Source organism: Capra hircus (assembly GCF_001704415.2).
Source record: "Capra hircus breed San Clemente chromosome X unlocalized genomic scaffold, ASM170441v1, whole genome shotgun sequence".
Classification (NCBI taxonomy): domain Eukaryota; kingdom Metazoa; phylum Chordata; class Mammalia; order Artiodactyla; family Bovidae; genus Capra; species Capra hircus.
In genome coordinates this window covers 30,260,717-30,332,805 of record NW_017189516.1, presented here as the reverse complement: position 1 = coordinate 30,332,805, position 72,089 = coordinate 30,260,717, and the positions used below count along the sequence as shown (strand labels likewise).

Below are 72,089 nucleotides of genomic sequence, written 5' to 3'. Positions count from 1 at the left end.
TGAACCATGGTCCTGAGGCTCTAGCCTGGGAGGAGAGTTGCCCCTGGTGACCTGGCCCAAGGACAGCAGAGAATGTCCCCAGTGCTTGGGCCTACTGATCTCACCTACAACCCAGCCCACAAATGTTTAGCTTGGGCTAGTGCTGCTGAGTCGCAGCCAGCAATGTACAAACCATAGCCGTGATTGGGTGTTTCTCCTGCCATAAGCCCGAGATGCCACCATTTGAGTTAAAGAAAAGGGGAAGGAAGGCCTTATGAGCAAACACTTCAATATGCATGGAACAGCTGCACTCAATAGAATTAGAGTGCAAGCCACAGAGGAACTCAAAACTCTCTTGTAGCCACACTGGGGGAAAAAAAAAAAGGAGAAGTAACTGAAATGAATTTTAATGATATTTACTTAGCTCAGTATAGCAAAATATCACTTCAACATCTAATCCATTTGAACAGTTATTCATGAGACATTTTACATTCTATGTTCTGTTTGAAGTCTTCAAAATCCAGGATGTATGTTACACTAATAGTACATTTCAATTTGGAATGGCTATAGTTCATGCATTCAGTAGCCATATATGATTGCTGGCCACCATATGAGCCAGTGCAGGCCTACGATGTTTCCAGAAGGAGACTCAAGAAACAGTTAACAGTTTCTTCTCAGGAAGAGAATTAAGGGAATGGGGGATAAATAGTTACCTTTTAACTGTAAACCTTTTTGTACTGCTTGAATGATATACAAAGTATGTGGACCACATTTTTTTAATATTTATTTTTTATTAATTTGGCTGCACCGGGTCTGAGTTGTGGCACACGGGATCTTCGATCTTCGTTGCGTCAAGCAGGAATTTTAGTTATGGCATGCAAACTCTTACTTGTGGAATCTAATTACCTGACCAGGAATCGAACCTAGGCCCTCTGCACTGGGAGCATGAAGTCTTAGCAACGGGACCACAGGTAAGTTCCCAGTCTACATTTAAAAAAAAAAAAAAGACTTCCTACACTGATATTCCTTTGAGTGATAACTCAGTGTTGGCAAGCAAGAGGACAAAAAGACACATTCCTACACAGATAGTGGGACTGTAAGCCCATACCTCTGTTTTTAGAGGAGTTGTTAGGGTTAGTGTTAGGGTTTCCAAAGAGACAGAACCAATGTGAGGCAAATATACATGCCTACATATATATATATTTGATAGCCATTGAAAATTACATTTAACTGTGTTTTTACTGGTGGCTCAGGTGGTAAAGAATCCGCCTGCAGTGAAGGAGACCTGGGTTCGATCCCTGGGTCGGGAAGATCCCCTGGAGGAGGGCATGGCAACCCACTCCAGTATTCTTGCCTGGAGAATCCCCATGGACAGAGGAGCCCGGTGAGCTACAGTCCATGGGGTCACAAAGAGTCAGACACAACTGAGCGACTAAGCACACACGCACACATTACTATATGAGCACTGAACTAACTGCTTTTAATCTTCACAAAAACCTCACGGTAGAAAGTGTCAGGGACTCCGTTTTACAATGTGGAAAGTAAGTAAGGCTGTGAGAGGCTCAGAAACTGGCTGGCAAGTAAAAGGGGGGACTGGAGTTGGAGCTGATTCTCTCTGACTTCGAAGGTAGTGGATAAAGATAGCGAGAATGAACACACAGGGGCCAGTGAACAAGATTTATTATAAGGAACTGGCTCACATGATTCTGGAGGCCAAGAAGTCCCAAGGTGTAAGCTCCGATCCAAGGGCAGAAAACCAGTTTCAGCTCACATCTGGCAGAGAGCAGTTTCTCCCTTTCTCTGTTTTTTTTTTGTTGTTGTTGTTTGGTGGTGTTCTATTCAGGCTCTCCGTGGATTAGATGAGGCCCACCCACATAGTGGGGAGGGGGGGACCTGCTTTACTCAGTCTGCCAATTCATATGCCAACCTTATTTGGAAATACCCTCACAGAAATGGGCTTCCCTGGTAGCTCAGCAGGTAAAGAATCCACCTGCAATGCAGGAGACCCCGGTTTGATTCCTGGGTCGGGAAGATCTGCTGGAGAAGGGATAGGCTACCCACTCCAGTATTCTTGGGCTTCCCTGGTGGCTCAGCTGGTAAAGAATCTTCCTGCAATGAGGGAGACCTGGGTTTGATCCCTGCATTGGGAAGATGCCCTGGAGAGAAGGGAAAGGCTACCACTCCAGTATTCTTGCCTGGAGAATTCCATGGACTGTATAGTCCATGGGGTCGCAAAGAGTCGGACACGACTGAGCATCTTTCACTTCACAGAAACACCCAGAAATATTGTTTAACCAGATACCCAGGCCCTACAAGGGCCCCGTCATATTGACACATGAAATAAGCCATCACATCTACTTCTAGAAAAGTATTCTAAAGAAATGACTGGCCGAGAGGGCCCATGTATTATGGACCAGGATGTACTTCTCAGCATCTGAGTTCTTACTGGAATATTGGAAACATCCTGACTGTTGTAAACAGATGTACAGTGAAATTGCACCCTCTGGAGGGGGTGGCTTCTAAAGACAGGCAACGAGAGGAAAATCACCAAATAGTCATAATCGCCCTTGAAAATAACTTGGTTGGCAAAGTATTGGAAGATCGGCACTAAATCCTGCACAGCAAGGTCCCTGTTTCTTGGGGCGAGTTCCTCCTGCAGTAGTTTGCTAGCATATCAGGACCAGACCGTGTGAAAAATAGGAACCCTACACAGTGGCATCGCTTGACAAGATTGGAGAGACACATGGGTATTGAAAGCAACTGAGGAAACAGATTTGTGGCTTCCATCTGAAGTTCATTCTTTGAGTGAACTGGTGAACAGTATCACCTCTGTTTTTTTTTTTTTAATACTATATGATTCTATTTATATGAACTTTAAAACTAGGTAACATTACTTCAATGGCATTAGAGAATTAGGAAATTGGTTACTCCTGGGAGCATTAGCGGAGGAGAGTTCTGGGGGTGCTGGTGGTTTTCTGCTCATCTTCATCTCTATTATGGAAACTGTTGTCCTTGCTCTGGAAAGGTATAGGGTTCAACCGACACACTTTAAAGGGGTGTAGCTGTAAGAAAGTAAGTGTTGGTCAGTCAGTCGTGTCTGACTCTGCAATCCCATGGACTATAGCCCACCAGGCTCCTCTGTCCATGGGATTCTCCAGGCAAGAATACTGAGTCAGTTGCCATGCCCTTCTCCAGGGGATTTTCCTGACCCAGGGATCGAACCCAGGTCTCCTGCATTGTAGGCAGATTCTTTACCATGTGAGCCACCAAGGTATAGGTGACTCTATAGCATATTGATATGAAAATATAAAGAATGAAGTATGTAAGGGAATGCCCCCAAATGCCATGTTCTTTTCTCTCTAGGTGTCAGAATAGCCAATTATTTTTTCCCTTTGGTCCTTTTCTTTTTCTGTGCACACATGTGTGTGCATTCCTAGTGTGCTTTTGCCTTTCCCTCCAATGGCTAGTCTGAAGGGGAATTTTGTACAAGTTCTGTAAGAGAAAAATAAGAATTTTGGAAGCCAGTGCTAGGCCGTCACGAAGTGATCTCTCAGGCCAGAAGAATCGCAGGCCCCTCTGGAGTCCCCCCCGCCCCCCACCAGGGCCTCCTAAGAGGAGGACACGATGTCCTCTGCTGGAAGTGCAAGGTGACATTCTCAGGCTGCCACTTTCAGAGGGACTGGGGAGGTGTTGGAGACAGTGCTGGTGCTTACACATACCCTCCATCCTGCTGGGCCCCCTGAGGAGCGGAGATCTTCTGCCCTAACTCCAGGCTACTACCCCCTGCAGCTCAAAAGAAATTAGAAATGTCTCTTGCAGAGATGGCTCCCCACCCTGGGGACCCTGCTGCCCTGCCCCCTCCCTTCAGCAGCCACCCTGTAGCTGGTCACGCCACCGTGGATTGTCACGCCACCACAGCAGGAGGGACTCAGGCAAACACGGGACATGTTTCCAGAGGCACAAGCATAGCCTGGCAGCCCTCACTTAGGTGCCGATTTAAAGCCTGAAACAATCCCTTGCAGAGCCTGGCTGTCATTTCCAGTCAGCGGGCTCCGGCCTCTAAACATTCTAATGAGAGTCATTCCCAGGTCCCTGCGGCTTCCCCACTCCTCCCCACAAACAGGACCAGGATGGGGGGCGGGGGACAGTCTCTCATCTAATCTGTGTAACCAACCACCAAGAAGGCAGGGGCACAACTACTTTGAAGGTAAAGGAAGCCAGGTGGCGGGGGTGGGTGGGGATTGGGGGGGGGTAAATTAATTCACCTCTTAGGTTTTGGGTTCCCAGGAAGGGGCCTCTGAGACAGAGGTGAGCAGATGGGGTGTTTAGTAAATCTCGCTGAAAAGGATTCCTGGGTGCCTCAGATGGTAAAGAGTCTGCCTCCAACGCGGGAAACCTGGGTTCGATCCCTGGGTTGGGAATATGCCCTGGAAAAGGAAATGGCAATCCACTCCAGTATTCCTGCCTGGAGAATTCCATGGACAGAGGAGCCTGGTGGGCTACAGTCCATGGGGTCGCAAAGAGTCGGACACGACTGAGCAACTTCTCTTTCTTTCTTTCTCTCTCTCTCTTTCTTTCTTTCTTCTGAAAAGGAAGACAAGGAAGCAGGGGAGTTAGGCCAGAGGCCACAGTCAGCTGTGATGCAGGCCCAGTGACAGCCTCGGCCACCCCCATAGGAGGCTCCGGAGCAAGACTGGCCCTTGGGAGTTGTCCCAAGATGGCGGACTTTTCTACCCCAGCAGCCATCAGTCAATGGATGGCTGTGACCTTGGTGAGGTCTCTGGAGACAAGGAAGCCTTGAAGGGCTGAGGGCTGTCTGCCAGTAGTCCTGCAGATAGAACAAAGAAAGGGTGACACCTCCTGTGAAGGGGTACTTGGACCCCTTCACATCACCGTGCCCACCACTCCAAGGTCACCCAGCTCATGGGTGACAGAGCTGCCACTGAAAGCAAGCGATTCAATGTCTGCAGTTTCTGCCCGGTTACTAAGTTAAACAGCCTCCTCTGCCTGGACTGGGTCATCTCTTAGACCTTCTAGGAAAGAGTGAGCCCCTTCCAGAATTTAGATAACAAGGCTGTTCCAGCAGCTCCCTGACTGGCTGGCTGTTCCCATTGCTAAGGCCACATGATATTTCAATTTTTTTTTTTTTTTGCCCGTCTAAGCCAGACAGTGCAAGGTCCTCTCCAGCCCACGTGGGTCATTCTGCCCCCGCTGTCCACATCAACCACTTTCAGCCCCACTACATTCTTTAGCAGTATCCAGATGGGCTGTAATTATCCAAAGGAACTGTATCAAAACTGAAGGAGAGTCTCAAGGGAAATGAAGAGCATTCCAAGTGTGTAGTGACACTAGAGAGTGTGGTTTTCTCATCCTGTGACAGCTTACTAGGCATCAGGAAGCCGAATCAAAATCTTGGTTCAGAGTCCCCCCTTTTCCCATCTCAGATTTTTACTCACCTTCCTTTCCTATCCTCCCACCCCCCCCAATCCCTAGCTAAATTAGGGCAGGGGCTAGTAAGCCACTCAGTCCTGTAGCCCACCTGGAGGTGAGTGACACAGAGGAGAACCCATGTGGGTAAGGCCCAGACATAACCACACTCCTTTCCACCCCTCCTTAGGGGAAGGACTGCTCTTTGCTTTGGAGACAGGAGGATTCTGGGATCCAAACACACATGCAGCCATGTGGGGGAACAGTGGTCTTGCTGGCTGGAGGTTTGACAGAGATGAGTGTCTGGGGAAGAACACTGATGTAAGAGCTGACAGGCAAAGGACACAGGCGAAGAGGCGGAAATGGATCAGAGTTGGAGAGGGACAATAACAGCCTTTGTCAGAATCCCGCTCTGCATGGTGTTTTCATTCGCTAGGGCTCCCATAACAAAGGACCACACGCTGAGTGGCTTGAATGACAGAAATGTATTGTCTCACCATTCTGGAGGCCAGAGGTCCAAGATCAAGGTGTAGGAAGCGCTGGTTCCCAGGGTGAGATGGAGAATCTGTCCTAGGTCTCTCCCCTAGCTTCTGGTGCTTTGCTGGCAGTCTTTGGCATCCCTTGGCATGTAAAAGCAACCCCTCCATCTCTGCCTTCATCTTCAGTTGCTGTTCTCCCTCTGTACATGTTTCTGTGTCCAAATTTCCCCTTTCTTTAAGGATAGCAATCATATTAGATCAAGGCCCATCTTAGTGACCTCATTTTAACTTGATTACTTCTGTAAAGATTCTGTCTCCAAATAAGGCCACATTCTCAGGTTCTAGAAATTAGGATACCAACATATCTTTTGGGGTTAGGGGAATACAATTCAACCCATGTGAATGCTAAGTCACTTCAGTCATGTCCAACTCTTTGTGACCCCATGGGCTGTAGCCGGCCAGGTCCTCTGTCCATGGGATTCTCCAGGCAAGAATACTGCAGTGGGTTGCCATACCCTTCTCCAGGGGATCTTCCTGACCCAGAGATCGAACCCAGGTCTCCCGCATTGCAGGCGAATTCTTTACCGCTGAACCGCGGGAGAAGCCCAAATTCAACCCATGGTGGTTTAGTCGCCAAGTCGTGTCCAACTCTTGTGACCCCATGGACTGTAGCCCGCCAGGCTCCTCTGTCCAAGGGATTCTCCAGGCAAGAATACTAGAGTGGATTGCCATTTCCTTCTCCCAGAGGTCTTCCTGACCCAGGAATCGAACCCAGGTCTCCTGCATTGCAAGTAGGTGATTTACTGACTGAGCTATGAGGGAAGCCCTAACACTAATTCCAAACTTAGAGCGTGCATCTTTGGGTTTTGTCTGCACAGCATGCCTGGCCATCTTCTGGTAATAGCATTCCTCTTCCTTAGGAGTGATTCCTTCCTATCCATGCAGCTACCCATGACATGACCCTGTCTTCCCATTACAGGGATGAACATGTGACCCAAGTTGACCAGCAGATTTCTCTCTCTGTCTCTATCTTTCTATATTTTGAAATTAAGTGAATTAGGATAGAGAGAGGGAAAGATATTCAAGTTGGGCTTCCTTGGTGGCTCAGATGGTAAATAATCTGCCTGTAATGTAGGAGACCTGAGTTCAATCCCTAGGTCAGGAAGATCCCCTGGAGAAGGGAATGGCAGCCCTCTCCAGTGCGCTTGCCTGGGGAATCTCATGGACAGAAGAACCTGGTGGGCTACAGTCCATGGGATTGTAAAGAGTTGGAAATGACTGAGTGGCTAACACTTTCACCTTCCTAAAAATTAACCCAGGCCCAGTCTGTTCCCTGTATTTGGCTCTTTCAGGGAAGTCCTCCTGATGACATGCCTGGACTGTGACAAACCCAGGGTTGCTGTGGCTGAGGAAACAGCCTGGCTTTGAAGCTTGAACCCCAACTTCCTCATTAACTAGCTGGGAGATTGACGGGTTTTCTCATCTATGAAATATGATGACAACAGCGCTATCTAAGAGCAGTCTGGCAGGGCTCGTGTGTGTGGGAATATTTTGCATGAAGCATAATTCTATACAAATGCCTGTCATTATTCGAAAGGTAGAAATCTAGGACTCAGAGAGCCAAAGAAGAAGAATCAGTCAGTGTTTGAGCAGTCCTGACTTAGCGTGCTGGCATCACACTTGCCTGCCACCACTCTTGCCTCTGTTTCCCAGCTGAGCAGAGCCATGTGACCACTTCACTGAGTTGTGAGCTGAAATTGACAGGTGTCACTTCTCAGCCCAGAGTCAGTGTGGGAGAGACTACACAAGGGCATGAATACAGCTTATCAGGCCTCACCAAATGGCAATCTACTGCAATGGTCAAAGTCACTCATTTATTCATGCATTCATTCATTCATCAAATCTTTTTTGAATACCTTGCATAAGCCCAGCAGTGTGTTAGTCTCTGGGGATGCAGAGACAGATAAGCAGGATCAGTTTCCCAAGGTGCTTGCTCTAGATGTCAAAGGGGAAGTAGGTGCAAGCAAATAATTGCAATACAGTGTGTTCATTCCTTTAAGAGAGGGGTGCACTGTCTGGAGCATGCCGGAGAGGCTTCCTGGAGGAAGTGATGTGTGCACTAGCTCTTAAAAGGCAAGTAAGTGATCACCAAGGAGAAGAGTCTTTCAGGCAGAGGAAGCCACACCTCCAAGGACACCAGATGTTGTAGACGTTATAGGGAGAGGTTCCCAGAGGCTGGAGCCTAGGGTGCATGCAATGTGTATGCCAAGCTGAGGCGCTTTGATCTGATGGCAAAGCCCGGAAGCCAGAGGAGGTTTTCTAGCAGTGGAGCACCATGGGAAAGGGCGGAATGATTGGAGGCAGGCCAGGGAGAAGGCCGCTGCATGAGTCCTGGAAAGAGATGATGAGGCTCAAACCAAGGCATGGGTTTGGGGTTTGAGGCAAGAGACCAGATTCAGGCAGAATTCTGGGATATAAGAGATTAGATGTTGAGATGGGGGGTGGGGCTGATGATGACTAACTTGAATAAATGGCCCGAGTTCTTTAGACAGAGGCCTGGCATGAAGAATACCAGTCTATCAGACTTCCGAGGCTTGTGTGAGAAGCTTGTGCAGAGATGAGTGGTGTGTGGCAAGCATGCCCTGTGAGCCCTGTAAATTGTAAGGAGATGGCCTCTCTCCCTTCTCCAAGCTGCCCTGGGACACTTAGAATCAAGCCCTGGTTCTCCTTCTAGTGAAACCCAATCAGGCACAAAGCCTGTGTCTGTCACTCTCGCTCTCCCCATCCCTTTCACCCTCCCTCCCTCTTTTCTTCCTCATTTGTTATACAACACTAGATCTACTCTGATCACAAACTTATTCCATCACCTTTCTAAAGTATTTTCTCTACAATCCAATGGTATTTAACACCAGTAGAGTGGACCTTAAGTGCTGTGATCACAAATCAGACAAACCATGTGAGATTTCCAGCATTCAGTTGAGTATCTTTAGAAGTATCAAGTGTCCTGAGACCATGAAAGAATGCAGAATTCCTGTAAAGTTCAAAGGTCTTTATGCCTAGGCAGGAAGATATATGTTGTTGCTATTCAGTCATGTCCAGCTCTTTGTGACCCCATGGACTGCAGCATTCCAGGCTTCCCTGTCCTCTTATATCTCCCAGAATTTGCTTAAGTTCATGTCCGTTGAGTTGGTGATGCTGTCTAACCATCTCATCCTCTGTCGCCCCCTTCTCCTCCTGCCCTCCATCTTTCCAAGCATTAGGGTCTTTTCCAATGAGTGAGCTCTTTGCCTCAGGTTGCCAAAGTATTGGAGCTTCAGCATCAGTCCTTCCAGTGAATATTCAGGGTAGATTTCCTTTAGAATTGACTGGTTTGATCTCCTTGCAGTCCAGGAGACTTTCAAGAGTCTTCTCCAGGAAAATATATACGTACCTTTTAAGAATTCAAGAAACAAAGACTCTAGTGGGATACTCAACCTGGGGGGCCTTGTTGATATAAGTGAGAAGGTTGAAGAATTAGGTAATGTCAGGGACCCAAGACCACCCCTTGGAGATATATAATCATTGACATAGCAACTCTAAATGTTGACACAGATTCCTTTTGCAACCTCAAGCATGCTGAGAAGATGATATAATGGTTTCTTTAGTGGGTGTGAGAGGAATTGCCCCACTCTCTGCCTTTCCCGAGCTCATGTGTGGCCAAAATGTCAGGTCAAAAATAACTTCATTTCACTGGGATGATAACCATGTTCCTTACTGGGTAACATCTTTTGACCCAGGGAAGATTTCTAATTAAATTTAGAAATGTTTAAGAGTAGCCCATATTTTCTTATAAAGAATCTGGGCAAACTGGGCACTTTATGTACATGTAATGTTTAAGCAGATATAGTCAATTCAAGTAACAGCCATGTGACTCTGCTTAAAATGTGTTACTGATGTAGACTTAGAATTTTAAGTTGAAACTGTACCAGAATGTATGGTACCAAAATGTCCAGGAAATTTTTAAGTTCGCTGTCTTTGAAACTGTAATTTGTTTGATTTGTTATTTAATAGATCTATTAATATTTGAGAAAGTTTTGTTCATACAGACAGGTGACGTACTTTAAAAGGAAAAAGAATATATTATGCTTTGATGCAAGTGACTGCCTCAAGGGGCAGGTTATGACTATCATTATCTGTCTCTTACCCCACAGCCATTTTCTTACAAAACCTAGATTGTGTTCATTTATGGAAGGCTTTGTGACTCAGGAAAAGCTGAGCCCCTCCCCAGCCCAGGAGTGGAGCTGGCAGTGAATCCTGACAATCAAAACTAATCACAGTAAGTAATTCCATTCCCCTTACCAGTGATTGGTTCAGGAAAAGAAGTGTGATGCAATTTTGACCAAAGATTAAGATAGAGAAGTCGTCTGGGAGGCTTCAAGGAAGGTTTTCCTTTCAAAGAGGAGCACAAGGAAAGAGATAAGACTCCTCCCTTCTGGCCTTGGAATGTTGTGTGAGGATGTGATACCTGGAGCTGATGCTGCCATTTTGTGAGCATGAGGAGAGGCACTGACAACTGAGGATGGCAGAGCAGAAATGTGGAAAGAACCTGGGTCACTAAACCTCCAAATTAAGCAATCGTCATAGATTCTCCTTACTGTTTTTTAAGTTTTCATTTGATCTGTGTTTTAGTAACTCATCTTCCTATTTTAAAGATTCCCCTTTGGTTATCATTAAATTAATCTTGGAACTTCCCCTTCCTAGATAAAACATTTGCTTATTCTTATTGATTTATGTGAGGGAAAGGATATTTTTAGATCTCCAAAAGATAGAGTTATTTGGGCTATTTGTTCTTTTTTTTTCTAATTGAAATATAGTTGTTGAGTTAGGGGCTATTTGTTCTGGTTACTTTCTAATTTTATCATATTATGGTCAGATAATATGGCTTATATGATTCCTTTTGGGAAATATATTCAAGTTTTCTTTGAACACTAAGCCTTGGTAAATTTTTTATAGCATTTCCACAGTTGCTTCAATAGAACGTATCTTCTATTGGGCACAATGCTTTATATGTGTCTATTAAATGTTGAGGCTGTGCAGGGAAGGAATGGAGATACAGACGTAGATAACAGACTTGTGGACACAGAGCAGGGAGGAGAGTGGAATGAACTGAGAAAGTAGCATTGACGTACATATGCTATCATGTGTAAAACAGATAGCCGGTCGGGAGTTGCTGTGTAGCACCGGGAGTCTAGCCTGGTGCTCTGTGATGACCTAGAGGGGAGGGATGGGAGGAGGGAGGGAGGGTTAATAGGGAGAAGAGATAGAGAATTGTGACTGATCTGCACTGTTGTGCAGCAGAAACCGACAGTGTTGTAAAGCAATATCCTCCCATTAAAAAACAAAAAATGTTGAGGCTGGGGACATCTTAAAGGCTTCTTTGCTTGTATGTTCGATACCTGAGCTGGGAAGACTTAGCACACATGGCAGCTGGTATAACTGGGCTTCCTGGGCATCCCTCTGTCCCTATATGATCTCTTTGCATGGTGGCTTCAGGGTAACCAACTTCTATTTTTTTTAAGAGAATCAATTTATCTTTTTTATTTGGGGCTGTGCTGGGTTTTTATTGCTACTCAGGCTTTTCTCTAGTTTCTGTACATAGGCTCTTCATTGCGGTGGCTTCTCTTACTGCAGAGTGCAGGCTCCAGGGGACATGGGCTCAGTAGTTGTGGCACGTGGGCTTACTTGCTCCACGGCATGTAGGGTCTTCCTGGATCAGGGGTCAAACCCACGTCTCCTGAATTGGCAGGTGGATTCTTTACCACTGAGCCACCAGGGAAGCCTGTAACCAACTTCTGATATGGGAGCTCAGGGCTCCAAAGATATGTATTCCCAAAGGGATAGAATTAGGCAGAAGTCATATAGGCTGTCATTGATCTAGCCTCAAAAGTCATGCAACATCGCTCCTACCAAATTCTATTCATTAGAATGGAATCTCTAAGGCCAACCCTCATTCAAAGAGAGAGGAATTAGATTCCATATCTTGATGTGTCAAAGGGTTTGCAAACGTGTTCTAAAACCACACCACACCAGCCTAATGTGTCTGTGGAACATAAAAGACATGGGCGTGTGTTTCTGGCCCCATCTCCAGCCCCTCGACTTTTCTTTACAATCTCTACTCTCCAGCATCTCCCAGGCTTCTGTGTCACTTCTCTTGAGGCAGTGCAAGCGAGGGATGGAAAAGAATTTCCAGGCATGGAGTATTGCAGAAAGGAGTGAGTTTATTAAGAACAAAGAGCAGAGATAATGTGGGCCCTGTGGGTGCAGCGGGCCGACGACTCCTGACCGACCAGGGAGAGTCAACAGATTTTGTGGTTAATAGCCAACTTTTATAGCCTCCCTGGAGAAGGAAATGGCAATCTACTTCAGTACTATTGCCTGGAAAATCCCATGGACAGAGGAGCCTGGTAGGCTACAGTCCATGGGGTCGCAAAGAGTCGGACACAACTGAGTGACTTCACTTTCCTTTTTCCTTTTTATAGCCTCAAGACAAAGAAAATTTCTGCTGAAAGGCTGGCATTAGGTGGTTGGTTGGGGCACTAGAGGGTGTTTACTGGAGTGGGCATCTTCACCTAATTGGGAGTCAGGAAGCTTGTTAGTGATGATCAATGGGCTTTTGGCAATGGTTACAGAGGGGCTCAGTCAGCTTTGGAGGTGACCTTGGTTCTGGTCTCTGCTTTTGTGGCCTTGGTGCAAGTCCTTGCACCTGTGGCCTTGGAGGCAGGACTCAACAACTTCTGTAGCCAACTCTGCTCTCATCCAAAAATGTTGCCCCTCTGTTGCCATGCTTGTACTGTCTAACCTCCCTACTCACCTCCTTTTTGCTGGGACCTATGAATCCCCAGAACCATGAGGAATAATATTAAAATGATTGTTGTTATTTTAAGTCACTAAATTTTGAGATGATCTGATAGGCAGCAATAGGTGCTTTCTTGAACTCAACACCTTTTTTGATGTCTGCTGCTTCCTGAAAAACTTAAGCATGAACAGACTTCTGCCCAGAAGCTTTAAAGTTGAGTCTCCCTCTTTTTTTTTTTTAAATTGTAGGAACACTTAACATGAGATACAGCCTCTTAAACTGTCTTTTAAATAATTGTTTTATTTATTTATTTATGGCTGTACTGGGTCTTTGTTGCTGCGGGCGGGCTTCTCTATAGTTGCAGTGCGCGGGTTTCTCATTGTGGAGGCTTCTCTTGTTTTGGAGCACAGGCTGTAGGATGTGCAAGCTTTGGGAGTTGCGGCACACAGGCTCAGTTGCCCTGTGGCATGTGGGATCTTCCCGGACCAGGGATTGAACCTGTGTCCCCTCCATGGGCAGGTGGGTTCTTAACCACTGGACCACTAGGGAATTTTTAAGTGCACACTACTATATATATACATATATATATATATATACATATATATAAATATATACACACACACATATATATATATACACACACATATATATACATATATACACACACACACACACACACACACACACATATATGTATATATATATATATACTTTTTTTTTGACTTGCACCACATGGCCTGTGGGATCTTAATTCCCTGACGAGGGATGGAACTCATGCCCCCTGCAGTGGAAGTGCAGTGTCTTAACCACTGGGCTGCCAGGGAAGTCCCTCACAATACAATATTGTTAGCTATAGCTACAGGGCTATACCTCAGAGTTCTAAAACTTCATCTTTTTTTTTTTTTTCACCGCACCATGCACAGCTTATAGGATCTTAGTTCTCCAACCACAGATTGAACCCTGGCCCTTGGCAGTGAAAATACTGAGTCCTAACCATTGAACCACCAGGGAATTCTATAGAACTTCATCTTGCATGACTGAAGCTTTACACCCATTGATGGACACCCCGTGATCTCCCCTTGCCCCCAGAATTGAGGCTTAATTGAATTAATTTTTCTTTAATTAACAAAGCATAGGAAAAATATATCCCCATTTTATGTTTGACGAGTATCTAACCTTCTCAACAATCAATTAGCCAGATGTATAAACCTCACATTTCTCATTAAGAAATCCCTGAAGTTTGAAACTACAGAATACCAAAAAGTGTATGCTAAATAATACATTTTTCACCATGAATTCTTCTGGCTGTGCACTATTATTGCCAATAAGACCCCAAATTAATAAGTTAAACCACATACACACAAAAAAACTGTATGACAAATTTGAACTAATTTCAAAGCTTTCTTTGAAAATCAAGGATATTGTAAGATATCGAATGTTTTTAAAAACTTTGTAAGTGAAGTAGAGTTGATTTACAATGTTGTGTTGGTGTCAGGTGTACAGCAAAGTGAGTCAGTTATATATATACACATATTCTTTTTCAGATTCTTATCTTTTATAGGCTATTACAAGATATTGCATATAGTTCCCTGTGCTATTTAAATATGTTCTCAAAATAAGGCAGATTACAAAATGACAGATTGTGTAATGATCCTGTCTCTCACACACCTTTATTCATCCAAGCATTCATATTCAAAAAGTACTCTTTGAGTACCTGATATTAATAATAATCAATAATTTTGAGCCTTTTTGTATGTCAGGCGTTATACTAAAACTCTGCATAGCATCTTGTCTAATCCTTCTAACAGACCTTCAGTTCAGTCGCTTAGTCGTGTCTGACTCTTTGCAACCCCATGGACTGCAGCACACCAGGCTTCCCTGTCCATCATGAATTCCCAGAGCTTGCTCAAACTTATGTCCATCGAGTTGGTGATGCCATCCAACCATCTCATCCATCTCTGTCGTCCCCTTCTCTTCCGCCTTCAGTCTTTCCCAGCCTCAGGGTCTTTTCCAATGAGTCAGTTCTTCATATCAGGTGGCCAAAGTATTGGAGTTTCAGTTTCAGCATCAGTCCTTCCAATGAATATTCAGGACTGATTTCCTTTAGGATTAACTGGTTTGATCTCCTTGCAGTTCAAGGGCCTCTCAAGAGTCTTCTCCAACACCACGGTTCAGAAGCATCTAATAGGCCTTGGGGGGATATTATTTTCTTTATTCCTGTTGCATATATGAGGAAACTAAGGCAGAGTGAAGCTGAGTAACTTGCCCACTTCTAAATGGCTATGCCCAGATGGGGGCTCTGGGCTTGTATCCAGGTTTGGTTCAGTACTCAGTCATGTCTGACTCTTTGTGACCCCATGGACTGCAGCACACCAGGTCTCCCTGTCCATCACCAACTCCCAGAGGTTATTCAAACTCATGTCCATTGAGTCGGTGATGCCATCCAACCATCTCATCCTCTGTCGTCCCCTTCGCTTCCCACCTTCAATCTTTCCCAGCACCAGGGTCTTTTCAAATGAGTCAGCTCTTCTCATCAGGTGGCCAAAGTATTGGAGTTTCAGCTTCAACATCAGTCCTTCTAATGAATATTCAGGACTGATCTCCTTTAGGATGGACTGGTTGGATCTCCTTGCAGTCCAAGGGACTCCCAAAAGTCTTCTCCAATACCGCAGTTCAAAAGCATCAAAAAAAAAAAAAAAAAGCATCAATTCTTCAGTGCTCAGCTTTCTTTATAGTCCAACTCTCACATCCATACATGACCACTGGAAAAACAATAGCCTTGACTAGACAGACCTTTGTCGGTAAAGTAATGTCTCTGCTTTTGAATATGCTGTCTAGGTTGGTCATAACGTTTCTTCCAAGGAGTAAGCATCTTTTAATTTCTTGACTGAAATCGCCATCTGCAGTGATTTTGGAGCCCCCCCAAAATAAAGTCAGCCACTGTTTCCACTGTTTCCCCATCTATTTGCCATGAAGTGATGGGACCAGATGCCATGGTCTTAGTTTTCTGAATGTTGAGCTTTAAGCCAACTTTTTCACTCTCCTCTTTCACTTTCATCAAGAGGCTCTTTAGTTCTTCACTTTCTGCCATAAGGGTGGTGTCATCTGCATATCTGAAGTTACTTATATTTCTCCCGGCAATCTTGATTCCAGCTTGTGCTTCTTCCAGCCCAGCGTTTCTCATGATGTACTCTGCATAGAAGTTATATAAGCAGAGTGACAATATACAGCCTTGATGTACTCCTTTTCCTATTTGGAACCAGTCTGTTGTTCCATGTCCAGTTCTAACTGTTGCTTCCTGACCTGCATACAGATTTCTCAAGAGGTAGGTCAGGTCTGGTATTCCCATCTCTTTCAGAATTTTCCACAGTTTATTGTGATCCACACAGTCAAAGGCTTTGGCGTAGTCAATAAAGCAGAAATAGATGTTTTTCTGGAACTCTCTTGCTTTTTTTATAATCCAGCGGATGTTGGCAATTTGATCTCTGTTCCCTTTGCCTTTTCTAAATCCATCTTGAACATCTGAAAGTTAGTGGTTCATGTATTGTTGAAGCCTGGCTTGGAGAATTTTGAGCGTTATTTTACTAGCGTGTGAGGTGAGTGCAATTGTGTGGTAGTTTGAGCATTCTTTGGCATTGCCTTTCTATGGGATTGGAATGAAAACTGACCTTTTCCAGTCCTGTGGCCACTGCTGCGTTTTCCAAATTTGCTGGTATATTGAGTGCAGCACTTTCACAGCATCATCTTTCAGGATTTGAAATAGCTCGACTGGAATTCCATCAGGTTGCCATTTCCTCCTCCAGGAGATCTTCCTGACCCCGGGATCAATCCTGCATTGGCAAGAGGATTCTTTACCACTAACACTCCCACTGGGTACATATAATATGAATGTGCCCAGGACTCTCCCTTTAAAACCTCTATCTTCTGCTGCCTCGATATGCCCAGCAAGAAACTCAGGCACTGAGCTGAAGTGTCATTTTAAACAAGATCTTCACTTCAGGGAGATGAAGAGATCAAAAAGATCAACCTAGCCCAGGAACAAATAGTATAGACACAAACTTGGTAGGACAGGTTTTACACTTGGTTTGGGGTTAAATAAGTTCGCGTGGCCTTTGTGGGCTTTTTTTTTTTTTTTTTTGCATTTTTTTTAAACATTTAACATTTTCAAACTTACACAAAAAAGAGAAAATAACACAGTGAACCCCCAGGTACCCATCAGCCAGTATAATTAGTATCCATTTATGTCCAATCTCACTTCATCTATACCCCACTCACTTTTTCCTTCCCCCACGTCCTCCCTACTGGATATTTCTTTGGCTTTATATATAAGCAATTTTATTTTGCTATTCAATTTTTTGGCTCCACCAGGTGACTTGTGGCATCTTAGTTCCCCGACCAGGGATTAAATGTGGGCCCTCAGCAGTGAAAGTGTGGAGTCCTAACCACTGGACCACCAGGGAATTCCATAATCAGTTTTATTTCTTGAAAATTGAAGTATAGTTGATTTATAATGTTTCAGGTGTACAGTCAAGTGATTCAGATATATATATATATATATATATATATATATATATATATATATTCTTCAAATTCTTTTCCCTTTTATGATCCTACTGAATTTTGTAAAGCAAATCCCAGCCATCATATTCTTTTATCCACAAATACTTCAAATCCACAAATATCTATCTTTTAAAGAGAAAGAATCCTTGTAAACATAACTGTAATACGAATATCACTCCCAAAGTAACTAACAGGATACCTTCATATCATTTAGTCTGTAGGGGAGTGAAAATCATTTTCCCTCTACCCTCTGGGTTCTTGGCTGAGCTGTTGCTGACAAGTGCTCAGCTGTGTCCAACTCTCTGCGACCCCATGAACTCTAGCCCACCAGGCTCCTCTGTCCATGGGATTTCCCAGACAAGATTACTAGGGTGGGTTGCCATTTCCTTCTCCAGGGGTCTTGGCTGAGAACCTGCTGTAATAAAAGGCAGATGAACAGGAGAAAAACAAATAGTAGTAACATGAATATCTCCTGTATTCACAAAAGAGCCCCAGGAATACTGAGTAACTCCCTGAAATGGCCCAAGATACCACCTTGTTTACTGTGCTCTTCCTGATAATCTCCCATAACTGACTGCCTCCCCCCTCAACATCTTCCTTTGTGTTTAGCTGGAGATGGGATTTAAGCCACATCTAGCCACAAAAGAAGGTCTTGTTATACCCCTCTGCTGGGCTATCTGTCACAGCTAGGAGAGGTGGTTCAGGGACCCTGGTGAACCAAGGTCAATACTTTATTGTTTTGCCTTCCTTTTTGTTTTTAAATTTTCATCATTTCTTTTTTGAACAACTCATACATTTACATGCTTCAATATTCAAAAGATATCAAAGGGTATATAAGAGAAAGTCTGCTTCCACTCTTGTTTTCAGCCACCCAGATCCTCTCCCCTAGAGCAACTAATTTTATCAGTTTCTTGTGTTTCTTTCAGAAATATCTGCATGTCCATACAAGTCAATTTGTTGTTATTTAGTCCCTAAGTCCTGTACAACTCTATTGTGGCCCCATGGACTATAGACCACCAGGCTCCTCTGTCATAGAATTCTCCAGGCAAGAATATTAGTGTTCTACTGGAGTGCCATTTACTCTCCAGGGGATCTTCCTGACTCAGAGATTGAACCCATGTCTTCTGCATTTCAGGCAGATTCTTTACTGCTGAGCTGCCAATATCTCTCTATATATGTACAGATATGTGTATCAGTTCAGTTCACTTGCTCAGTCGTGTATGACTCTTTGCGACCCCATGAATTGCAGCACACCAGGCCTCCCTGTCCATCACCAACTACCAGAGTTCAATCAGACTCATGCCCATTGAGTCAATGATGCCATCCAGCCATCTAATCCTCTGTCGTCCCCTTCGCCTCCTGTCCCCAATCCCTCCCAGCATCAGAGTCTTTTCCATTGAGTCAACTCTTCGCATGAGGTGGCCAAAGTACTGGAGTTTCAGCTTCAGCATTAGTCCTTCCAATGAACACCCAGGACTAATCTCCTTTAGGATGGACTGGTTAGATCTCCTTGCAGTCCAAGGGACTCTCAAGAGTCTTCTCCAACACCACAGTTCAAAAGCATCAATTCTTCAGTGCTCAGCTTTCTTCACAGTCCAACTCACATACATAGATGACCACTGGAAAAACCATAGCCTTGACTAGACGGACCTTTGTTGGCAAAGTAATGTCTCTGCTTTTTAATATGCTGTCTAGGTTGGTCATAACTTTCCTTCCAAGGAGTAAGCGTCTTTTAATTTCATGGCTGCAGTCACCATCTGCAGTGATTTGGGAGCCCCCCCAAAATAAACTCTGCCACTGTTTCCACTGTTTCCCCATCTATTTCCCATGAAGTGATGGGACCAGATGCCATGATCTTAGTTTTCTGAAAGTTGAGCTTTAAGCCAACTTTTTCACTCTCCTCTTTCACTTTCATCAAGAGGCTTTTTAGTTCTTCTTCACTTTCTGCCATAAGGGTGGTATCATCTGCATATCTAAAGTTACTTATATTTCTCCCGGCAATCTTGATTCCAGCTTGTGCTTCTTCCAGCCCAGCGTTTCTCATGATGTACTCTGCATATAAGTTAAATAAGCAGGGTGACAATATACAGCCTTGACGTACTCCTTTTCCTATTTGGAACCAGTCTGTTGTTCCATGTCCAGTTCTGACTGTTGCTTCCTGACCTGCATATAGGTTTCTCAAGAGGCAGATCAGGTGGTCTGGTATTCCCATCTCTTTCAGAATTTTCCACAGTTTATTGTGATCCACACAGTCAAAGGCTTTGGCATAGTCAATAAAGGAGAAATAGATGTTTTTCTGGAACTCGCTTTTTCGATGATCCAGCAGATGTTGGCAATTTGATCTCTGGTTCCTCTGCCTTTTCTGAAACCAGCTTGAACATCTGGAAGTTCATAGTTCATGTATTGCTGAAGCCTGGCTTGGAGAATTTTGGAATCAGGAGAGAGAGGTCTGGAATTCTCAAGGAGGAAGAAAGGACACACTTTTTCTTCCTCTACATTCCTTTAGTTCAGTTCAGTTCAGTCGCTCAGTCGTGTCCAGCTCTTTGCAACCCCATGAATTGCAGCACACCAGGCCTCCCTGTCTATCACCATCTCCAGGAGTTCACTCAGACTCATGTTCATCGAGTCCATGATGCCATCCAGCCATCTCATCCTCTGTCGTCCCCTTCTCCTCCTGCCCCCAATCCCTCCCAGCATCAGAGTCTTTTCCAATGAGTCAACTCTTCGCATGAGGTGGCCAAAGTACTGGAGTTTCAGCTTTAGCATCATTCCTTCCAGAGAAATCCCAGGGCTAATCTCCTTCAGAATGGGCGGGTTGGATCTCCTTGCAGTCCAAGGGACCCTCAAGAGTCTTCTCCAACACCACAGTTCAAAAGCATCAATTCTTCGGCACTCAGCCTTCTTCACAGTCCAGCTCTCACATCCATACATGACCACAGGAAAAACCATAGCCTTGACTAGACGGACCTTAGTCGGCAAAGTAATATCTCTGCTTTTGAATATGCTATCTAGGTTGGTCATAATTTTTCTTCCAAGGAGTAAGCGTCTTTTAATTTCATGGCTGCAGTCACCATCTGCAGTGATTTTGGAGCCCAAAAAAATAGAGTCTGACACTGTTTCCACTGTTTCCCCATCTATTTCCCATGAAGTGATGGGACCGGATGCCATGATCTTCTTTTTCTGAATGGTGAGCGTTAAGCCAACTTTTTCACTCTCCTCTTTCACTTTCATCAAGAGGCTTTTTAGTTCCTCTTCACTTTCTGCCATAAGGGTGGTGTCATCTGCATATCTCAGGTTTTTTATATTTCTCTTGGCAATCTTGATTCCAGCTTGGGTTTCTTCCAGTCCAGTGTTTCTCATGATGTACTCTGCATAGAAGTTCAATAAGCAGGGTGACAATATACAGCCTTGACGTACTCCTTTTCCTATTTGGAACCAGTCTGTTGTTCCACGTCTAGTTCTAACTGTTGCTTCCTGACCTGCATACAGATTTCTCAAGAGGCAGGTTAGGTGGTCTGGTATTCCCATCTCTTTCAGAATTTTCCAGTTTCTTGTGATCCACACAGTCAAAGGCTTTGGCATAGTCAATAAAGCAGAAGTAGATGTTTTTCTGGAACTCTCTTGCTTTTTCGATGATCCAGCGGATGTTGGCAATTTGATCTCTGGTTCCTCTGCCTTTTCGAAAACAAGCTTGAACATCAGGGACTTCACGGCTCATGTATTGCTGAAGCCTGGCTTGGAGAATTTTGAGCATTACTTTACTCTCATGTGAGATGAGTGCAATTGTGCAGTAGTTTGAGCATTCTTTGGCATTGCCTTTCTTTGAAATTGGAATGAAAACGGACCTTTTCCAGTCCTGTGGCCACTGCTGCGTTTCCAAATTTGCTGGCATATTGAGTGCGGCACTTTCACAGCATCATCTTTCAGGATTTGAAACAGCTCAACTGGAATTCCATCACCTCCACTAGCTTTGTTCGTAGTGATGCTTTCTAAGGCCCACTTGACTTCACATTCCAAGATGTCTGGCTCTGGATTAGTGATCGCATCATCATGATTGTCTGGGTCATGAAGATCTTTTTTGTATAGTTCTTCCATGTGTTCTTGCCACCTCTTCTTAATATCCTCTGCTTCTGTTAGGTCCATACCATTTCTGTCCTTTATTGAGCCCATCTTTGCATAAAATGTTCCCTTGGTATCTCTAATTTTCTTGAAGAGATCTCTAGTCTTTCCGATTCTGTTCTTTTCCTCTATTTCTTTGCATTGATCGCTGAAGAAGGCTTTCTTATCTCTTCTTGCTATTCTTTGGAACTCTGCATTCAGATGCTTATATCTTTCCTTTTCTCCTTTGCTTTTCACCTCTCTTCTTTTCACAGCTGTTTGTAAGGCCTCCCCAGATAGCCATTTTGCTTTTTTGTATTTCTTTTCCATGAGGATGGTCTTGATCCCTGTCTCCTGTATAATGTCACGAACCTCATTCCATAGTTCATCAGGCACTCTATCTATCAAATCTAGGCCCTTAAATCTATTTCTCACTTCCACTGTATAATCATAAGAGATTTGATTTAGGTCATACCTGAATGGTCTAGTGGTTTTCCCTACTTTCTTCAATTTAAGTCTGAATTTGGTAATAAGGAGTTCATGATCTGAGCCACAGTCAGCTCCTAGTCTTGTTTTTGTTGACTGTATAGAGCTTCTCCATCTTTTGCTGCAGATAATATAATCAATCTGATTTTGGTGTTGACCATCTGGTGATGTCCATGTGTAGAGTCTTCTCTTGTGTTGTTGGAAGAGGGTTTTTTCTATGACCAGTGCATTTTCTTGGCAAAACTCTATTAGTCTTTGCCCTGCTTCATTCCACATTCCAAGGCCAAATTTGCCTGTTACTCCAGGTGTTTCTTGATTTCCTACTTTAGCATTCCAGTCCCCTATAATGAAAAGGACATCTTTTTTGGGTGTTAGTTCTAAAAGGCCTTGTAGGTCTTCATAAAACCGTTCAACTTCAGTTTCTTCAGCGTTACTGGTTGGGGCATAGACTTGGATTACTGTGATATTGAATGGTTTGCCTTGGAAACAAACAGAGATCATTCTGTCATTTTTGAGATTGCATCCAAGTACTGCATTTTGGACTCTTTTGTTGACCATGATGGCTACTCCATTTCTTCTAAGGGATTCCTGCCCACAGTAGTAGATATACTGGCCATCTGAGTTAAATTCACCCATTCCAGTCCATTTTAGTTCACTGATTCCTAGAATGTCACCCTTGCTTAGGATTATATAATACTGTATCCTGCCTGAGGACAGTCTCTGGATTAAACCTTCTGGCTAATCCTGTTATCTTAAAATGTTAATTATGGGAGTAGGTCTATATAACAATAATGTATCCTGCCTGAGTTAGACAAGGCTGTGTTCCTGTGATCAGATAGATGGGTCATGGTGGAGAGGTCTGACAGAATGTGGTCCACTGGAGAAGGGAATGGCAAACCACTTCAGTATTCTTGCCTTGAGAACCCAATGAACAGTATGAAAAGGCAAAATGACAGGATACTGAAAGGGGAACTCCCCAGGTGGGTAGGTGCCCAATATGCTACTGGAGATCAGTGGAGAAATAACTCCAGAAAGAATGAAGGGGTGGAGCCAAAGATATGTGTATAGACAGGCATATTTCCTTCCTTTCTACATAAATGGTAGCACACAATACACAGTGTTTTGCTCTTTGATTTTTTTGTTTTCACTTAACAGGAAATCCACACACACACCACCACCACCACCACCCCCCCCCCCGCCCCCCGCCTAACAAGATATCTTTACAATCAATTCATAGGGCTTTCAGGTCTTATTTCAGCTGATGAGTATTTCAAAGAATGAAGACACTGTCACTTAGTTAACTGCAAGTCTTCTAATTGGTAGACTTTCAGGCTATTTGCAATTTTTTCAAACAAATAAAGCTGTACTGCATGAACTTAAAAATAAGACCCAAACAGCTTTTTAATAAGCAACTTCGCTTACCTAGAAACAAATTAAAATTCCAATTAAGGCAGCACCTTGTTATATAAGATAACGAATGATAAACTACTCTGGTTGGTTGGATATTGTTCAGTTGCTCAGTCATATCTGACTCTTTGGGACCCATGGACTGCAGCATGCCAGGCTTCCCTGTCCTTTACCATCTCCCAGGGCTTGCTCAAACTCATGTCCATCAAGTTGGTGATGCCATCCAGCCATCTCATCCTCTGTCGTCCCCTTCTCCTCCTGCCTTCAGTCTTTCCCAGCATCAGGGTCTTTTCCAGTGAGTCAGTTCTTCGCATCAGGTGGCCAAACACTGGAGCTTCAGCTTCAGCGTCAGTCCTTCCAATGTATATTCAGGGTTGATTTCCTTTAGGATGGACTGCTTTGCTCTCCTTGCTGTCCAAGACTCTCAAGAGTCTTCTCCAACAATTGATGAAAACATCAATTCTTCAGCACTCAGCCTTCTTTATGGTCCATCTCTCACATCCATACATGACCACTGGAAAAACCACAGCTTTGACTAGACAGACCTTTGTCACCCTAGTGATGTCTCTGCTTTTTAACATGCTGTGTAGGTTTGTCATAGCTTTTCTTCCAAGGAGCAAGCGTCTTTTAATTTCATGGCTGCAGTCACCATCTGCAGTGATTTTGGAGCCCAAGAAAATAAAGTCTGACTGTTTCCATTTTTTTCCCCATCTATTTGCCATGAAGTGATGGGACCAGATGCCATGATCTCAGTATTTTGAATGTTGAGTTTTAAGCCAGCTTTTTGACTCTCCTCTTTCAGTTTCATCAAGAGGCTCTTTAGTTCTTCACTTTCTGCCATAAGGGTGGTGTCATCTGCCTATCTGAGGTTGTTGATATTTCTCCTGGCAATCTTGATTCCAGCTTGAACTTCTTCCAGTCATGCATTTTGCATGATGTACTCTGCATAGAAGTTAAATAAACAGGGTGACAAAATACAGCCTTGACGGACTCCTTTCCCAAATTTGAACCAGTCTGTGTTCCATGTCCGGTTCTAACTGTTGCTTCTTGACCTGCATACTGGTTTCTCAGGAGACAGGTAAGATGGTCTGGTATTCCCATCTCTCTAAGAATTTCCCATAGTTTGCTGTGATCTACACAGTTAAAGGCTTTAGCATGGACAGTGAAGCAGAAGTAGATGTTTTTCTGGAATTCCCTTGCTTTTCCTATGATCCACTGGATGTTGGCAACTTGGTCTTTTGTTCCTCTACCTTTTCTAAATCCAGCTTTTACATCTGGAAATTCAGCTCTAGAGAATCAGAAAATATAGAATGCATCTTTTGCTGCCTTGGGCCAGGTTAAAAGTTGTGTGTGAAGTGGGAGGATGAAACTGTAGCAGGGGAAATTACAGATGAATTCATTTTGAAAAAAAGAGTCGCACTGAAGTGTGTATAGAATGTATGGTATAGGGGGAGAGTTGTTATTATTTCAATTAAAAAAAAAGCCTCCTCTAACTTAAAAACTCTAGTATTAACGTGGCATTATAGGACTGTAAATATTGGACATTCCAAGATAAATCACAGAAATAATGCAAAATCTGACCCAGTTCTTAGGAACACAGACTATAAAACACTATAATGAAGGCAAAAATCCACATCGAATCTCCATTGTCTCAGAAAATACAATTTAAAGAAGTCCTTCCCTATTCTGTAGTGTCACCACCAGTAAATGTTAGTAATTTTCTTCCTGCCCTTTGTCATTAATATATGCTTGCCACTTTGGGGCAAACATCTCTGGTTTGCTTTTTTGGTGAGTGGTGAAAGGTGAGAGGAATGCAGTTAGGTAGCGGATTTTCCCACAAACAGGCAGCACAGACATAAGATCTTTCCACATTGCACTTGATGCTCTGAATTATTAATTAGGATGTTAAATGTATTGCTTAGTGCATGAGATATTTAACGCCATATACTGACGATCTGAGCTTTGCACCTTCCTGGGTTTGAAAATTAGATTCTGTAACACCAGGATTTCTTAGGTTTGTTCAGAGACTCGTACATGTAACCAGGGTGGGGAATCACTATTAGCTCCTTGGCACTTTACTCCCAGGTTCCATCTTCCAGACAATTATGTCTAGAAGTATTAGAAAAGACTTGGGCTCGCATCCATCAGCCCTGGGTTCAGATATAGATTCCACCAAAACCTAAGATACAAAAACAGGGGATGAGATTAATAAATTATGGTGCATTGCTTCAGTGAAATAGCATGTAATTATTATGCTAAAAATTTTATGCAAAAAACATTTTATGCAAACATTTTGTGAAATGGATGGTACCGCAGCATTTAATGTAAAGGGAAAACGTTGGAAGCATTCTAAATGCCTGTTAAAATGGGTTTGGAAAAATAAATTATGATCCATCCATAATGTTGTGAGCTGACCAAGGCCAGTTTGGTCAGGCAGTCTTCAAGGCTCTCTTGTAGCTTCCCCATCTAGCCACCAGGTTGTAACAAGAGTGAGTCTCAGGCCCAAATCAGCCAGGTTGAAATTAACAAGCAGGCCTAAGCAACAGTGGTACAGCCTCTTCAGTATATCTAAAGGGGTCCCAGCTTGGTCCTAACATGCAAAAAGCATTTAAAGTGGAGGCTACATTACTCTAGAAGCAAGATTCCGTTAGCCTTGAAGGCAGCATCAGGCAATCAGAATATCCAAATTCATGGTAGAACAAAGGGCCCTTAGGGATCCACCCAGAGGTGTCCCTGAGCACAGGCTACACACCTGCCTAGATCCAGCTGCCCTGTTTGTGCAAGTTTGGAGAGCGTCTCTAAAATAATTCAGCCAATCTATGTACCTTGAATATTTCTCAATGCAACAGTAAGAGCCCATTGGGAATACCCGTTGTGCAGATTCACTTGCTATGTCATTCTAATTAGCAAAATCTAGTGTTGATGGGCGGAGAAGGCAATGGCACCCCACTCCAGTACTCTTGCCTGGAAAATCCCATGGACGGAGGAGCCTGGTAGGCTGCAGTCCATGGGGTCACTAAGAGTCGGACACGACTGAGCGACTTCACTTTCACTTTTCACTTTCATGCATTGGAGAAAGAAATGGCAGCCCACTCCAGTGTTCTTGCCTGGAGAATCCCAGAGGCAGCAGAGCCTGGTGGGCTGCCGTTTGTGGGGTCACATAGAATCGGACACGACTGAAGTGACTTAGCAGCAGCAGCAGCAGTGTTGATGGGAGATAAAAATAGAGGAGGCACTTGGAGGGTGACTTTTCTGATTAAAAGTTGGTTGGCTGCTCCTGGAGTGGGTGTTCCTGTGAAAAGCAGCTCACTAGCCCTAAAAGCCTAGCTTAAACTAAATAACAGGTACTTTATAACACACTGCTCATCTTTAAAGCAAATTAGAGACATCCTAACATAGACAAGTTGCCTGGAGAATCCCAGAGACAGGGGAGCCTGGTGGGCTGCTGTCTATGGGGTCGCACAGAGTCGGACATGACTGAAGCGACGTAGCAGCAGCAGCAGCAGCAACACAGACAACAGAATACTATGCACCAGTTAAAAAGGGTAGGATACATCACTTCCTGCCGCAGCATTTTCAAGTGAAATAAGCAAGAATATATAACATGATTTTTATTTTTATAAAAAAATAAAATCTTGTGTATGACTAAATAGGTGTAAAGGAAAATCTAGACAGGTATGTGGAACTCACTGTTACCCTTAGAGAATAATTAGCGGGGGAGAAGGAAGAAACCTTCCATTGTTTCTTTTTGCATTTCTGCACTTTGAATTTTTTATGAGTATGTATTACTTTGATAACATGAATTATTAAAATTAATGCTTTTTATAAAAGGATGTTGTGGAAGAATAATTATGTGGAGAAATGTTTATCATATATCCTTGGGTAAAATCTAGTAGATAGAATACATTAGATATGACAACCATTGTCTCCTCATCTGTGTGCAGCTCCCCCAATTGGAGATTGTATCAATATTTTCCAAAGATGGTCATGCCAATAAATATCCCAGTGTGCAAGCTCTTCTGATGTGACTTTGACAGGCCTCCATTGACAGGTGGCAGTGGGGGTGAGGGTCTGTGTTCCCTCCCCTTTAATCTGTGCAGACCTTTCTTTTTAATTTAATTTTTATTTTATATTAGAGTATAGCTGATTTACAGTGTTATATTAGTTTCAAATGCACAGCAAAATGATTCAGTTAGATATATATCCATTCTTTTCCAGGTTCTATTCCCATATAGGTTATTACAGAATATTGAACAGTTCCCTTTTTTGCACAGTAGGTCCCTGTTGATTATCTGTTTTATATATACTCATAATACTCTTTCTCTCACTCAGTTGTGTCCGATTCTTTGCAGTCTCATGGACTGTAGCCTGCCAAGTTCCTCTGTCCATGGAATTCTCCAGGCAAGAATACTGGAGTGGGTAGCCATTCCCCTCTCCAGGAGATCTTCCCAACCCAGGGATTGAACCCGGGTCTTCCCACATTTCAGGCAGATTCCGTACTGTTTGAGCCACCAAGGAACCCCATTTTATATTTTATGTATAGGAGTGTGTATATGTTAATTCTAAATTCCTAATTTATTGTTCCCCCACCTTTCACCTTTGGTAATCACAAATTTATTTTCAGAGTCTAAATCTGTTACTATTTTGTAAATAAGTTCTTTTGTATCATTTTTTAGATGCCACATAAAAGGGATATCATATGATATTCTCTTTCTCTGACTTCGTTTAGTATGATAAACTCTAGTTCAATCCAAGTTGCTGCAAATGGGATTGGTTCATTCTTTTTTTATGGCTGAGTAATATTCCACTGTGGGCTTCCCAAGTGGCTCAGTGTTAAAGAATCCACCTGTCAGTGAAGTAGACATAGGAGATGCAGTTTTGATCCCAGGGTTGGGAAGATCCCCTGGAGGTGGAAATGGCAACCCCCTCCAGCATTCTTGCCTGAAAAACCCCATGGATGATGAACCTGGTGGGCTACAGTCCATAGGGTCGCCAAGAGTCAGACACGACTGAGCACAATATTCCATTGTATATATGAACCACATCTTCTTTATCCATTCATCTGTCCATAGACATTGAGTTGCTTCCATGTCTTAGCTATTGTGAATAGTGCTGGTATGAACATGGGGGTACATGTATCTTTCCAAATTATGGTTATCTCTGGATATATGTCCAGGAGTGGGATTGCAGGATCATATGGTAGTTCTATTTTTAGTTTTTAAAGGAGCCCCCATATTGTTCTCCATAGTAGCTATACCAATTTACATTCCCACCAACAGCATAGGAGGGTTCCCTTTTCTTCGAAGATGGCCATTCTGACCCGTGTGAAGTAATACCTCATTGTGGTTTTGATTTGCACTTCTCTAATAGTTAGCAATGTTGAGCATCTTTTCATGTGCTTTTTGGCCATCTGGGCAGAACTTTCTGTGTTGACCAGACAAGTGATGTGATGAGCAAGTGAGCAGGGAAGTGATTGATGCTCAAAACCACAATGAGGTATCACTTCAAGATGGCTGCCACTTGGCTTTCTCTCTCTCTTGGGACACACACTTGAGCCTTTGGGGTCCTGAGCCATCATGTAAGACATCTGGTTACCCTGAAGCCACCATGCTGGAATGATCATGTAGACGTCTTTCCATGTGGAAAGCACATACAGAAATAGAGAGCAAGGAAGATACCCAGTATGCCCAGCTGTGCCAACTCCCAGCTGTTTAAGTCTTCCTAGTCCAAGTGTCAGAAGCCTTCAAGATGACACCACCTCTAGCCACCATCTGACAGCAATGGTGAGAGATTCCCCAAGTCAGGACACTACTCAGCCGAGCTGCTTCCAAATTTCTGATGTAAGGAAAGCCTAAGAGATAATCAAAGCTAATGATTTGAAACCACTAAGTTTGATGGCAATTGTAGTGTAGAATCAATAACAGCTACAGCCCTTTTGAGAGAGCCTGCCACTTCCTCTGGAGGAGGCAATGGCACCCCACTCCAGGACTCTTGCCTGGAAAATCTCATGGGCAGAGGAGCCTGGTAGGCTGCAGTCCATGGGGTCGCTAAGAGTCGGACACGACTGAGCGACTTCACTTTCACTTTTCACGTTCATGCATTGGAGAAGGAAATGGCAACCCACTCCAGTGTTCTTGCCTGGAGAATCCCAGGGATGGGGGAGCCTGGTGGGCTGCCGTCTATGGGGTCGCACAGAGTCAGACACGACTGAAGTGACTTAGCAGCAGTAGCAGCAGCCGCCACTTCCTCAGTCTGGGAGGGGAAGCCCTAGGAATCCATTGGTTCCACATGCACCCACCCATACCACCAGGGACAGGACCCCTGGAGGCTTTCTGACCCTGGTGAGGCTTCTGTTTCTCTCTTCCGGAAATTTATAACACGAATACCCCCATTGAGCCTCCTAGCTTGAGAACACTAGGAACTTCGGCCTCAGTCTGTACTTTGTGCTCCAACCTGTGGAAGACAGAAAAAGGAGTCAAACACTCAGGGAAAAGCAGGAAAGAGAGAGACCCCATAGCCTCAAATCAGGACCCTCCTTTCCTATATTTGTCTTGTTCCTGATGCTCTTCCTTCGTTCTTCCTTGAGACACGCTTATAACCATCATTACCATCACCTTTATTATTATGACTAAGGGTGACTGACCACTCACATGTCAAGCAGTGTTCTAGGTGCTCTATGTGTGATAACTTGATTTTTTATTTATTTTTAAAGAGCTCAGCTTTTTATTTTAAACCTGTTACTAAAGCAGTTTAGTCAAAAAGACCAAAGCCCATGTCATCATCAGACTCTTCAGATTCTTCTTTTTCTGCTTCTACTTTCTTCTCTTTAGCTGGGGCAGCAGTGGTGGAGGGGACAGGACCTCCTGCGGGTTCAGCACCAGCTGCTGGGACAAGTCCACCAGCCCCCATGTTGCAGACGAGGCTCCCATCGTTGCCATTGGCCAAAACCTCTGCAAACAAGCCTGGTCAGAAAGGTTTGACGTTTACACCAGCTGCTTTAATGAGGGCATTGTTCTTACACTCTGTGACCGTCACCTCATCATCGTGCAGGATGAGGGCTGAGTAGATGCAAGCAAGCTCTGAGAAGGAGGCCATGATGCGGGGCAAGTGCTAGGTGGGAGCTATTGGGCGCGGTGCTAGTCGCCCAGATAAAGTGAAGGTCTCACCCCAACCGGGCCTTAGCTTCCTTATGACCGCGTACTTTAGCAGCTGCTGAGGAAAGGGCTCTGCGTATTAACTTTAATCCTCGCATGATCTATGAGGTGAACATCACGATTATCTATATTTACAGATGGGGAAACTGGGCCCTAAACAGAAAAGTGACTCATCTAACGTCACACAGGCAGTCGGATAACAGGAGCGCTCTCTCTATCCAACACTGTTGTTATAGACCCTATTTTTTGGGTTTGTTTAGTCACTCACTCATGTCCAACTCTTTTGCGACCCAATGGACTGCAGCCTGCCAGGGTCCTCTGTAAATGGGGATTCTCCAGGCAAGAAAACTGGAGTGGGTTGCCCTGCCCTCCTCCCAACCAAGGGATTAAACCCACCCTGTATTGGCAGGTGGATTCTTTACCACTAATGCACCAGTGAAAGTGAAAGTCGCTTAGTCTTATCCAACTCTTTGTGACTCCACAGACTGTATAGTCCATGGAATTCTCTAGGCTAGGATACTGGAGTGGGTAGCCTTTCCCATCTTCAGGGGATCTTCTCAACCCAGGAATCAAACCGGGGTCTCCTGCATTGCAGGCAGATTCTTTACCAACTGAGCCACAAGGGAAGCCCAATAATACTGGAGTGGGTAGCCTATCCCTTCTCCAGGGGATTTTCCCAACCTAGGAATTGAGCTGGGGTCTCCTGCATTGCAGGCAGATTCTTTATCAACTGAGTTATCAGGGAAGCCACCAGGGATTACATATTAAACTCAGTCACTCATCCTTAGATCCTGCCAATAGAGACCCTCTGTTTTTGTTACAATCACTTGCAACTAAATTGCTTCTGATCAAGCCCGATATGTATGGAAGGTTCCAGTTTGATAAAACTTGGTACAAATAAATTTAACATGAGTCCAGAGGGAAGGTTGCAGGAGAGACACTGTGATAGCTCCAGATACAAGTACAGGTCAGAACTACAGGTCACTGGCGCTTCCGGTTCCAGGCTCAGTGGCTGGTCGAGGGAGAGAGCACTGCGGCTGCGCAGGAGTGGTGTGGGGGCAGGTCCTCAGGTAAATTCAGGAGGAGAGGTTGGAAGGAAATGACTCAAAACTCCAGTTGGATTGGACTTTGGTTCATCATAATGTGTTAATGTTGGCTCATTAGTTGTGACAAATATACACCAAAGTAACATAAGAGGTTAACAGCAGGGGAAACTGGGTATGCGGTATGTGGGAAATCTCTGTATGTACTGTCTTTGCTACTTTTCAGGACACCTTAAACTATTGTCAAGTTTTAAAATAAATTATCTTTGGCTGTGCTGGGTCTTTGTGGCTGCACTCAGGCTTTCTCTAGTTGCAGCAAGTGGGAGCTACTTCTGTAGTTGCGGTGCACAGGCTTCTCATTCTGGTGGCTTCTCTTGTTGCGAAGCATGGTCTCTACAGAGCACAGGCTTTAGTAGCTGTAGCTCACAGGCTTAGTTGCCCCGCAGCATGTGGAATCTTGCTGGACCAGGGATTGGACTCGTGTCCCCTCCATTGGCAGGTGAATTCTTAACCACTGGACCACCAGGGAAATCCTGTTCTCAAATTTAAAATGTCCTCAAACAAGCAAACCAACCTTCTGTAACTGGAAGGCGGAATGGGGCCCCAAGAGACAGTCCAACAGTGAACAAAAGAGGGAGCAAAGGCCAGACCAGGAGTCTGAACACCAGGTGAGTTAGCAACATGAGGGTGAGTCCAATCTGCCCTCCTCTCCTCAGCCCTGGGAACCCCGCCCAGCGTGCACTGGAACTCAGGACACTCAAGATGTGGGTGGGAGTGGGGTGGTGCATGCCTGAGGGCAATGACAGTGCAGAGCCAGGCTCCCGTGTTCCCCTCTGGGCTATCACTAACGACCCAGAGCAGGGCAGTGCAAGGCACCCCCGCAGGCTGCTTGTGCAGGGTTCCTGGTGTCACCCTCTGAGGTTGAAGGAAGGTATCTGGAGACTAGAGATTTTTCATTCATAACTCACCACATTCATAAGGAAGGGGAAGTAGCTGCCAGAGGTGATGGAAGAAGAGAGAGCACAGTTGCTTTTCCTGATGCTGGTAATTGATCAGTAATGACCAATGCACACTCCTGAGTCTAGACTCTTTCCCCTTATGGGCAGCAGGATGGATGCCCAACAGCAGGCTGGAGCTAGGTAGGAGTGAGAGTGTTAGTTGCCCAGTCGCATCCAACTCTTTGTGACCCCATGGACTGTAGTCCACCAGTCTTCTCTGTCCATGGAATTCTCCAGGCAAGAATACTGGAGTGGGTTGCCATTCCCTTCTCCAAAGGCTCTTCCCCACCGAGGGGATCTTCCCTACCCAGGGATCAAACCCAGGTCTTCCCATATGGCAGGCAGATTCTTCACCATCTGAGCCACCAGGGAAGCCCTGGAGCTAGGAGTGTGGTCTCCCAAAGGGTGGGGGCTTGAAGACTTGCTGGAAGCTTCCCATAGACGGAGGAGCCTGGTGGGCTACAGTCCACGGGTCGCAAAGAGTCGGACACGACTGAGCGACTTCACTTTCACTTTCAACAGTTGTGGGGGCCGGGGAGGGAGAGACGAGGCAGTGACTAGGTCTGGAGAAAGGATGATCAGGTAGGTTTAGGGGCCCAGCTGAGTGCCAGTCCCCAGGGTAGGGAAAGTTCCACAGCTGCAATCAGCAACCCATTATAGGAAGAGAAGGCAGGCAGTCACATGATTCTGGGATCTGGGTTTTGCCCAGTAGTTCCAAGAGAAGGCCTGAGAGGCAAGGGAACCAGGGTATGGTGAAGAGGAAGAGTGAGGAGTAATCTATGGGTCCAAAGCAGAATGAGGATGGCAGAAAAGATAGAAAGGGAATCAGTGGGGGATATAGAGGACCAGGGGCCTTATCAGGTGACCCAGCATTCCAGCCAGCTCCTGTCAGCTTCAGAAACTCTCTTGAAAACAGTTGTGGCCAAAGTATGGCCTCACCTATGTGATTATCTGGAAATTGAACTTGCTGTGATCACTTCACTAGCAGAAGATTCTCTCCAATACTTTGTGTGTGAATAGAAGGCATCATTTGTTAAGCTGTTCACCCATTCATTCATTCATATATCCAATTTTTAACTATTTATTTATTGGTTGTACTGGGTCTTCATTGCTACATGAGGGCCTTCTATAGTTGAGGTGAGACAGGGCTGCTCTTCCTTGCAGGCAGGCTTCTCATTGCAGTGGCTTCTCTTGTTGCAGAGCAGGGGCTCTAGGCACCCAGGCTTCAACATTGCAGCACACAGACTCCGTGCTTGTGGCACTCCGGAGCTTAGCTGGGCTTAGTTGCTCTGTAGCATGTGGAATCTTCCCAGACCAGGGATCGAACCCATCTCCCCTGTGTTGGATTCCTATCTACTGTACCACCAGCAAGTTCTCATATATCCAATGTTGAGTGTTTCGAAAGTGCTCCGTCAACTAGATCCTGCTATGTTGGAGCTGAGCCATATGAAAAGAAGCTTTTTCCCCTTTCCCCCTTCAAATGGGATGTGAAGTCTCAGGTTATTTACACAGGGTTCAGCTCCAAGTTCATGGAGCACACTGCAAACATCCAACACTGGATATATGAATGAACGAGTGAATGAACAAATTAAGCAATTTCTATTTATTTTAAATATGCTCATCCACTAGGTGCAATCTGAGAATACTCTTAAAATACTGTAGGTGTAATTTACATACCATAAAATGCACGAGTCTGAAGTGAACAGCTTGTGGTATTCTCATCTATGCAGATCTCCCATGTAACCACTGTCCAGATCAACATACAGAACATTTCCATCACCCCAGAAAGTTCCCTTGTGCCCCTTCTCAGTCTGCCTCCCTCACCCTCAGATAAGGAACATTATGGTTTCTGTCATCATAGATTCAGAGGACATGGTGCTTTTTTTTGCTCCACTGGGTCTTTGTTGCTTTGTGCAGACTTTCTCTAGTTATGGAGAGTGGGGGTTACTCTTTGTTGTGGGGCACAGTCTCAGTAGTTGCAGCTCCCAGGCTCTAGAGTTGTGGCGCACAGGCTTGGTTTCTCTGTGGCATGTGAAATCTTCCCAGACCAAGGATTGAACCTGTGTCCCCTGCATTGGCAGGCAGATTCTTATCCACTGCGCTACCAGGGAAGTCCCAACATGGTGCTTTTGATTAGGTTTTTCATGGCGGTGTGTGTGTGGGGGGGGGGGCGAGTGGAGAGAGCTAATGCAAAGCCACGGAAGTCAGTAACCAGTGGCTCAATGAGATGAAACTTGGAAATAAGATTGCACTCTGTCTCAAGAGTTTAATCAGGAAAACAAATACGGCGGAAACCATGGAAGGGAGTGGGAAGTTCTCACGAATGGAGAGGTGTGGTCTGTACAGCCATCCCTCAAAGGGGGCTTATTATAGTACCCTGTCAATCTGAGTACAAACATCCAGTTTTCCCAGCAGGTGTGTTCTGTCTATGGAGATGGGTACATAGAACCTCATGCGTTAAATATTTGCTGTGGTTGCATACTCACCAAGTTGATTTTGGGTAACTAGGATTCCTATGTCACTTGCATTTTTGGAGAGAATACGCTGACCAGGTTGTCATGAATATGCAGACTACCACGTACTTATATATGTCAAAATGGTATTTGCACCATTAAGAACCTACAACTTTATTGTTTGGGGTCAATGTCATGGAGTCAGATTCCCTCTGGGACACTGACAAAACTGGGGTTCTCAGACTGGGAGGCTGAAGCCTGGATTTTGCCCTGTAGTGAATTCCCATAGTAGATACCATCTCTAAGATCTCTTGTTAAGACAGCCGTAAACATGCCAACCACAACTCTGGCCTTTCTTTGGAAACTTCCACCCTCACTGAAGACGTGTTTTGTAAACACAAGAATCTCCAAACATAAGCTGAAATCGAATACAAATAATTCCTACCAAGTCAAAGGGAGATACAGCTCCTCAAGATTCCAAGAAGCAAGCTAGATTTTTAAAACTTTTTTTATTGTCAAATATGACACAAGCATACAACATCAGTGTTCAAAATATCGATAATAATGAAGCGAATACTAGTGTAACAATATCCACCTAGGTCATTATGAAATGACCAACCTGCCCCAATCCTTCTGCATGTCCCTTTAAAATATATTTTTTAAAATTTCTTGGCCACACTGCACAGCATATGGGACCTTAGCTTCCCAATGAGGGATCAAACCCACACCCCCTGCATGGGAAACGCAGAGTCTTAACTGCTGGATTGCCAGGAAAGTCCTGCATGTCCTTTCTAGACATATCCCCCTCTCTACCACCCCGTAGGTAACTTGTATGGCATTTTTATGGCAATCATTTCCTTGCTTTTCTTTATACTTTGACCATCGATGCTGCATCCATAAACAGTATACTTTCTTTTTGCCTGATTTTGAACTTTGTATAAATGGAGTCCAACTATTCATTTCTGATTTTTATATAGTATAAATGTGATATATAATACATAATGTTAGTTATATTTATTCAGTTTCATTATGATATAGTATCCCATTGTATGAAATATATACCATAATTTATTTAATCAATATACCATAATTTATTATTAATATGTAAGTACCTGTTCCTGTAGTATTTATTCTAAGGAAGGGAGCTGCTGGGTCATAAGTTTGGTATTTCTTCAGCTTTAATAAACAAGGCAATGTTTTCAAAAACTCTTGTTCCAGTTTATACTTCCACCCCCATGTTATGAGAGTTTCAGTTGATTCACATCCTTGCCTACACTTGGCATGGTCAGACTTCTAAACTTTTGCCAGTCAAGTGGTGTGTTGGTATCTCGTGGTTTCAAATTTGCATTTCCCTATTAATGCACTGCAGATGGTGATTGCAGCCATGAAATTAAAAGACGCTTACTCCTTGGAAGAAAAATTATGACCAACCTAGATAGAATATTCAAAAGCAGAGACATTACTTTGCCAACTAAGGTCCGTCTAGTCAAGGCTATGGTTTTTCCTGTGGTCATGTATGGATGTGAGAGTTGGACTGTGAAGAATGTTGAGAGCCGAAGAATTGATGCTTTTGAACTGTGGTGTTGGAGAAAACTCTTGAGAGTCCCTTGGACTGCAAGGAGATCCAACCAGTCCATTCTGAAGGAGATCAACCCTGGGATTTCTTTGGAAGGAATGATGCTAAAGCTGAAACGCCAGTACTTTGGCCACCTCATGCGAAGAGTTGACTCATTGGAAAAGACTCTGATGCTGGGAGGGATTGGGGGCAGGAGGAGAAGGGGACGAAAGAGGATGAGATGGCTGGATGGCATCACGGACTCGATGGACGTGGGTCTGAGTGAACTCCGGGAGTTGGTGATGGACAGGGCAGCCTGGCGTGCTGCGATTCATGGGGTTGCAAGGAGTCGGACACGACTGAGCAACTGAACTGAACTGAACTGAACTATTAACGCAGTTCAGCATGTTTTTATATAGTGGCTGGTCTTTTGTATTTTTTCTTCTGTCAAGTATCTATTCAAGTCAGTTGCCCATTTTTCCATCAGGTTGTCTCTATCTTACTGATTTGTAGGAGCAATTTCCACTTTCTGGATATAATTGATCTTTTCCCATTTGGGGACTTGCATTTTCACTTTATGGGTTTTAAAAATTTGCTTTATTTTTCAGAACATTTTAGATTGAGAAGAACTGAGAAGATATTACATATACCTCACACTCAGTTTTCCTTATTATCAACAGCTTACATTAGTAGGGCAATTTGTCGTTGTTAATGAACCAATAGTGATATTAATACGTTATTATTGACTAGAATCCATACTTTATTCAGATTTCCTTTTCCAAGGTGCTCTGTCAACTGGGTCCTGCTAGCTTGGAGCTGAACCGTATGAAAAGAAGCTTTTTTCCCCTTTCCCTCTTCAAATGGTATGTAAAATCTCAGGTTATTTACACAGGGTTCAGCTCACACCCACTTTTCCATTCTGCATACTGTGTCTTTTGGGAAAAAAAATCCTTAATTTTCATTGAGCAGGGCTCCACAGGGCTCCCTGATGGCTGATTTACAGGGACCAGACCATCTCACCATGGTCTCTCTGGGATCACTCAGAACAGAGTTAGAGAAGCAAACTGCATTATGTGTTTCTTCAAGTCTTCTATCTGGCCCTCTCCTTTTGGAACTCAAGAAGCAGGAATTTGACATTTTTGTTTTCTGGTTCTTTTCCAAGAGTCTTCCCCTCAGGGCAGTAGATGGCTGGAGTCTGGGCGATTTGGCCTGGGAGGAGAGGTGTGCCGAGAATGGGGGAGGAGGTTTCTTTTAAGCTAACACATGGGTCATTACTTCAAATGTTATCCTGGGCACACATATCCATCTTGAAATGCTTCAGTGGAAAAAGTTAACTGCACATCACCGGTTGTTTACTGAGTGCTAAAGATTGAATCAGAAGGGCTGTGTTCACAAAGCAGAACTGCTGAGGACTCAGAATGTGACCTTGAGTACATATGCCCTCCCCCAGGTTTCCATCTCTCAATCTATGATACAAGGAGGAGCCTTCCTACAGCATTTATCCTGCTGAATTTCAAGGCTATAAGCAGCAGCAATGTCCCTTTGAGACCTCAGATGAAAAGGGGTCTTAGATTTAAAGGATAAGCTATTCACCCTTGGCTCAAAAAAAGGACATTATTTCTCAAGACAGAGTATGAAAGATTGTGAGATTTTGAGGTTTCCTGGGTGGGGAGGAATAGGCAGGATTTATATCATGTTCCAGTCTATTTATAATACTTTTGGTCTACTTCAAATTAAAAGAAATAAGAATGTCCTAGAACTCTTTCAAGAACAGAAAAATTCACTCCTCTCCCCGTTTTTCAGGCTGGATGAAATAGCAAGAGTTGTGCTCTCCTTTTAGCTGATTATGCCCCTAAATAAAGTTTAGACAAATATTTTTAGGACTGTTGTCTACAACCTGTTCTACAATATGTAGTAAGATGCACAAAGAATGAAATTTTAATTGATATGAAGAGAAATGATTCCATCATGCTTAAAAATGAATTTTTAAAAATGATTCAATTCTTATTGGTATTTATTTTTTCAAGTCAGTGATTTTAGAGTTGATGTTTTGAACTTAAACTAAACAGTTAATGGTAACCTGATGGGCTTTCTTCCTGTCATAGTTTAGTTTTTGCTATCTGAAATAACTCCTATGCATGCATATTGAAACCACATCCGTGTTTCAAGGCCATCAGCTGTTTTCTGAACACAGTTGATACACTGTCACTTCTTGCTTCATATCGAGGTTAAAAAACCACCCATGAGATGAGAAGGGAGGATACTGGCCAAATTAGTTATGTCTAGCCTTCACATACTAAAGGATGGATGAAGGAAATAATTAACTAATGTAATTAACTCGGGTAGATCAATAAGTCTTAGGGTTGCCAGATTTAGCAAATCAGAATTTAGGACGCCCAGTTATATTTGAATTTCAGATAAACAACAAATAACTTTGTTTTAGTTTTAAGTATGTCCCATGAAATAGTCACGATGTTTACCCTAAAAATTATTCGTTGTTTATCTGAAATTCAAACGTAACTGGGCGTCCTGTAGTTCATCTGGCACCCCTACTTGCAGTGCTGGGATTTCCCGAGGCGCCTGGCTTCCTCCAAGCAGGTGCTCAGCATCTGTGTAATTGTTAGAGCGAAACCCAAACCAGCCTTGCAGCTTTCACAGCTGCTCCCCTAGTAGGGCGGGACCACGCGACCGCGACAGACACACACCCTGGTAGGAGACCGTCACTCGAGACTGGCGAAAGGGTCCACACCCGGGAGGCAGCCCCACCATGTGGTCTCTCTGGGGCTCTCGGCACCCCTTGACAGGTCCCGTCCTCCCCCGCCCCCCCCCAGCCCCCCCCCCCCCAGCCCTACCCTCCATCTCATGACCCTTCGTCACGGGCCGAGGGAGGGACTGCCCGACTCAGCGATCGTTGCCTGACATTGGCTGGGCCTTCCATCCATCATGTTAGGCTCCTTCCCTCAGGCTGACGTTTCCCAAGCTACGTCTCTCCCGCAAACCGCGGCGTAGCTAGGGATTGGTGGAGAAGGCGGCGACCGTCCCAGCGGGAGGCGACGGCAGGGCGGGCTCTGGGAGTCGGGGCGAGCCCGAGCTCGTCACCCCCTCGTGCTGCGCTGGTCGTAGCGTCCTGCTGGCCAGTTCAGTGTCGCCCTGCGCTGCTGCAGCCGCCGCGGGACCATGGCTGTGCTCGTCGTGTTCCTGTCCTTCTCGGTGGCGGGTGAGGACCCGGGAGCGGGCGGGGCGCGCTCCGTGAGCGAGCTCCGAGGGCCCCTGGGCTCGGGGGTCGCGGGCAGCCAAGGGTGGGCGGCAGTGGGGCGGGTGCCGCAGTGCGGGCAGCCGGCCGTGGCCTCGCCCCAGCCGCTTCTCTCTCGGTCTTCTCTCTGGGCCAGCCTGTGGCGGCGGGGCCTGGCGGGCTTGCGAGGACTGGGCCGGGCGGGGCGGGGCTGGGTTGCGTGGGGGCACCTGAACCGGCCTCCACCTTCCGCCCCTTCGAGAAAGGCGCGTCCAACTGTCTCACTCTGGCCTCTTCCGCCTTGGGAGGCGCTTCGGAGGACCGGGATGCATTTCTCAATCAGCTGATGAACTGCAGCCCTTTGCGAAGAGGCCGATGTCCCAGCTGCCCTTAGCTGCTGCTTTTCTTGGCATTTTTTGGTGTCTTTATTTCTAGCAGTTGTCATCAGTAATTGGTGAAATACCCCCTCCCCCTCCCCACGGTTTCAGGATACTAAAGTTGAAAGTGGAGTATTAGTAATTGTTTTTGTGTGATTATTTTCTCAAGGAGAATTCCAAGTACCTCTCCATAAAGTTTGCAGTAGTTCCCAATTTTAAGGATTTGGAAACTAAGGCATGAGTCACGTTCTTGGGGTCACATGTCAAATGGTAGCTTTCTCAGTGAATCTGGGTTCCCCAGTATTCAGCAAGGGGAATGCCAGTCAGCTCCTATTTGGCCTCTTACCGTGTATCATGTACTTAATTTTGCATCAGCCCTTAGGAGAGTGGTCAAGCCTAGATAAATTACCCCACAGCACACAAGTGGTAACCAGCAAACCTGGAATTGAACCCAGATCAGTGGGCTCCAAAGCATGGGCCTTTCCTGTTGTACCTGTTGTGGCGCAGGTGTGGGAATGATGGGTGTTGGAACTAGGGGCACAGAGAGTGGTGAACATGAGGCCACATGGAGAACAGTTTGTGGAGGAATGGGTCCCTGTTCCCCAGTGTGCCAATTTAAAACCTAGAAGTTAAAAATCTGTAGATGGCTTGGGCCGCTGCTCTGTGAAGTGCTGAGACACTTCACTTTGGGAATGGTGGTTTAATTTTACATGGAGATACAGACCTTTGATGTTTTTGAGGTCTACAGTTCTTCTCCATCCCTGGAGGTGCCCAGTATTGTGTTGATGCTAGTTGGCTTATTTTCATGACTGTAGAATTTTAGAGTTGTATTGTTCCTGTCGTCTCTGGCTCTGGCAAGGTCATTCTGATCTGTCTAGTTGGGTACTTCAGGAGAATTTAATTTTTTAAACTTGGTTTTGGAAATGTAAAGATGTTCCCTTTGATACTGTGATTTAACTGAACATCTTGCTGAAATTCATGTTTTAATGTTATACTTGATCTTCTTGTGATCATTGAGGTTTGGGGGGGTTTGTTAAGTTTTGGTCTGAGGCAAATAATTGCTTCTGTACATGGTTTGAACCTGCTTTCCTAACTAGAAAAGTCTAGTTCATACAGACCAAGAATCTGATCCTGTCAGCTTCTTCACTGCTGTGGTCTTGTCAGATGAGGTTAAATTACTGTTTTCCACAGTGACTAAATGTGACTTAATGGAAAACATCTTTTAAGAGATCTGACTTCTCTATTTGAGGAAAAAATATGTCATTTAAAATGGCGATACCAAACCGGGGAGAGAGTAGAAGTGAATTAGAAGTGAATACCAGGTCATGAGGAGTATTTGGGGAAAAAAAATTCAGATGGTTAGTTTGGAGGGGAAAGGCCAAGGGTGAACGCATGGAATGTGAAGGGGTGTCATGTTAAAGCACGATTCGATTTGGTCAGTGATACTTCAGAGGTCAGAGGTAGGACCTGTTTAGTTTTTTATACGATGATTTCATCTTCATTTAGAGATGACCGCACAGTATGGTGGACGTTCCCAAAGGGAAGGATTCTTAACCTCTAGCCCAGATTGGGGAGGCTGGGGGAAGTTTCCTTAGGCCAGGTGCCTCACATGTAAATGTGTGAATGGTTGGGGTGGGAAGAAAAGGCTTTTTTTGACAGAACAGTATGTGTAAAAGCACAGAGATATGAGAGCAAAAGAGCAAAGAGTTTGGTGGAGCTGAAACGTATAGGAGTTAAAGTTGCAGAGATTCCGTAGGAAGGGTGGAGAAGTGCCTTGGGTGTTATGTTTTGGATTTTGTTTCAGAAGCTCTGGGCACTGAGAAGGTGGTTGAGCTGAAGGGTGAACGTGCAGATCTCTAGTTTGAAAAGGTGCTGGGAAGACTGGATCAGAGAGTGGCATGACCAGTCACAAGGAGGCCTGTTCTGTCTAGCCTCAGGAGGGCCTGAGGAGGGCCCTGGACATGGAGGGGAAAGGGATCGGGAGATAAGAAGAAAAGATGGACGGAACTCAGAGGTTGATGAGCTGTGGTGCTGAGGAACGGTTTAAAGATGATTAATTCAAGCAGCTGGGTGGAAGGTGGCATCATCCTTTCATACAGAGAATACAGGGGGTGTGTGTGTTCCAGTTCTGAACATGGAACTTGGAAGGAAATGCTCAGCTGACTGCTGGATATCTAGGCAGAAGGCTTAAGGGGAAATGGAGGCTGAAAATAAGAATCTGGGAACCATGAGTGTGTTTGTGGTGTTTGGAGCCTTAGGGAGGAGATGGGTTCAGGCAGGGGGAAGCCAGCGTCGAACAGGAAGCAGTGCAGGTCAAGGATGGAGCCGCAGATCTCCAAAGTGGAGTGTTCTTGATTTTGTGTGCTTCGTAATATGTTATGAATCCATTGTTACATTATAATTTGCGAATGTATGGTTTTTAAGTAGACATATGTATATTGGGAATACTTTCAAGCTTCGTACTGGAAGGGTTGAAATCTAAAAAGTTTGCATGTCACTGCTTTAAAGGAGGGGAAGGGGAAGAAACTGAGGAGAAAGGCAGCCAGAGGGACTCGGAGGAAAACCAGGGGCCAGGCTTAGGGAGACCAGGGCAGGAGTTTCAAGGACAGAGTTGCCAGAATCAGCCGCTTTGGGAAGTTACATAAATTGAGGGTTGCAGACTGTCTCTAGGATTTGGTGAGTCATTTCGGTGCCGTGGTGGGGTCAGAAGCTGTGGGTTAGGTAGCATATAGGAGATAATGAAGCAGAGGAGCCAGGTGGTGGCTGAGGTGGTGGCTGACTACTCTTCCGAGGTGGTTCATCTGAAGGGAAGCAGAGGCAGGAGGGAGCTGGTAGGACCAAAGGAGAGTTTCTGTGGTTTGGATTTTAGAATGGGAGCACCCTACAAGTATTTTTGTGTGCTCAAATAAAAGAGCCAGCTGAGAGGGAAAAGGGCTGGTGCAAGATGTAGCTTCATTCATTCACTCCCTCAGCAAGTATTTATGGAGCACCAGTGTGCCAGGCGCTGTTCTCAACCCTGGGGCTACTGTGTGAAGAAGACAAACCCAAACCCCTGCCCTCATGAGACTCGTATTGTACAGGGCCGGCTTTTTATGCCCCCAACCATACAGCCACCTAACTTCTGGTACAGGGTCTGTTCCAAGTTGGGAAGCCAACGTCTTACACTTTGTAAAGGATTCGAATGTTGGGACTATGGAGATGATTACTGGCAAATGTAGGGTTTGCAAGTTGAGGTGGCGTCTGCGTTCACTAGTTGTGTTCAGATAGAGGATGGGTGACCTTTCAGGTATCGTGGTGATGCCTGCATGAAGCAGCGGTTTCTTGGAATAGGAGTCTACCTTTTCTCGGCCTCTTAATATGTCCATTGGAAATACTATGTCCTGGACTTCGTTTCTACAGTCTGAAGTATTACACCTTCTAACTGGTAATGTGTACCACCCCCCATTTGACAGTTCTCATTTCACTAGCTTTGCCTGTGGGACATAAGGAAAGCTGGGATCTATCCTAAGATAGACTAACAGGCTGAAATTTCAGAGTGATATACTAGAAATTTTTTGAATTTGCATTTTGAAGAGAGAATTGGTGGTAGAAATAACTTAGAGATTTCAAGTTTATTTTCTTCCTTTCTAGTTGGGGTCAGGGTTTTGGTTTTTGTTCTTGAAAATCTGGAGAAATGCTACTGATTTCTAATTCTTGCCAAATTGTCACATGCCCCTGTTTAGGGGCCATCTGCAGGAAGGCATCTACATCATTATGAGAATCCTGTTTCATTGCTGTAGCTTTGTTATAGCGGAAGGTATGGACTTAAATCCTTGCAGTATACTTTGTAAAAGAATTTATTGATGTTTAGGATTCAGCATTCTGTCCATTCAACATTTAGTATGCTAAGTCAATGGAGAATGGGAAAGTATGTATTTAAAATTTTTCAGTATGGTTGCACAAATTTTGTGATGCTGATGATTAATCTGTTTTCTTTTCAGGTGTCTTAGGGAACGAATTCAGTATATTAAGATCACCAGGGTCTGTTGTTTTCCGGAATGGAAACTGGCCTATTCCAGGAGAGCGAATCCCAGACGTGGCTGCATTGTCCATGGGCTTCTCTGTGAAAGAGGTATGTGTATTTTTTAAAAATATCTGGAGCTGCTTCTGAAAGCATTTTTGTTGATTTATGTTAATAGCCCAAGAAAGCAGCAGGCAAACATAGGTACAGATTATAAAAGTAAAAAATTTATTTGTAGTCAGGGAGATTTTAGGTAAGTGTTCCAAGCTTGGTTATGAAAGCAAATCATTATAAAACATTAACCATGTAATCGTTTATTCATAGTAGTGAAGTCCTTTGTTATATTAGAGAATGCATCTGTCCTACTGTTAATAGGATGTATAAATTTATTGGTTTTCTGCAGTACGTGTGATAGATTTGTGTCTTAGTTTAGGCTGCCATTACAAAGTACCACAGACTATGTGTTTTATAAACAACAACACTTATTTCTTCCAGTTCTAGGGGCTGGAAGTCCAAGATCAGGGTGCCAGCATGGTGAAGGTCCTCTCCAGGTTGCAGAGTGCCAACTTCTTATTGTATGTGATAGAGAGAGCCCTGTGGAGTCCCCTTTATAAGGGGTCTAATCTCATTTATAAGGATTCCATCCTTATGACCTAGTTCCCTCCCTCAGGCCCCTCCTAATACCATCACATTGGGGGGTTAGGATTTCAGCATGAGTTTTGAGGGGACACAACCATTCAGCCCATTGCAATTTATTATGAATGATGCAATGTATATGCATCTTACCTGAGTTTAGGAAAATAACGTAGTCAGTAGTCATAACCTGTTGTAGTAACCAACTGCTGACGTGTGATTGTTGCAGAGAGGGCCTAGGTCCAGTCAACATGAGAGAGCTTCAAGCCCAGGGCTGGAAGAAAGGAGATGGAGTTTGTTCTATCTCCCTGTCTCCTCCCACTTTAAGGTTTGATGCTTTTGAGGTGAACTGTAGACATCATCAGTCACTCAGAGGAATGTTCTTCCTAGGTCCTGAGTGCCCTTGAAACCAGAAGCTGTGCACAGGAACTGCCTCTAGGTTGGGCCTCTGGGTGGAGCTCCTTGCATGAACGTGACTGGTTGTTTATGTTTAAGTATGAAATTTGTACCTTGTTCTTTACAAGCTTAATTTTGACTACAAATAGCTGTCAAAATAACCTTTGGAAGTAGTTATTAATAAACTACAAGTCACTTTCAGCAGGAATTTGTGTGCTTAGTCTAAAGAGAATGTTGTAGTCTTGCTGTGTCACTGTGAAAGAAAAACGTGATATCGCAGTAGATAAGGGCAAAGGATGTTGTGAGGGAAGAAAATATCCACGGTTACATGGAGGAGAAAGTATTTCATCATCTGGAATTTGGAAAGTACCTACATTTTGTTCACTTGCCTGCTTTTTTCCATAGACAGGTTGAGATGACTTATTATTAGACTTTACTGTTTGAAGTCTATAGCAGTTAAAGTGAAGAAGGTAGAACTCAGCATCCTCAATTAGGAGATTGCAGCTATTGCCTTAAATAAGACGTTTGCTGTCCCTATGAGTTTTCATTGCTGGTATCATCCCAGAACCCCTTAATTCTGCTTGTCAGATGTTACTGGGGAAGTGGTTTCCTGAACTGATAATTAAGCACAGTTTCATGCTTTTCAATGTGCAGGACCTTTCTTGGCCGGGCCTTGCAGTAGGGAACCTGTTCCACCGTCCTCGGGCTACTGTTATGGTGATGGTGAAAGGAGTGGACAAGCTTGCTCTACCCCCAGGCAGTGTCATTTCGTACCCTTTGGAGAATGTGAGTATTTACTCTAAAGAATTAAAGGGATGCATTTAAAATTTTGTCTTGTCAGCTGTCATTATGAATTGTGTTCTAAGCACTCGTCTTTCTTTTAATGCCCTGATAAGTAAAATGCAGTTTCGTTTTTTTTTTTTTAAATTATATGATGGTTGCAAATTGATTGAAACTTGGCTGCTAGCTATGCATGAGAGTACTTTCTAAGGTAAGAGGTCAAGAAATTGCCCCGCTCTGAGAATAGTCAGAGGATTGAAAAAGAGAAACCAATTGAGGGTGTAGCCTGTTGACATCTCGGACATTATTTCATCACCTTCCCTTCAGAATTTTATCATTTCTTTTGGTAAGGAAAAGATTGGGGGCAGTTTTGCTGGCTCACTTATTCCTTTGCTGGCTTTTCAGGCAATATGGCTGACTGAACTGTTGTGAAAGGCCCTCCTTCTCCTGTAAGCATATGGAAGTCAGCAAACATCTTTACATGTATAACTAAAATTGAAAGCAAGAAAGGGATACACACAGGTGCCAGATATGAATAGAAAATATAGAAGCCACAGTGATGAGCAGGAGCGGCAGGTGAAATTGTGTTCCTTACAGAAAGCCAGGAGCTATAAAAATGCTGTCTTGTTCTTGAAAGGAACCCCTAGCTGCCCCAGGGCTACCACAGAGGAGCTGGCTTGCCACCCTTAGCTGTGGAACCCAAAGAGCCCCCTATGAGAAATCTGAACTATGGGCTTATACTGTGCAGTTAGCTGCTTCAAATTCACACAATCCACCCCACACAGATATGTCCATAATCCAGGGCTGTTTTGGTAAAAAAAAAAAAAAAAAGAATTGAAGAGTTGAATTTACCAAACACTTGAGGGGAAAAAAATGCCATGAGAGAGTCAGCAGGTCCAACAAACAAAATTCATCCCCTTAGAACTACAGATAATAAACCAGTCTCAAAAAGAGACTTGAAAATACATACATTTATTAAAATTGTGAGAAAGTTAAACAGCTAGAAACTAGAGGTAGTTAAAAGTTATTTTTGAGATGTGGTACTTTTCATTTCCACTTAAAAATATTTTGTAATTTATGTTGATTTTTTTTTCTTTTTTTTTGGTTTTGTTTTATTTTTTTTTTACTTTACAATACTGTATTGGTTTTGCCATACATCAGCTTGAATCTGCCACGGGTGTACACGTGCTCCCAATCCTGAACCCCCCTCCCTCCCCATACCATCTTTACCCATGAGTTATTTAGGAGTGTTGTAACATGTGGGTCCTTTCAGGATAATTTTTAATTATTCAGTTTCTAATTACATTGCATTATAACACTGGTATATATGATGCTGATTTGGGAGGGGGTTTTTTTTCAGACTTTTCCTGTGGTCTAGTATACAGTATCTCCAAGCACATGACATGTTTACCAAAAAAATGACCATGTACTAGGCCACAAGGCAAAGCTCAATCGATACTATCAGTATCATGTAAACCACCTTCTCTTACCACAATGTAGTTAAATCTGGAAAAAACAAAATGATACCTTTAAAAAATGACTGCAAATGATAGAAACAAACACAAGGTATGAGTCCTTGGATTTAGAGCAACAAAACCAAGACCAGGAGCTGACTGTGGCTCAGATCATGAACTCCTTATTGCCAAATTCAGACTGAAATTGAAGAAAGTAGGGAAAACCGCTAGACCATTCAGGTATGACCTAAATCAAATCCCTTATGATTATACAGTGGAAGTGAGAAATAGATTTAAGGGCCTAGATCTGATAGATAGAGTGCCTGATGAACTATGGAATGAGGTTCATGACATTGTACAGGAGACAGGGATCAAGACCATCCCCATGGAAAAGAAATGCATAAAAGCAAAATGGCTGTCTGAGGAGGGCTTACAAATAGCTGTGAAAAGAAGAGAGGCGAAAAACAAGGGAGAAAAGGAAGGATATAAGCATCTGAATGCAGAGTTCCAAAGAATAGCAAGAAGAGATTAAGAAAGCCTTCTTCAGCGATCAATGCAAAGAAATAGAGGAAAAGAACAGAATGGGAAAGACTAGAGATCTCTTCAAGAAAATCAGAGATACCAAGGGAACATTTCATGCAAAGATGGGCTCGATAAAGGACAGATGGTATGGCCCTAACAGAAACAGAAGATATTAAGAAGAGGTGGCAAGAATACACAGAAGAACTGTACAAAAAAGATCTTCACGACCCAGATAATCACAATGGTGTGATCAATCATCTAGAGCCAGACATCCTGGAATGTGAAGTCAAGTGGGCCTTAGAAAGCATCACTATGAACAAAGCTAGTGGAGGTGATGGAATTCCAGTTGAGCTATTTCAAATCCTGAAAGATGATGCTGTGAAAGTGCCGCACTCAATATGCCAGCAAATTTGGAAAATGCAGCAGTGGCCACAGGCCACAGTTTTCATTCCAATCCCAAAGAAAGGCAATGCCAAAGAATGCTCAAACTCCTGCACAATTGCACTCATATCACATGCTAGTAAAGTAATGCTCAAAATTCTCCAAGCCAGGCTTCAGCAATAAGTGAACCGTGAACTTCCACATGTTCAAGCTGGTTTCAGAAAAGGCAGAGGAACCAGAGATCAAATTGCCAACATCTGCTGGATCATGGAAAAAGCAAGAGAGTTCCAGAAAAACATCTATTTCTGCTTTATTGACTATGCCAAAGCCTTTGACTGTGTGGATCACAATAAACTGTGGAAAATTCTTCAAGAGATGGGAATACCAGACCACCTGACCTGCCTCTTGAGAAACCTGTATGCAGGTCAGGAAGCAACAGTTAGAACTGGACATGGAACAACAGACTGGTTCCAAATAGGAAAAGGAGTACGTCAAGGCTGTATATTGTCACCCTGCTTATTGAACTTATATGCAGAGTACATCATGAGAAATGCTGGACTGGAAGAAACACAAGCTGGAATCAAGATTTCTGGGAGAAATCTCAATCACCTCAGATATGCAGATGACACCACCCTTATGGCAGAAAGTGAAGAGGAACTCAAAAGCCTCTTGATGAAAGTGAAAGTGGAGAGTGAAAAAGTTGGCTTAACGCTCAACATTCAGAAAACAAAGATCATGGCATCCAGTCCCATCACTTCATGGGAAATAGATGGGGAAACAGTGGAAACAATGTCAGACTTTATTTTTGGGGGCTCCAAAATCACTGCAGATGGTGATTGCAGCCATGAAATTAAAAGACGCTTACTCCTTGGAAGAAAAGTTATGACCAACCTAGACAGCATATTCAAAAACAGAGACATTACTTTGCCAACTAAGGTACGTCTAGTCAAGGCTATGGTTTTTCCTGTGGTCATGTATGGATGTGAGAGTTGGACTGTGAAGAAGGCTGAGTGCCGAAGAATTGATGTTTTTGAACTGTGGTGTTGGAGAAGACTCTTGAGAGTCCCTTGGACTGCAAGGAGATCCAACCAGTCCATTCTGAAGGAGATCAACCCTGGGATTTCTTTGGAAGGATACATATGCCTTAGATTTATGAGTCGCATGGAAGTTGGAGAAATTAAGTGGTGGTGGTGGGGATTTTTGAAACTCATCTAATGTTAACACATTTCTCTGCATTTTTACTTCAGGAAGAATTCCAAGTACACAGGCCTAGGAGTAAGCCTCCCCTGGCTATAGTCCTGACCTGTTATTTCTTCTCAGATATTAAACTTAATTACTATATCTTTATCTTTGGTCTAAATGGACCTCAATAGAAAATACAGTTTTGACTAACAGTGCTGTCAACCAAGTCAGGAAGGAATAAAAATGTGTGTAGTTATGTTCTTTTGGGGGTGGGGGGGTGGGTGTACATGGTTGTTTTTTTTTTTCTCTTTTTAATCCTATGATGAGATAGAAAAAACTTAACGCTGTGTGCTGTCTTCTACAGTTGCCCAAACTTTCAGTGGGGTTGGTTTGGGAGTGTGGAAGTTAGTGCTAGTCGAGTGAGGGAGCGACTGATGGCTATCTCTCTCTGGATCAGACTGTCAACCACCTTGTTCTCTCATACCCTGGCCCAATATCTGCGGTTTTTAGAAATTTTAAAACAAGTTTTTATTATATATTGCTTCTAAAAATAAAATCTTGTGTTGAATTTCAGAAACTCCCATTTTAACGGCGGTTCCATTTGCCACCTCTCAAATGTATATAGTGGTATGTGTATGCATGCTCAGTCACTTCAGTCGTGTCTGACTCTTTGTGACCCATGGACTGTAGCCCACGCAAGCTCCTCTGTCCATGGACTCTCCAGGCAAGAATACTGGAGTGGTTGCCATTTCCTCCTCCGGGGATCTTCCCCACCCAGGGGTCGAACCCACATCTCTTGCATTGGGCAGGTGGATCTTTACCACTGCGCAACCTGGGAAGCCCATACTGTGGTACACTGGCGGTGCCCCTGTTATACCTTTTAGGTATAAAAGTCCAACTGGCTGTGTTTGACATTACTTTATACCATTCCTTTTGTTTGTTCTCCTAAGTTGTCTCGACATAAGCATCTAGCGCAAGGACCATTCTCCTGATTTATACTCACTGGAGCTAGCAGGCTGGATGAAATTGGGAACACTATGGGGAAGACTCTGAACAATTAGAGATGCCTCATAATCCTTATTGATGCTCTGCAAAAGGTAAATCATCAATGGGTGTGAGCAGTTAAGAGTATGACCATTTAACTTTTCACTTCCTAATGGGAAAATCTGCTTAGTGAAAATATACTAGATGAGTCTTTTACTCACCTTCTTTGAGCGGCTGAGGATGGAGTAGGTAGGTCACAGGTATGTAGTGGGACGTCAGTGTATCTTTTCCTTCTTTGAGGCTGTGCAGCACAGCTTGCAGGATCTTAGTTTTCCCCACCAGAGATTGAACTGGGCCTGGCAGTGAGCTGAATCTTAACCACTGGACCACCAGAGATCATCTCTTTCTAAAGCTGGCAGAGGCAGCATAGGAAATGATTGATAACTCTAGTACAGTACTTTTTTCATCATGGTAAAATATAGCTAGCGTAAAATTTACCATTTAACTATTTGTAAGTGTACAGTTCTGTGGCACTAAAAAACATTCACATTGTTGTGTGCAACTGTACCACCGTCCATTGCGAGACTTTCATCTTCCCTGAAACGCTGTCCCCATTAAACGCTATGAAATAATCAAAAGAACACCACTTGGCACAGCACCAGACATGTAGTAGATACTAGTAAATGCTACTTTTCTTCTGCCCTTGAAGTTATTCACGCTGCAAGCCCGTTCATGAGGCTTCAGTTTAAAACCTTTGTAGGTGTGATTAACCAGAGACCCCTTAGAAAGATTTCCTTTTCCATTTCCCTGCTCCCAATTTATTACGCCAACAAATTCAGTGACTACTTTCTTATTCTGAGTATTTGAGCTGAATCTAAAGTTTTCTGAATATTTTAACAATAATCAAAACCTTTAAGATCTTGCCTATTTTAAGACTGCATTTCATGAGGCAATAGGTAATTGTGTGTGTTCTGTAGGTGCCTAGCCGAAGCTTTACAAAATTTTCATAAGTACGTGTACTGAGATTCTTACTAAATGCCTGATACGCTTCAGTTTGCATGATGACATGTACAATCTCTTATGGTGGGAATGCGTGTAAGAGTTAGTGACTGTCAGATCATTCGACACATCCGCTTTTGAGGAAGACGAAGGAATATTCTTGAGACAACAACACAGTGGTGAGTTACATTTTTGGATACGCTTTAAATGATAAATGTAACTCTTAAAAAACTCACCAAATCTTGTATCACCTGTGGGCAGTATGCATATGAAGCAATCAGTAAATCTGAAATGTTATAACATAGGTTTTTTAATTCTTCGGGGGGTATTGTGTTTTGTAAGTGATGCTCAGTTCTTTTGGGGTCTGTAATCAGATAATGTACTTTTGTTAGGATAAAAGCAACTCTGTCGGATCTGGTGAGATATTCAAATACATATTCATAGGAAAGTCAGATCATTAACGTGCAGGAGGGAGTGTGGTGCTCTCAACTTGTGGAATCTGCTTTTTCTCAGAGCCATTGTCTTTGTGTATAGGCTCTCATTTTCTGCTACGTACTCTCTCTCTATATTCTCCAATTTTTGGCCTGGATCTTACTTGATTTTTAGTCATTTAAGGATCATAGCAAGGTGTGCCAGCCTTAGTAAACAAGTGTATATGCACACAGCTGAAGCATCATGTGGCCAAGAACATTATTTATAGCTGGCTTTATCTCTCGAGCGCAGTCATATCCTCAGTCTTTTATGGACACTCTCCTTTGGCCCCCGTGGGACTGAAGAGTTGAGCATGCTCAAAAGGTATTGTGTGTTCAAGACAGTCTGGACATGGCTGGTTTGAGATTGTTCATCCTAAATAGGAGTGGGAGAACCTCTGTGAAAACAGCCACACGAGCTAGACAAACCGAAAAATTTCACACGACAGAGCATATAGATAATTGGCCCTGATTAAAAAAAAAATTCACCCCTCTTTTGAGTGCATAGCTTAATCTTCTCATAGAACTACAGGGGGTAACTGCGGAACTGTTATTACTAATCTAGCTATCCTGATGGATTCATTGTCCGTTGGTTTACCCAAGTGACTTGGTCTCTTTGTCGTGGGTGATTGGATACTGATCTGCGTCTATCTCTGCGATGCCTGGCCCATGCCACATCCTGATAGCGTGTCATGCTAATATGCCACGTCATGAGCGTCATTCAGACATAACGCCTTACTCTATGCAAAGGGTCTCTCGCAGGTGGTGGTGTCGTGGTAAGAACCTGCCTGCCAATGCAGGAGACCGTTTAAGAAGACCACTGTTCAAACTCATGGTCAGGGAAGATCCCTCTGGAGGGGGCATGGCACCACACTCCTGTTATCTTACTCTTGGAAATCCTCATGGACAGAGTGTGTTTAGACACTGGCACGGCTGCAGGTCCCATCAGCGTGTCGCACAGTGGGACAGGACTGGAGTGAATGACGCACGCACAACCAGCAAAGGGGAGACAGAACAGTCGGCACTTGGTGCTGTGCAGAGCAGGGATGTGTGGGTGGTGGCGAATGTCTCCTAGGACGAGCCTCAGCCAAAAGAAATCTAACCACAAACGCATGGTTCTCTTCGTATAGCTGGTAAGCAGGGTGTGCCCCATCACACGTAATCATGAAGGTTAAATCTCGCTGGCAGGATACACCCTCCACCGCACACACAATGACACAAGAGTCTGTAACATGTAATACTGAGTTGACAGAGACTTTTTTAATATGTAGACATCTAAAGCTGAAGGTGATACCTGTTCCTTTTGGAAGCCCCCTCATTGTCTGTACTCCTCTACCGTTCCCACCTAGAGGAAACTGCTCCTCTGCGTAATATGTTATGTACCCATTCCTTGGCTTTTCTTTACAGTTCATTAATACAGATGTATTATCCTTAAGGATTCCTGTAGCTCGACTTCGGTAAAGAATCTGCGCACTGCGCACGAAGACCTTGGAGCCCTGGGGGATGCGGCAGACCAGTTACCCCTGTGGTCCATGGCATGATTTTTAATGCACTCGATAGACTGCAATCTTCCGCCGGCCAACCGACGTACTGTATCCTTGCTCTCCTGGAAATCTCATGGACTAGAGCGCGCTGGTGGGACACAGTCCATGGGGGTGGCAGAGTCCAGATCACGACTGATGCTAGAACTAACTACTTTAGCACCATTTTGTTGGAGCGGTTTTTATCTGCTTATGATAGGATAACAAAATTAATATAAAAACGAAACAACAACATCACCTGTTCGCAATGCTTTGCAGGGCCTCACAATGCATCACTGCAATGCTCTTTTGTCTCTCAAGTCTAGGCCAGATCTTAAGATTGTGACCTCTGTGATAGCTTGATTCCGTGGTCTTATGTGCATATGTGCCCAGTTATCCATTCTGCTTGATAACATCCTTTGTACAATGTCTCTGTCTACACATACAACAAGTGTTCCTAGGTAGAACGGCCTGGATCACGTGTATATGCCGCCACCGGTCAACTTTTTATTGGTATTGCCAAATTTTCTCAAGCAGTTGTGTCACTTCGCTTCACACACGTAAAGGTATTTGTCTTCTCGCATGCAGGCGCCTTCTCAGTTCCTATAAATATCACTGTTATTGTAGCTCTCTATTGCCACTTCAGTATGTTTGTTACCAAGATCTCACATATGTGTATATCTTACTATTGTCTCCATCGCAAGTTGTAACTTTTCTTAATCTTAAAAGTATTCTTCCATCTGAGTCTTACTTTATTGTAAGGCTAAATCCTATATCTTATAATTTGAATATTCGCTGGCTTTTCTATATCTGGTACGCTTTGGATATATGATCCTTGGCTTGGCCTTGTTACTGCTGATGTGTCACCTGTCTACAATATTGTGCAGAAATGGGATCCTCGGATCTTTTGAATAGCATCATCTTTTAATTTAGGATGACAAACCAGAAGATCGAATGTGACTTTGAACCTTTCCTTATTGCCAAACCTTGGGTGAAATGACAGTAGCAGCGCCGTTTGAAATGGCTGTTTCGTTTACAAATAAACATTTTTAGTGTGTTTAGATATACACTTTCATAATTTATAAAAGAACACAGAATTTTGTTTCTCTTTGTGTGCGTCATGTGGATGTCCTTTCTAGAATGAATAATATATAGTACTTGATGTGAGTTGTACTTGTGTGATTATGATTCCATAATATGCTTCAACTAAAAAGGATGATATAAGCCATTTAATATAATTTCTTCGCACTTTACTAGTTTGGAAATATGCCTGTATATTAAATTAAACATTTAGAATAGGTTTGTGTTATTTATGTTGGGAAATGCCACTGAATTTGAAATGTTTAACCCTACACAGGGACCAGGTTAAAAGTGCGCACCATGATGTCGGCTGATTACGCTACTAACTAATGACACCATTTGTAGAATGTCCTTAACTGTAAATATCATCTGAAACAAGAAAAGGGTTTTTAAAGTCCTGGGACAGCGCTTTACTTACCAGTATAATAGTGCTACTACCACCCAGTCATTCACATTCTTCAGATTGCATCTGAATTGCACAGTTTGATAGCTGTTTTTCTTATCTCTTTGAAAGTCTTGGTGACTCTGAATGGTCTGCAAGTGGGATATTCATAAGATCTACCCTACATTCATACTAGTAGAGGAACTAGCTTTGTGGAGTTAAAGACATTGTAATTCATATACACTAAAGAACATTTGGGGGATATCTTGGGGCATGTATTTCTAGTGCAATTTTCCCTTGTTAGTAAGTTACTACTGTTTTACTGGTACAAACATTGTCTCTATATGAGAATGTTAGTCGTTAAGGTGGAAGTATGATTAATCTCCCTACTTTCTTATGTGAAAGCTGGACACATAGTTCATATAAAGATGGACCAAACTAAAGTTAATAATGATTCAAATTTTGTATGTCAATTTCACAATACACTACTATCCATTTTACTTTGGTATAAAACTCTAAACAAGTATTTTTGATAATTCGCTGTTTCCTTTATTAGCAGCACTTTTTTTTTACATTTGTTTATTACCCACCTGGCCCACTCCTGTAACGAGTCTCGATTATCCCAATAGAAGAAGACCACTTCTTACTTTCTATGTTATTCATTGCCAATTATACCGAATTTGAATAATATTAACACTAGATCCTTCAGGTGTGGACCCGGCTCTAAATTTTTCCCTATAGGTTTAAAACACGCTGATCTAATGCAACTTACTTACAATACTGATTTGGAATTGAAGGACCATTCTAGAGGTAAAGTGCTTCACCAGGTAAAGTTTATAGCTTATGACGCATTATCCGACATTAAACTTGTTAAGCTTCACTGCTATATGTAAGTTATTTCTAGAGTTCATGCTCGGGCCTTGCCCGCTGGGAACCCTTCTGGGTCTAGAATTCAGCTTGCCTGTCCTCCTCTTCTTCAGCTAAAATGCATATATGATTCTATTTATATATGTTTGAGGAACGATGGAGTCCTATTTCAGCATTGTGTTTTCCTAACACCACTGGCAGATACCTGGGCCGCTTTACCAGTTCGGTTAAACCATAGTTTCATTTTCTTTGGGCAACCTGCTCAATTGAAGCTGATAATACGTGAGCTGAATAACTGCACAAGGACAATGAAAATATAGTTGTCACCTATAAATCACTCTATAGTATTCTCGCACCACACAACTCCCCTGCAGCTGCATGAAAGCATGAGGTGTTTCACAGCCATCTAACAGGATACACTGCGACCCCACTGGATAGCCGCAACCGAGGTGCCCTAATGTCTAGCGGACTGAACAGCTATAAATGCTGCAGCAGTGGCTTAAAATCCACTTTTATAATTCCATAAGTATTCGTTATATAAATAATTGCATAGAAGTTAATTGTTATGATTACAGTTGAAGTAAACCAATGCCTTTGTAATTTTACAAACTGATGAGACTTAATGTCTAGATTCTAGAAGAAAAAAAATTACCTACATGTACCACGCACACTAATCATATAGGGTATAATTTGGCTAGCAGCACCCGTCTATTTAGGCAGAAAGCCAATAATTAAAATAAACTGTCTCTGCCAAGATTATTATACCCTGTTGCCATGATGATTGTGCTTAACTTAAGTCTAATGTTCTAGGTAACATAATATCACGATGTGGACGATTTGTGTGAGGAGGAGTGAGAGTCAGGCTTGTGGCAGTGGCTATGTCCCTACTACAGTGAAAGAGAAAACCTCCAATCACTTCATATCTAAATTGGTGGAATAGTTTCAAGTTTATAAAACATCTGAGAGTCTACGATGTGGCAGATACTGCTTGTGGCACAATTCTAATCAGGATAATAAGAGAATGTGATTTTCTTTGCTATGTCTCTCGAGGAGGAAATTACACACCTGAAGTATCCATTTTCACACTGGTACCAATTAATATGGAAATTGATACTGGTAGTTTTCAATGGAATGATCAACCCAACAATTTCACAAAACAATGCCATTGGCATCAGGGCTTCCAGGTAGGTTTCTTTCTGGCCTTTCATGACCAGTGACTAATGCAAGTAGTTTCCTGAAAAATAAGAGTTGTCAGAAAAAAGGCATTTTTAAATTAAGAGCAGCTTGTGACTGAAATAGACGGATGAATTCAGTTAACTGATTCACACACTTACTAGCTGAACAATGCGGTTGGCAAATACATTAATCGTCTGTGATGCAGAGTTTTTAATACTAATGTAATTGGGCATGGTAAATATCTTGGCGAGGGGTTGTGAAAATCAACATTCAGTCTGCGGATAACAACGCTGCGTGATGTTTGTGTTTAATATAACTAATGAGTAATAATACTGAAAATTCAGTCGGAACTCTGCTTGATCCATCATTTGTACGGCACTGATAGGTATTGGCGGTAGTTTTCTGTTGCAAATAATAGGAGATAAACAGACTTTGTTACATCAAGTGTAGGTCAATTGTCCTACTAGTGACCTTTTAACTGGACACAGATCCAGTCAGGAACGCAGTTCCTATTTGGTTGTCGTTGCTCCATTCAGTCTGGGATGGTTCATTGCTGTGGCCTCATGGCTTACAGGATCTTAGTTTCCTGAACCAGGGGATTGAACCTGGGGCCCGTCGGTCCGGTGAAGCACTTGAAGTCCTAACCACTGACAATCCAGTTCAACGTTTTGAAAAAGAGTATATAGTGATTTTTATAGACTGTCCCCGTCATTGGGGTTGCTTTGATTATTTGTACGGTGTCAGGAGGCAGCAAATATCTGTGTATATCTTATCTTTGGTGACATTAACTTTTTAAGAATATGCCAAAGAAAATTTTCCACGAATAACAGAAAAACTCTACATATTTGAATGGTGCTCTACCAACTGCACAATGGTACCGTTGGAAAACTGACATTACTCTACCGCATTTCTGAGACATCTTAGTACCATATTTAGACTTTAAGAACAAAAGATTTTAGAGCTTCCATGCAAATAGGTCAAATTACTGGGATATGAATAAGAAAATCTGCTGGTATCAGACCTCTCGTGTAATATACAAAGTATTGCAAGGATGGAATAGCATTTTCAAGAAACACAAGGAAATGCAAGCCAGAATGTTATATCTAGAATCATGGATATAGAGAACAAGTTTCAATTTTTGAACTAACTCTTAAAAGAACAAAAATAGACTTGACAAATGAAGACATCTTGAAAGAGAAAAACAACAATGTATATCAAGTTCAGTGTGCTCCTGAGAATATATGGGAAAAACCCACACACATATATATACACAGATTTACTTTGAACGACATTGGTTCATGTGAACAGTATAGACTATTCAGGGGAATCTTCCCAACCCAGGGATCAGACCCTGTGTCTCCTACATTGGTAGGCAGATTCTTTAGCACTGAGCCACCTGGGAAGCGCCATATGTATGTTACACTGTAACAAGAAATTCAGGGGGAAAAGTACATTTTATCACAATTGCCAATTTCAGTTTATTAATACCATGTGGTCCCAAGATAAATTTCACATTCAAATTTCTTGTGACATACTTTGTCCCTTGGCTAAGAGTCTTCAGTCTATCTGAAGACTAAACCCTACACCTTATCACACATTTTTTCCTTTTTTAAAAATTATTTTTAAATTATTTATTTTTAACTGGAGAATAATTGCTTTACAATGTTGTGTTGGTTTCTACATCAACATGAATTAACCATAGATAGATGTATGTCCCCTCCCTCTTGAACCTCCCTCCCATCCCTTAAAGTTTTGAAATGAAAAATGAGGTCTGTTTCTTTCAATCAAATTCAAGTCTTCAAATTCCCTTCACCTCTTAAATGTAAGTTAATAAGTTATTATAGAGTATACATTCATTGTGGCACATTTTATCAATATTGAAACCAAATGTGTTCCTGCTAAAAAATACCTGAATGACCAACTGAACCTGCCTCCCAGTGCAGGAGATGCCAGAGACATGGATTCGATCCCTGGGTCAGGAGAATCCCCTGGAGGAGGAAATGGCAACCCACTCCAGTATTCTTGCCTGGAGAATTCCATGGACAGAGGAGCCTGGCGGACTACAGTCCATGGGGTCGCAAAGAGTTGGACTTGACTGAGGGGCTGAGCACATGCATGACCACCTGAAAGTGATGCTTTGTACACGATAGTGTTTTGTCCTTAATTTTGCAAGTTTTTTCTTATTTAGGCAATTTGGAGACACAAACTCATTGGCCCACTAGGGGGCTGTTTAATCTTCAGTATCCTGAAACAGGTTCTTTGTATTTGGATATGATTTGGGTCTTTTAAATTTCCATAGAAAATGCTGGTACTTTTTTTTAAGGCTCCCTTTTTAATGCTATTTAAATGATTTTTCTTTCTACTTGGATTCAGATAAAAATTAAGGTCTCACTCTTAAATTTCAGGCCGTTCCTTTTAGTCTTGACAGTGTGGCAAATTCCATTCACTCCTTATTTTCTGAAGAAACTCCTGTGGTTTTGCAGTTGGCTCCCAGTGAGGAAGTAAGTTGTGATAGTTTTTATTTTAAATGCTTTGAAAAATAAGCTCTCATTATTTAATGAAAATTTAAAACAAATTCTATGAAAAATGCTGATAGACCTTGGTATATTGGAATTAATCTGCAGAATGTAATACAGTTTTGGATTCCTCTTCCAGAGAGTGTACATGGTGGGGAAGGCAAACTCAGTTTTTGAAGATCTCTCAGTAACGCTCAGACAGCTCCGCAATCGACTATTTCAAGAAAACTCTGTTCTCACTTCACTTCCCCTCAATTCTCTGAGTAGGAACAATGAAGTAAGTAGTGTAGTCATTGAATGAATAAGTGAATATTACTAATTTCTCATGCCTCTGACTTTAGAGCAAACTTGAAATTTTAGAAAATGAAAAGTTTTACAAGCTTCCTGCTGGAGTAGATTCTTTTTTTCCTTTAGTGTAATTTTTAAAAAGTGATTCTCATGAACTGACTCTTTTTGTGAGCTGAGCTATAGTAAATAGTATGACATACTAGTGCAGGGGTTGCCACCAGTTAATCCTGACAGGCCAGAAATCACAGTAACTACTTTGGTAGTGGGTGGAACTGGGTAGATCTGGTAAAGTGGGAGCTGTTATTCACTGCCTCTTCTGGTGTGTCGCCTCACTTTTCTATTCATTCTCAACTGTCCAGTGTAGGGTGCTGCCCTTCCTTTGACTCCTGTATGTCAGCTTCACCACCTGTTCACCTGTTCATGCACCCTCTTAACCACATGGCATGCCACCTTTGTGGTAGCCTCCCTTCACCTACTCTGGATGACCAGGACTACCACCTTTTATTCTTCAAGGGATGTGAGCAAATGAGGCTGTTTGCAAGACCTCGTTGCAGTGTGCCAGAATATTCTGATGCCCTGAGGGAAAACCACTTTGGAGTTTGGATGCTTTATCATGGCTTTATCAAAAATGAAGTTATTGAGAGGTAGTCGCTGTGCTGGAGAATAACTTATCACCATTTTGTTAGGAAGTACTATTGTAGAAGCGTTTTCAATTGAAATGAACCTAGCAAATGGAGGACAGTTGCATAAATTCACTCATGTGTTTAATGTCTGTAACTTCCTGTGCCTTACTTGCTAGCTGACAAATACAGATCTTGGGTGCATATTTAAGATAATGCTCATTTCTTTCTGCTCTCTGCAGGTTGATCTCCTTTTTCTTTCTGAACTGCAAGTGCTACGTGATATTTCAAGTTTGGTAAGTAGGCTGCTCTCATTTGTCAGTTCCATTTATTCTGGCTTCAGAAGACATTTCTAGAGATGCCTTGAATGGTAATGAAACCAATCAAAAAGTTTACATATGCCTTAGATTTATGAGTCCATGGAAGTTGAGAAATTAGTGGTGGTGGTGGGGATTTTGAACTCATCTAATGTTAACACATTTCTCTGCATTTTTACTTCTAGGAGAGAGATTCCAAGTACACAGGCCTAGGAGTAAGGCCTCCCCTGGCTATAGTCCTGACCTGTTGATTTCTTCTCAGATATTAAGACTTAATTACTATATCTTTATCTTTGGGTCTAAAATGGACCTCAATAGAAAATACAGTTTTGACTAACAGTGCTGTCAACCAAGTCAGGAAGGGAATAAAAATGTGTGTAGTATGTTCTTTTTGGGGGGTGGGGGGGGTGGGTGTGAATGGTTGTTTTTTTTTTTCTTTTTAATCCTATGATGAGATAGAAAAACTTAACCTGTGTGCTGTCTTCTACAGTTGCCCAAACTTTCAGTGGGGTTGGTTTGGGGAGTGTGGAAGTGTAGTGCTAGTGAGTGGGAGGTGAGCACTGATGGGCTCATCTCTCTCTGGGATCAGACTGGTCAACCACCTTGTTCTCTCATACCCTGGCCCATATCTGAGGGTTTTTTAGAAATTTTAAAACAAGTTTTTATTATAATTGCTTCTAAAAACTAAAATCTGTGTTGAATTTCAGAAACTCCCATTTTAACCGGTTCCATTTGCCACCCTCTCAAATGTATATAGTGGTATGTGTATGCATGCTCAGTCACTTCAGTCGTGTCTGACTCTTTGTGACCCCATGGACTGTAGCCCACCAAGCTCCTCTGTCCATGGGACTCTCCAGGCAAGAATACTGGAGTGGGTTGCCATTTCCTCCTCCGGGGGATCTTCCCCACCCAGGGGTCGAACCCACATCTCTTGCATTGGCAGGTGGATCTTTACCACTGCGCAACCTGGGAAGCCCATACTGTGGTACACTGGGGTGCCCCTGTTATACCTTTTAGGTATAAAAGTCCAACTGGCTGTGTTTGACATTACTTTATCCACTTCCTTTTGTTTGTTCTCCTAAGTTGTCTCGACATAAGCATCTAGCCAAGGACCATTCTCCTGATTTATACTCACTGGAGCTAGCAGGCCTGGATGAAATTGGGAAACACTATGGGGAAGACTCTGAACAATTTAGAGATGCCTCTAAGATCCTTATTGATGCTCTGCAAAAGGTAAATCATCAATGGGGTGTGAGCAGTTAAGAGTATGACCATTTAACTTTTCACTTCCTAATGGGAAAATCTGCTTAGTGAAATACTACTGATTGAAGTCTTTTACTCACCTTCTTTGAGGGCTGAGGATGGAGTAGGTAGGTCACAGGTATGTAGTGGGACGTCAGTGTATCTTTCCTTCTTTGAGCTGTGCAGCACAGCTTGCAGGATCTTAGTTCCCCCACCAGAGATTGAACGTGGGCCCTGGCAGTGAGCTGAATCTTAACCACTGGACCACCAGAGATCATCTCTTTCTAAAGCTGGCAGAGGCAGCATAGGAAATGATTGATAACTCTAGTACAGTACTTTTTTCATCATGGTAAAATATAGCTAGCGTAAAATTTACCATTTAACTATTTGTAAGTGTACAGTTCTGTGGCACTAAAAACATTCACATTGTTGTGCAACTGTACCACCGTCCATTGCCAGGACTTTCATCTTCCCTGAAACGCTGTCCCCATTAAACGCTATGAAATAATCAAAGAACACCACTTGGCACAGCACCAGACATGTAGTAGATACTAGTAAATGCTACTTTTCCTCTGCCCTTGAAGTTATTCACCTGCAGCCCTTCAGTGAGGCTTCAGTTAAAACCTTTGTAGGTGTGATTAACCAGAGACCACTTAGAAAGATTTCCTTTTCCATTTCCCTGCTCCCAATTTATACGCCAACAAATTCAGTGACTACTTTCTTATTCTGAGTATTTGAGCTGAATCTTAACAGTTTTCTGAATATTTTAACATAATCAAAACCTTTAAGACTTGCCTATTTTAAGACTGCATTTCATGAGGCAATAGGTAATTGTGTGTGTTCTTGTAGGTGCACCGAAGCTTTACAAAAATTTTCATAAGTATGTGTACTGAGATTCTTACTAATGCTGATAACGCTTCAGTTTGCAGATGACATGTACAATCTCTATGGTGGGAATGCAGTGGTAGAGTTAGTGACTGTCAGATCATTCGACACATCCCTTGTGAGGAAGACGAGGAATATTCTTGAGACAAAACAAGTGGTGAGTACATTTTTGGATCACGCTTTAAAATTGTAAAATGAACTCTTAAAAAACTCACCAAATCTTGTATCACCTGTGGGCAGTATGCATGAGCAATCAGTAAATCTGAAAATGATTAAAACATAGGTTTTTTATTCTCGGAGGTATTGTGTTTTGTAAGTGATGCTCAGTTCTTTGGGGTTGTAATCAGATAATGTACTTTGTTAGGGATAAAAGCAAATCTGTCGGATCTGGTGAGATAATTCAAATACAGGTATTACAAGGAAATGTCAGACATTAACGTGCAGGAGGAGTGTGGTGCTCTCAACTTGTGGAATCTGCTTTTCTCAGAGGCTCATTGTCTTTGTGGTATAGGCTCTCATTTTCCTGCTACGTACTCTCTCTCTAATTCTCCAAATTTTTGGCCTGGATCTTACTTTGATTTTTAAGCATTTAGAGGATCATAGGCAAGGGTGCCAGCCCTAGTAAAACAAGTGTATATGCACACAGCTGAAGCATCATGTGGCCAAGAACATTATTTATAGCTGGCTTTATCTCTCAGAGCAGTCATATCCTCAGTCTTTTATGGACACTCTCCTTTGGGCCCCGTGGGACTGAAGAGTGAGATGCTCAAAGGTAATGTGTGTTCAAGACAGTCTGGACATGGCTGGTTTGAGATTGTTTCATCCTAAATAGGAGTGGGAGAACCTCTGTTGAAAACAGCACACCAGGCTAGACAAACCGAAAAATTTTCACACGACAGAGCATCTAGATAATGGCCGATTAAAAAAAAAATTACCCTTTTGAGTGCATAGTTAACTCTCAAGAAAGTAAGGGGAACTGGAGAACTGTGTAATAATCAGGCTATCCTGAGGACATTGCCAGTTGGGTTACCAAGGGATTGGCTCTTTGTCGGGAGTTGGAACTGAGACTTCCTTGTGTAGCTGGGATGCCAAAAGGGCCATGCCCACAATGAGAGGGTAGATTAGAAAACAGCCTACCTACCAGCAAAGAGGGTCTTCCAGGTGGTGGTAGTGGTAAAGAACCTGCCTGCCAATGCAGGAGACGTAAAAGACACTGGTTCAAACCATGGGTCAGGAAGATCCCCTGGAGGAGGGCATGGCAACCCACTCCTGTATTCTTACCTGGAGAATCCCATGGACAGAGGAACCTGGCAGGCTGCAGTCCATAGGGTCGCACAGAGTCGGACACGACTGGAGTGACATGAGCACGCACACACCAGCAAAGGGAGACAGAAAGGGCACTTGGGTGCTGTGCAGGCAGGGTATGTGTTGGGGGTGGCGGAATGTCTCCTAGGGAAGCCTCAGGCCAAGAAATTAACACAAACCCTGGTCCTAAGCTGGTAAGAGGGGTGGCCCCCATCCAGCAGAAATGAATGTAAAATCTCCCTGGCAGGATACACCCTCCACACACACAATACAAAAGTCTGTAACATGTAATACTAGTTGAAGAATTTTTAATATGTAACACTCTAAAGCTGAAGGTGATACCTGTTCCTTTGAAGCTCCCTCTTGTCTTACTCCTCTACCTTCCCCACCTAGAGGAAACTGCTCTCTCGAATATTATGTTAACCATTCCTTGGCTTTTCTTTACAGTTTTAATACAGATGTATTATCCTTAAGGACTTCCCTGATAGCTCAGATGGTAAAGAATCTGCCTGCAATGCAGGAGACCTGGGTCAGGAAGATCCCCTGGAGAAGGAAATGGCAACCCACTCCAGTCTTCTTGCCTGGGAAATCTCATGGACAGAGGAGCCTGGTGGGCTACAGTCCATGGGGTCGCAGAGTCAGATACGACTGAGTGACTAACACTTTCACTTCATTTAGGCTTAAACAATGTTGTTTGGAATCATGCTGTGTTTTTTCTCTGAGCAAAGGCTCAGTATTTAAGAGGCACGCGTGCTGATGGAGTAGTTGAGGTCATTGTACTGCTGTGTGTTCCATTGCATGGATGTGCCAGTTACCCATTCTGTTGATAGACATCCTTGTACATGTCTCTCTACACATACACAAGTGTTCCCTAGGGTATGAACTGGCTGGATCACTGTATATGCACACCGTCAACTTTATTGGTATTGCCAAATTTTCTCAAGCAGTTGAGTCACTTTCTGCTTCCACCAACAGAGTATTTGTCTTCTCCATGAAGGCGCCTCCTTCTTAGTTCCTAGTATATGTAGCTCTTATGCCACTTAGTATGTTTGTTACATAAATGAATCACAGCTATCAAGTTGTGGTAATTTCCTAACTTAATATTCTTCCATCTTGATTTTCTTTTATTGTAGAAGGACCCCTCAACTCCCTATAACCTTGCATATAAATATAATTTTGAATATTCCGTGGTTTTCAACCTGGTACTTTGGATAATGATCGGCTTGGCCTTGACTCTGATTGTCACCTGTTACAATATTTGGAACATGGATCCTGGATATGATAGCATCATTTATAGGATGACAAACCAGAAGATTCGAATGGATTGAACTTTCCTTATGCCAAACTTGGAAAGAAAGAGGGTTTGAAAATTGGCTGTTTCATTAAAATAAATCTTTTAGTGTAGTTTAGATAGTACACTTTAAATTTATAAAAAAACAAATTTTGTTCTCTTTTGTGTGCGCCTGTGATGTCCTTTTAGAATGAATTATATAGTATTGATGTGAGTTGACTTGTGTGATATAGATTCCATAATATGCTTAAATACGATGATATAACCATTTAATATAATTTCATTCCATTTACTATTTGGAAATATGCACTGTAATAAATGTAAAACATTTAGAATAGTTTGTGTTATTTATGTTGGGAAAATGCACTGAATTTGAAATGTTTAACTTCCTTACACAGGACAGGTTAAAAGTGACATTTGGGCTGTTATATACTATGAACCATTTGTAAATGTCTTAATGTAAATATCTCTGAAACAAGAAAAGGTTTTTAACTTCCAGCAGCTATTAAGTATGAATGTGCTTACACAGTCATTCACATTTTCAGTTGCATCTGATTGACAGATGATAGCTGTTTTTTTAATCTCTTCTGAAAGTTTGGTGATCTGAATGGTCAAGTGTGGATATTAAACATACTACATTAATCTAAGAAGGAACTAGCTTTGTGGAGTTAAGACACTTGTAATCATATACACAAAAACATTTGGGGGACATCTTGGGGCATGATTTCAGTCATTTTCCCCCTTGTGTAAGTTACTCTGGTTTACGGTACAAAATTGTTCTATATAGAATGTTAAGTTGTTAAGTGGAAGTAGATACTCCCTACTTTTTATGTGAAAGTGGACCAATGTCTATAAAGAGTGACAAATAAAGTTAATAATGATTCAAAATTTGTGTCATTTCAATACTACATCCATTTTATATTGTAAAAACCTAAACAGTATTTTGATAATTGGCTGTTTTGTTATACAGACTTTTTTTTTTACATTTGTTTATTCCCACTGCACCTCCTGAGATTGATTCATTACCAATATGAAGAAGACACTTTACTTTCTATGCTTATTATTGAATTTATACGGAATTTGATAAATTAACACTAGACTTCAGGTGGGGAAGGCTTAAATTTCCCTATAGTGTTTAAAAAAGTGACTATGCAACTATTAAATACTGATTTGAATATGAAGGACCATCTAAGAAGGTAAAAGGCTTAAGGGTTAAAGTCTTATAGCTTATGACTTACCCAATTAAAATGTTAAGCTTCATGCTTATGTAGTTATTTTAGAGTTATGCTGCCTTGCCCCTGGGAACCCTTCTTGGGTTTAGAATTAGCTGTGTCTCTCTTCTTCACAAAAATCATATCATTTCTAATTAATATGTTTGAGAAGATGGAGTCTATTTAGCTTGTGTTTTCTACCACCACTGCAAGATACCGTGGGCAGTTACAGTGGTAAACTTCCATAGAGTGTTTCTTTTCTTTGCACCTCTCATTGAACTAGAAATAGTGAAGCTGATAACTGCACAGGAAAGAAAAATTAGTTGTCCTAAAATCACTCAAGTATTCACCACCACAACCCCCTGCCAAGCTCATGAAGATGAGGGTGTTTCCAGCCATCTAACCTGGAACACTCTGACCCCCATGGAACCCAACAGGGCCTATGTCTAGGGGACAGGAATCTATAATGCTGCAGAGTGGTTAAAATCCACTTTTATTCCATAAGTTTCTTATATAAATATTGCCATAGAAGTTAGATTGTTATGATTAAACGTGAAGTAAACCAATGCCTTTGTAATTTAAAACTGATGAGACTTAAGTTCTAGAAGAAGAAAAAAAATTACCTACATGACAGCACTAATCCATATAGGGTAAATGGCACCAGCACCCGTCTATGTTAGGCAGAAAGCAATTAATTAAAATAAATGTTCTGCCAAGATTATTATACCTGTTGCTGATGATTTGCTCTTAAATTAAGTCTAATTTGTTCAGGAACATAAATCACGATGTGGAGATTTGTGTGAGAGGCAGGAGAGTCAGGCTTGTGGCAGGCTATTCCACTGACAGTGAAAGAGAAAACCCAATCACTTCATATCTAATTGGTGGAATATTTCAAGTGTATAAAACATCTGAGAGTCTACATGTGGCAGATACTGCTTGTGGCACAATTCTATCAGGAATAATAAGAGAATTGATTTTCTTTGGCTATGTCTCTCGAAGGAATTACACACTGAATATCCATTTTCACTGGTACCAAATAATATGGAACATGATAAACTTAGTTTTCAATGGATGATCAACCCAACAATTTCCAAAACATGCAGTGGCATCAGGCTTCAGGTAGGTTTCTTTCTGGCCTTTCATGACCAAGTGACTATGCAGTAGTTTCCTGGAAAAATAAGAGTTGTCAGAAAAAGGCATTAATTAAGAAGCACTGTGACTGAAATACGGATGAATTCAGTTAACTGATTCACCACTTACTAGCTGAACAATCTTGGGCAAATCCCTTAATCCTCTGTGAATCAGAGTTTTTAATCTATGTAATGGGCATGGTAATACTTCAGGTCTGTGAAAATCAACATTCACTGGGATAACACGCTCTAATGTTTGTGTTTAATATAAACTATAGTAATAATACTAAATTCAGGGAACTCTGCTTGGATCCATCATTGTACCACTGATAGGTATTGGCTAGTTTCTTGGTTGCAAATAATAGGAACAAACTTTGGTTACTAAGTTAGGTCACTTGTCCTACTAGTGACCTTTTACTGGACACAGATCCAGTTCAGGAACGCAGTTCCTATTTGGTTGTCCTTGCTCCTTCAGTCTGGGATGGTTCATTGCTGTGCCTCATGGCTTACAGGATCTTAGTTCCCTGACCAGGGATTGAACCTGGGGCCCTCCGGTGAAAGCACTTGAGTCCTAACCACTGGACAACCAGTTCACTTTTGAAAGAGTAAATAGTGATTTTATAGACTGTCCCTCAATTGGGGTTGCTTTGATATTTGCTCACGGTGTCAGGAGGCACATGATCTGTGTATATCTTATCTTTGGTGACATTAACTTCTTTAAAATAATCCAAGAAAATTTTCCACGAATAACAGAAAACTCTACATATTGAAATGGTCTCTACCACTGAAATGGTACCTTGGAAAACTGACATTAATCTACCCATTCTGAGACATCTTAGTACCATTTTAGACTTTTAAGACAAAAGATCTTTAGAGCTTCCATGCAAAAGGTCAAATTACTGATATGAATAAGAAAATCTGCCTGGTATCAGACCTCTCGTGTAATATACAAAGTATTGCAAGGATGGAATAGCATTTTCAAGAAACACAAGGAAATGCAAGCCCAGAATGTTATATCTAGAATCATGGATATAGAGAACAAGTTTCAATTTTGAACTACTCTTAAAAGACACAAAAATAGACTTGACAAATGAAGACATCTTGAAGAGAAAAACAACATGTATATCAGTCAGTGTGCTCCTGAGAATATATGGGAAAAAACACACACACATATATATACACAGATTTATTTGAAGGAATTGGTTCATGTGACAGTATAGACCTAACAGAAGCAGAAGATACTAAGAAGAGGTAGCAAGAACACAAAGAACTGTACAAAAAAGGTCTTAATGACCCAGATAACCACGATGGTGTAATCACTCACCTAGAGCCAGACATCTTGGAATGTGAAGTCAAGTGGGCCTTACAAAGCATTACTATGAACAAAGCTAGTGAAGGTGATCAAATTCCAGCTGAGCGATTTCAGTTCTAAAAGATGCTGCTGTTAAAGTGCTGCACTTAATATGCCAGCAAATTTGGAAAATTCAGCAGTGTGCACAGGACTGGAAAAGGTCAGTTTTCATTCCAATCCCAAAGAAAGGCAATGCCAAAGAATGTTCAAACTACCGTACAGTTGCATTCATTTCACATGCTAGCAGGAAATGCTCAAAATTCTCCAAGTTAGGCTTCAGTAGTACGTAAACCAAGAACATCAAGATGTACAAGCTGGACTCAGAAAAGGCAGAGGAACCAGAGATCAAATTGCCAGCATCCATTGGATCATAGAAAAAAGCAAGGGAATTTCAGAAAAACATCTATTTCTGCTTCACTGACTATGCTAAAGCCTTTGACTGGATCACAACAGAGGAAAATTCTTAAAAGAGATGGGAATACCAGACTACCTTACCTGCCTCCTAAGAAACCTGTATGTGGGACAAGAAGCAACAGTTGAACTAGACATGGAACAACCGACTGATTCAAAATTGGAGTACAACAAGGCTGTATACTGTCACCCTGCTTATTAAACTTGTATGCAGAGCACATTATGCAAAATGCTGGGCTGGATGAAGCACAAACTGGAATCAAGATTGGTGGGAGAAATATCAATAACCTCAGATATGCAGATGACACCACCCTAATGGCAGAAAGTGAAGGGAACTAAAAAGCCTCTTTATGAAGGTGAAAGAGGAGGGTGAAAAAGCTGGCTTAAAATTCAACATCCAAAAAACTAAGATCATGGCATCCAGTGCCATCACTTCATGGGAAATAGATGGGGAAACAGTGTGGCAGACTTTATTTTCTTGGGCTCCAAAATCATGCGGACAGTGAGTGCAGCCATGAAATTAAAAGACGCTTGCTCCTTGGAAGAAACCTAGACAGCATATTAAAAAGCAGAGACACCACTTTGCCAGCAAAGGTCACTATACTCAAGGCTATGGTTTTTCCAGTAGTCATGTACAGATGTGAGAGTTGGACCATAAAAAAGACTGAGTGAAAAAGAATTTATGTTTTTGAACTGTGGTGATGGAGAAGACTCTTGAGAGTCCCTTGGACGCAAGGAGATCAAACCAGTCAATCCTAAAGGAAATCAACCCTGAATGTTCATTGGAAGGACTGCTGTGAAGCTCCAATACTTTGGTCACCTGATGCGAAGAGTTGATTCACTGGAAAATTGGCTAATGTTGGAAAAGATTGAGGGTAGGTGAAGGGGGCGACAGAGGATGAGATGGTTGGATGGCATCATCAACTCAATGGACATGAGTTTGAGCAAACTCCAGGAGGTGGTGAAGGACAGGGAGGCCTGGCCTGCTGCAGTCCACGGGGTCACAAAGAGTTGAACATGACTGAGCTACTGAACAACAACAAATAATCATTTGGGCACAGGCCAGCAGGCTGGAATCTCAAGCCTGTACTGTGAAAACCTGTAGAGAGGCAGAATTCCTTCTTACAAGAACACTCTTACTGAACTAAGGGCCCACCCTACTCCAGTAATGACCTAACCAATTACATCTTCAATGACCCTATTTCCAAACAAGGTCACATTGCATGGTACCAGGGGTTAGAATTTCAACATATCTTTTTGGTGGACCAATATCAACACATAGCATCATAGGAATGTCAGTTCTTCTTGAATAACAAATTTAATCAATCCTAGAAGGCAATGGCACCCCACTCCAGTACTCTTGCCTGGAGAATCCCATGGACGGAGAAGCCTGGAAGGCTGCAGTCCATGGGGTCGCTGAGGGTCAGACACAACTGAAGTGACTTAGTAGTAGTAGTAGTAGTGAGCGACTTCACTTTCACTTTTCACTTTCATGCATTGGAAAAGGAAATGGCAACCCACTCCAGTGTTCTTGCCTGGAGAATGCCAGGGATGGGGGAGCCTGGTGGGCTGCCGTCTATGGGGTCGCACAGAGTGAGACATGACTGAAGTGACTTAGCAGTAGTAGCAGTGAAAATTAAAATGTTTTAACAGAGCTAGACAGGTTGATCCTGACGTTTACATGAAAAACAAAGAACAGTGAAAAGGAAAAGTTACAAGGGTGAATTAGCTTTATCAGATATTAAAACATAAAGCCTCCATGATTAAAGCAGTATAGTACTGATGCATCATTACACAAACCAATGGAATAGAATAAAAAGTCTACAAACAGACGAAGTACATAAAGAAATTTAGTATATTATAAAATGGCACCTCAAATCACTGGACAAAGGTAAACTTTTGAATAAACTATACTGAGGCAACAGGATACCCATTTAGTAGATCCCTAATGGCCTAGCATATGCAAGAACAAATGCCAAATGGATGTGAGATCTGAATTTTAAAAAGAAATAAACCATACAAGTACTGGAAGGAAACAGGGTGAGTTATTTCACAATCCAAGTGTAGGGAACAGCCTTCCCAACTTGACTCAAAATGTAATAAAAGGTTGATAAATACAAAGAGATATTTTTTCTAATTTTATGAGGTATATTTTATATATAATATACCTATTTCAAGTGTACAATTCAGTGATGTTTTAGCAAACTTACTAAGATCACCCCACTAAGATCCCTCATGCACATTTACTGTTGATCCCATTTCATACTCTAACCCCCTGACCCAGGCAAGCACTAACCTACTTTCTGTCTCTATATTATCTGCCTTTTCTAGATATTTTATATAAACGACATCATATAGTATGCAGGCTCCTGTGTCTGGTTTCTTTCACTGGGCATCAGGTTTTTGAAGTTCATTTATGTTGCAGTGTGTATACACAGTTCTTTTCTGTTGTTGAGCAGTATCTCTATATGGATAGATCACATTTTATTTGTCCACTCACAGTGTGGGGCTGTTGTGAGTAATACTGCTAAAAATACCACAGACGAAGAAAATATTTGCAATATACCTCACAGATAAAAGTACTATTTCTAATATATAAACTCGAAATGTGGG

General features: G+C 42.7%; 1 protein-coding gene and 1 pseudogene across 1 annotated transcript; one reads left to right on the top strand and one right to left on the bottom strand.

Annotated features, from left to right (window-relative positions):
• Window positions 1–30,020: 30,020 nt before the first annotated feature.
• Window positions 30,021–30,381, bottom strand: LOC102173543 (annotated as a pseudogene).
• A 9,129-nt stretch (window positions 30,382–39,510) lies between these two features.
• ATP6AP2 (ATPase H+ transporting accessory protein 2) lies at window positions 39,511–66,261 on the top strand. Its single transcript, XM_018043923.1, has 9 exons — window positions 39,511–39,691; window positions 44,064–44,194; window positions 45,767–45,898; window positions 59,315–59,410; window positions 59,565–59,702; window positions 60,576–60,629; window positions 61,734–61,883; window positions 62,815–62,934; window positions 65,216–66,261. Exons 1-9 carry the CDS (start codon window positions 39,652–39,654, stop codon window positions 65,408–65,410), a joined length of 1,056 nt encoding a protein of 351 aa, XP_017899412.1. The 5' UTR covers window positions 39,511–39,651; the 3' UTR covers window positions 65,411–66,261.
• Window positions 66,262–72,089: the final 5,828 nt, after the last annotated feature.

Bases quoted from the DNA above. Each gene is read 5' to 3' on its own strand.
- ATP6AP2 (XM_018043923.1), top strand. From the start codon at position 39,652: ATGGCTGTGCTCGTCGTGTTCCTGTCCTTCTCGGTGGCGG. The intron at 39,692-44,063 runs GTGAGGACCCGG...TTTTCTTTTCAG, and splicing joins CCTGTCCTTCTCGGTGGCGG to GTGTCTTAGGGAACGAATTC. The intron at 62,935-65,215 runs GTGAGTACATTT...CTTTTATTGTAG, and splicing joins TTCTTGAGACAAAACAAGTG to AAGGACCCCTCAACTCCCTA.